We start from the raw sequence: 60,270 nt of genomic DNA on the forward strand, positions 1-60,270 counted from the left end.
TATTGTAAGATAGAAAAAAGGAAACAGAAGCATTATTTCCTAGTCCTAGATATTAACATTACGTAACTTACAGCAATTTTGCAAGTAGTTCATTTATAGATAAGTTATCTTGGAAAACGACTAAACTTTACCTCGAGAGCGCGAAAATTAAGTGTTGATGATATGCAGTCCATATTAGATCAAGTCTTCCGGCCCTATTTCTATAATAGTAGAGTGCTCCTTGTAATGTACGGAAAAAAGAAAAAATTTCGAATTTTTTCGTATATAAATCAAAATTTTCTTTGTACAGTGAAAGTAATAAGAAATTATCAAACGTTACCAATTACATTGGGCCTTACGGAAGAATTAAACTTCAAACGCGATTATCTTAATTCGACATCCCTAAAAATTTGACAAATTTTGAGTAACGTTTGCGTAACATCGTATTATATAATTCTATAATAAACGGAAGCCTAAATCAAAAAGTTTTACTCTTAAAAAAAGGGTCTCTCATCGTTTATCTTTATATTGTACTGAGAATTATAATTTTATCTGTAATAGTAAACAAAATATATAATTAAAAGTAAAACAACGCCACGCGCTTTCGGTGAATACAATCCATCTCTTCATTTCCCATAGCTCCAATTCGCTCTTACATGTACATCAAAGGTACGCTTTCGACACGGGTGTCAAAGTTATTTCCAATATAATTGATACAAATAATTACATAAATGTGAAATTCAAAAACAGATCATCCATAAATAAAAAAAAATATCGCACGTGTAAAAAAAATTGTAGATACAACTACCGACCGGAGCCACTATCACGTACAAGTAGATACTGTGATTATTTAAATGTTTGTTCATTCTCTAGAGTTACTAACACAGTTTATTTTCGATATAATTAAGTTTTGTTGTTACATTTTGTTGAAAACGACCAAACATTATTATTATTTACTTATTAAGTTTTGTTGTTACATTTTGTTGAAAACGACCAAACATTATTATTATTTACTTATCATATGGAACTTTTCTTTAAAAAAACTTTCAGCAGATGGTGCATGCGTCTTAAAACTCTTTTACCACCAATCAGATCCAAGTTGGTATGCACAGTATACAGGGTAGGAGAAAAAATACACTTTGCATCTGTCGGTCGGTCGGTCGGTCAGCTGCAAAGGTTTTTAAGTATAACTCTCGAAGGAATCATCGTAGACTGCTCGGGTTTGTAGCATTAGCTTTATGTCTGGCAACCCTAAAATAGTTGTCCAAAATGTTCCCTGTATAGCTGAATTACCAATTCCTGCTTTGGTTTTTAAACGTTATTTATATTATTTATCATGGGTGTTTTGCAATTTCCATTACCGGAATTTCTTTTACTTATAAAAAGGTATGCCTCAATTTTTTTGCAGATTATCTGTGATGGTTGGCACTTCGGAGTACGTTAGGCAGAATTAAATTACTGCCGTGAGACTTTGACCGACTTATTCGTAAAGGTTATGCAAATTTTGAGACACTGGGCGAAGAATAACATACTAAACAAAAATTCGGCCTGCAAGGTGTACAGAAACAGCTCTTATGCAAAAGGTTATTATCAATGTGTGTATCTAGATATTACAAAGTCAAATGAGATTTAGCTTTTGTCTCAAACTTTATGAATATGCAAAATGTGTGTTATTTACAAATTTTAGGTGTTTAGTTGTTATCTTTCGTTGCCAGCGGTGGATTTATGATATTTAAAATAGATATCTTATTTCACTAAAAAAGAAGGCGCCGTATGGTATTTTGCAAGACATTAGCGATTTCTTTGAAATTTTATCTAAAAGCTACATTATTCTTCAAAAGCATCCGTCGACCGTGAGCGACGTTTGTCATGCGGGTAAAATGGTAACTAACGACGTCGAGCTTTTCTGTTGCAGAATGGAAAGTCGGAAACGTGCTATTTCGTTCAGGTAGATGACATGATAATGGAATTGCACGGATATACTTTTTATCGTTTACGGGTTTACGTTTCTTATTACCCCTCGGAAATAAGAAAAGACAAATAAGGTTCCAAGCACTCGCAGACTGCATTTCGCTTTCATTTTACAAGTTATGCAAGCAAGATAGAGAAAGATATAAGTTTTTTTTAACTTCTATGGGCTAATAATGTTAGGAAATAAAGACGAACATTTCTTTTCTATAGCTTCAAAACGGTCACGACTGCAACAGGTACTCATTTTACAATTTATGCTGTCATTATATCTTTTAAATTTGAAATTGGGAAAATTTTAATTTAAGCGGGTTACGTGAGCCACTGGCACGAGGACAAAGTAATTCGAAGGTGCATCTGCCTTGTTAAGAAACGTGAAATGTACTTTTAGATTATTGCATTAGGCTAGACAAATTGCCTCTCTCCGACGATTTACCTTTTGGTACACGTGCTAGTAAAATATTCGAGCCATAAGGAATCTTGGCATAACAATTTGTCATTTTTTTAATGCTGAGTTTAAACAATAGAATATTTTGGTGTATCAAAACCGTACATTTACTTTTACAAACGATGCTGGTGATTGTCGCAAATGTACCTGGAAATGTCAAGGTTGGTAGCTCCAGCTCCGGTTTAGCTCCGGTTCACCCCTCCAAGTCTAGCCAATTGAAAGTGAAAGTATAATCTAATCCATTGCTATAATCTTTTGTAACCTGCATGCTACATATTAGCGATTTAAACTACGAACAAAAAACTTAGTGGTTACGTCTTATGATTCCTACGCGAAGATTGCGGTCTAATAATTACATGAATGACTTTTAAAAACATAGAGTAGACTGTCTTGTTTGATTAGTTACGTATAGTGGTTGGGATTAACTTTTCTTGTTAAATGTTACGTTTGGTTATAATTTATGGGGGACTAGAACGTAAATTAAGAATCCGATGTTTCTGTTAAAACTTTTATGCGCAAAACTTTTTTAGCAAATCCAAAAAAAAACAATCATTAAAGCGAAATCTCAAATAGGTAAAACTGTCATGTAGTGCTATAAATCTATATACATACCAATAACGGAAGAAGTAAATTAAGCCGCTTATAAACGATCCAAGATTTACACAATTACAGCACATTTCTCTTTTGCGTCTGCATATACTAAAAGGTCAAAGCATTTAATAGATCCTTGATTTACGACGTAATTATGCTCGCATAACGGGAACTTCGGGGAATATAAAAAAGTGATTGCTTCTCCCCGTCATTCGCGGTACAATGTTGTGTAATCCCAGTGAGGGGTGCGCATCTTGCCATTCCACCGCTTCTTATACCTCCTAATTACATTTATGAAGAAAGACAAAAAAGGACAATAAAAATGCCACTCATCTAATTACAAGAAAGAGTTGCGTAAGTCATTTAGTTTATTATTATATAGATGGAACTGGACTGGGCAGGGCAGGTAACAGCTACTTCTCCACTTTTTTATATCCAGAGCCTCCGAGTTCATCTGGTTCCTTCCCATTATACCTGTTGCTATTCGTAGTCTTTTGTACTGCATTAGTAATGTAACATAAATTTAATACGTGTTTATTTAAATAAAATTAATTATAATGTTCACTGGAACTAACACTAAGTTGCCTTTAAATTGATTCACTTAATTATTAATATATAAGCGAGTATTTCACTATTTATCACTTCGTCATCGACGTTAAGACTGAGACTAAACAAAATTCAATTTTCTTATATAGCAAACATACCTTATCGTAAAATCTAGAAGGCATATTATATTTCACAGAAGGTGACTATTGCTTTATCGATTTGATGGCGCCTCTAGAATGTTCCAAAAGTCTCGCTACAGTACTGTAAGAAAAATTATTCAAGAAGGTTAGCAGTTTTCTTCACGCAGAAAAAGTCCGTCAACTTAGGATAAAGGCTACTCGTTTATTAATACCCAAAAACGTGCACCGCCTATAAATACAGTTTTAAATGCAGTGAAAAGTGCTGGTGTAGAACTTACTGCAAAGAAAACCACATTTTGAAGATTGTTAAAAAACTAACCCAGGTAGCACACAATCTTGGCATTAGAAAGGGGATATCTAGGCCCAATGTAAATATGTTGGCGCAATATTGCATATCGTTTTATATACTGGACCTACATGTTAAAATCTCTGTAAAATTCATATGGAACATCATCAATGTTACACCTATATAGGACATATTGTAAATCCAACATTTTGAAAGTTTATGTTGGATCAATATAGAATATCTAATATTCTATATAGATAATTCTGGTATGAGCACAATCTGGAATAACCTATATAATGTTATATGCATATTTCTAATAATGGTTCAATATTAGTTTAACATTAAGCAACCAACATTGTTTATATCGACGTTGTACCTATATTGTTTAAATCAATACACAAAGAAACTATATACGCGTAATGTTGGCTAGTCAATGTAGTCTCATACTTATATTTCCAATATTGGTTCAATCTTCAATATTATATAGTCAATATGTTTATTATATTGATATTGTCGGTATTGGACCTATGTTGTTTTAAAAAAAAACAATGCTGGTCTAATGTTTGAATTGAGGTTTGAATTCGATATCTTACTATATTGATATTATCGACATTGGGCCTATAGTGTATTAATCAATATAGGAAAAAATAATATGGGCACAATCTTGGGCCCTTATATAATTAAAAACATAAAACAGCACTTTTAAGTGTAGCATCATTTCGAAGAGTTTGCGCAACGCCATTAGGCATATCTACACTTAATGTTTACGTGATATGTGATCATAACGCAGAATGCACTTCATTTCATTTTGTATTTGTAGATGTGCAAGTGTTACTATTGTCAGCGAGTATTTTGTGACTTTCATTATTTGTGCATCCTGCGAGAAACTGAGAATAAAGGGTAAGTACCTATTATATAGGTATTATCTATAAGAATATAAGATTCAATATGGTTTGATAATGCTTGCATAAACATTAAGATGTAGGCACGAAGTAGATTTGTGCTCATAACCAGATATTATATCACATTCAATATTAACAAAAGTTATGGGGCTACGAAATCAACTAATTTTGAGAAACGCCCCCTAGCGGCCAAACGATTAGAGGTAACTGAATTCTGTTTGTGACAGTGATTTTCTCCTTGAAATAGAGCTCCAGGCACCTAGGTTAGTTTTTTCTATCTCATAAAAGGTGAAAGTGCCCAATTTGGACCACCTTGTACAATGCACAATCTATAATCAGTATTTTAATAATAATTCTATGGTGAAGATGCTGTCAACATTGGGTGGGGATCACAAGAAAAAGGCTTCAATCTGAATAATAAAAATAATTCTCCATTAATCTTTAGTAAGCAAGTTTTCTTACTATGGAAAAAAAGAAAAGCAAAATGGTTAATAAAGAAATATTAGGTAGGTACGATAAATGAATGTTCAACCAATTGTTTAAACTTTGTTATTGTTTAGTTACAGTTAAGAATAAATTCCAAGCTGTTGGTCTTGTGAGTGGGATTTTGGCATCTGCTGCAGAATCGGACGGGGGTCACAAGGAAAGGGAAAAATATAAATCGTTAATTGTAACATCCTAGTTTTATATCATTTTCTTTCTTTACAGAATAAATTCGATATAAATATTCAATTAGTTTGTTTTGAAGGTGAGATTGATGTAAACAACAAAATTTTGTGTCTGAATGTATACGTATCTGATTTTATTTATAATCGCTTATCTTTCCGTTTTCCTACGATTTTCAATTTACCTGTTATTTTATTATGTTGTACAGTTACATACATAGAACCACTCTGGTTTAATATCGTCCAACAGTATTAATTTTGCCTTGTGAGAAAATATTGAACCAAGGTATAGCTTTCAAATTCTATGTTGCTACAACAATTCGATTTTCTTATATAGAAAACTCGAGTGTTTCCGCGTGGTCGCGAGTCTTCTCGAATGTTATAGAACAAAACACGTCATTTTTCTTGGAAAGATTGTCACATTCGCTCTCGTTCTTTATCGCCGATGACGAATCCTTCATGGCGCCTCGATGTCTATCGAAATTTCTGGAATATTCGCTACACTACAAAAGAACCAGCCCCGAAACGTCAAATGACTTCTGAAAAAAAAATCGTAGCTGTTTGGGTAGATGGCAGATAACAAAGGAATTCTGTATTAGTAGATTTCCAATATCCGTACAAACAGTTTTACCTTATGTCATAACCATTGACCTGACATATCAGGAAGACCAGCAATGCATTTGAACTAAAAAAAATGAAACCAACAAGTTTGGGAAGCAACGACTACTTAGAGTGGAAGTAGTAAAAGGAAACTTTCAACTTGCACAAACGGGTCGAAAAATAGATAAACTGTATTAACAAGTGAATGTTTCAACATATTAACAAACGAGTTCCTCAAAAACAAAAACTACAATGAATATTCATTCTTACGAAAGCGGTGTGCTAACTGGTTTAGAATGTAGCATTTATATTATCGCTACAGAAATTTAGGATGTTTTTGATCTTTTAGCTTCCGAATGTTTTGAATTACACTTTACACATTTTGCATGACACAATTTTTTGCCTTTCAAAACAGAGATGCCAAGTATAAAACACCACGTGGTGTTATTTTGGTTATGTTCTGGGAGCAACAAGTCAAAGTAAATCTGAATATTGATTAATTGCAAAAGTATAAAAGGAGGTAGCATATGGATTGTTGTCTCATACAAGTAACTTTGTTCTGAAGGGAATAAATAGCCAGTTTCCGGTTTAAAGGCGAAAGTCGCACATTTGTGGCAACATTACAACGCAAAATATTTCTTTCATTTAACCGAATGATTTTGATAAACCAACAAACCAGATAAGTTAAATGTTTGGGCATTTCACCACTTCCAGGGATTTTCTGAAGAAAACCACAGAAGGTTGCAGTTTTATCAACAATGGAAATATCGAAGTTTACAAAAATACGTCGTGTAAAAGCATTATACTCTTTTAATTCCTCTCATATAAATATAAAAAAGTTACACTCGAAAATTATGCACTGGAATAATGATGAATAGAATTAAATTAGTAGGAAGCTAGTGTAAATAATTACGGAACTATTTTCGGATGATTGCTTCACAATTACGTGAAGTATTTAAGGATTGTATTTTTAATGGTGTACACTGTACAGGATTGTAGGAATTGGGGCTTTCGCAAGTTCGATGGTTAAAATCGGTTAGGTAAGGAAGTACTATCCTTTCGTATGTTTCTGTAGATAATTTCTAATCTCCGAAAGATTCAAAATTATCGAATATTTCCCGAAAGTTTGGTTGCATAGCAACGGTGTGGTGGCAAATCTAGTAGAACAAAAATCCCTAGTTCAAGGGGGATTTTTGTTCTGCAAAAATGTGTCACCATTCCTTACGGTGCAGCTAAACTTGAGCGAAATTTTTGATACACGGGGAGTATTTGGTTAGAAACTTTTCACATTTGGAAAGTAAACCACTTCACCAATTCTTGTGTTAGTTTCAAGTTTCAATATGGTCTTCGTTTATTGGGAGAACGAATGGTGCTCAAAGACACTATTTCGTTGAAAGGTGGCTTCGTTAACATGATACATTTCAACGCTTCCAAATTGACTACAAAATATTCATATATAATACCATAAGTAGTCGAAGTATTGTCGAATATTTTTGAGGTTTTTTAGATTTAGATTTAGATTTATTTATAATTCCTTTTGACAATTATCGATATTGTATAGGAAGCGTCAAGTATAGGTATATGACAAACAATTAATGAGACAATAAACTATGACAAACAATAGATACATAAAATAGACAATTCAACATACTACTTTTCATTACGAAATTTGAAATATTCGGCGATGGAGTAAAAACAATTTTCATTTAAGTAACTTTTAAGTTGACATTTAAATTGCTGCAGGTTACAAGAACTCTTTATATATTGCGGTAGAGTAATATATATTTGTGGACCCAGGAACGCAGGAGAGTGTTGCGATACTTTTAATGTCGCTTTCGGGAGATACAGGTTGTCTTTTGTCCTGGTGTTGTGGTTGTGTATATCCGATTTTAAGGTGTAATCGTTCTTGTTTGCGAAGACATAGATACTAAGTTCATATATTAGCATACTTGGTACTGTTAATATTTGAAAAGTTTTAAAAATTAGTCTACATGACGTTGTACAACTAACGCCAGCAATTTGTCTTACAATCTTTTTTGGGCAACTAATACCTTACTAGCGAACGATGAATGACCCCAATAACAAATTCCGTATCTCAAGCGTGAGGATATTTCGCTGTGATAGAGGTTTATTATTTGTGGTAGCGTTAGCACATGTTTCAGATTTTTAATTAGAAATATTGTAGAATGCAATTTACTAACTAATTCGGTACAGTGTGCTTTCCAGTTCAGGTGTTCGTCAATTGTTACCCCTAAAAACTTGACCTTGTTAGTTTGTAAGAGAGGCAAGTTATTAAGTGATAAGCTTAGCTGTTGTACGTGCTTTTTTGGATGATGAAATCTGACGACTTGGGTCTTGGCTACATTAAAGTACAAGTCATTGTGAGAAAACCAATTGGAGAGGCTTTGCAGAAGTTCGCAGCATTTATTTTCAAGGACCGTTTGTGACTTATCCGAGAGTTGGAGTGACGTATCGTCAGCATATGAGCATATAGGGTGAATTTAGCTGTAGAGTAGGCTCGCTCTATGTCATTGATGTAGAGTAGAAAGAGGACAGGACCCAAAATTGAGCCCTGGGGTACTCCCATATTCATACGGACATGGTTTGAGTTTATGTTACACTTTATCCCGTCTTTGTGATATTGCAAAGCGACGTATTGGATTCTTTCAGAAAGAAAAGAACGTAACCACCTCAAAGCCACGCCTCGTATACCGTACGTATCAAGTTTGTTGCAAAGGATCTCAATGTTTACACAATCGAAGGCTTTACTCAAGTCACAAAATATTGCAACTGGACACTCTCCTTTTTCGACATCTGAGATAACATTCTCGTAGAACTTCCAGATTGCAGAATTTGTTGATCTACATGATCGAAAACCATGTTGATTAGGTGTCAGGATATTATGCTTGATTATATAGTTATTTAGACGATTTAAATAACAATATTCAAAGATTTTGCAGAACCCGGATGATATAGTGATAGGTCTATAGTTATCCGGGGCGGTAGTGCTATTTTTTTTGTGAATGGGTAGTACCTTACCGACCTTCAATGCTTTCGGAAATTCTCCTTCTGAGAATGATAAGTTGATCAAGTACGCCAAGGGGCTAGCTATCTCGGGTAAAATTTCCTTTATAATAAATGTGGGGATGTCATCATAGCCGCTCGAGAGTTTGCTTTTTAGACAACGCTTTATTAATGGGAGGAGTTCGCCTTCTGTTACTGGATGAAGAAATAATGAGTGCGATTGTGTCGACACTTCGCTTTGTTGTTGTGGGGTATTACAGCGTTTCGCACGGTTACCTATTTGGTTTTTTATTGTGGCAGGAGCCAGTAAGAAGTGCCTATTAAGGTAATTGGCAGTTCTTAGAGGGCCATAGCATATGGATCCGTCGATGTGAATGTTAATATCTGCCCGACCGCTGTCTTTTCGTCTGAATTCTGAAATCACATTCCAGCACGTTTTTGTGGGGTTGTCACTTTCAAAAATTTTTCGTTGGTAGTATGATTTTTTGGTTTCTCTGACTAGAGTGACGTGTCTCTTTTTCGCCCTATTATATGAGGCATGTAGTTTTGGGTAGGGTTTAAATAACTTGTATAGATCTTTTAATCTAGCACTAGATATTCTTACTTCCCTGTTTATCCACGAGGGTGTGTCGGTACGGCGCCAGTGTTTCTTGATGGGAAAATATTCATCGAATAGTTGTTTGAAAGTGATGTAAAATCGTTGGTAGGCTTCATTGATATCACTGCAATCATACAAGAGAGACCAGTTTTGACCCGCTAGATTCTGTTTAAAATTTGATATACTAACGCTTCCATATCGCCGTTTGAATGTAAATTCACGGAGAGTGGTGTTAATCATATCCTTAATTTCGAAAAGGACCGTATTGTGGTCTGCTATATTGTTCTCTACTACTCTACAAATAAATTGAGGGACGTTTGTAAAAATATTATCAATAATTGAGGTAGAGGAATGTGTTACTCGTGTTGGGTCACTAACCGCCGCTTTCAAATTAAAGCTGGTTACAAGATCATTTAAGTCATTAAATTTATTGTTTCCGTGGATTGAAGGCAAACTGTTAGCGTTAAAGTCCCCACATAAAATTATCTGAACTCCAGGGGTGAAGACAAACTGCAAAACCTGCTGCAACCGGATCAAAAATGTATCGTAGTCACCTGAGGGTGATCTATAACAATTTAGCACTATAATACTACTACGTTTACCTGGTTTCCACCGAGCCCCGCAAATTTCAAAATGCTTGTCTATACAAAATTTCTCCAGATTTATACGTTTAGCATCTAGATTGTTTTTGCCCACATCGCCACGCCGCCACGCTCGACGCTCAACCTACAATAAAATGCAATTAATTTAAAATTATGGATATCAGCTAAATTTAGTAAATCTGGGTTATTTCCAGATTCGGTTAAACACATGAATTTTAAATCACGGTGTTGTGAATTCTCTACATTTAAAAGATTAATTTGATCATGGTTCAGGTTGCGCACGTTTACTAGTAAAATGTGCGGGTTGATGCATTTGGAACGGTAGTCTTCATTTGGAAGCTCTTTATGGATCGCATTTCGGGAGTAGGCTCGAGACCTTCTACCAGTGCTGGCTATTTTGGGATGGCTTGTATCCTGCGCGGATGAAAAAACCGGCATACAAGCGCTCCGCGAGGCCATATATTGGTTTCCATGGCGCGACTGCAGTTATCTAGATCGACCGTTACTTTGAACGACGAGTATACCTCGGGATTTTTTGATTCGAGTTTCTCAGCAGCGATTTCTGGGAACATCTTCTTTAAGTGATCGGTGATCTGCATAGCCGATGTGTTCGGTTGCAGGCGAGATACAAAGATGTACGCTTTCTTTGGGATTGCTTGTAGTGCTTCCATTTGTAGCACCCCTGTTATCACCGGGTTTTTGTTGTCTTGTCGATTTCGCCGGTGTACAACCGTTTTCCATTCATTACTGGCGGCGATATTGCTAAAGTTTACAGCAGCATTCTGTTGATTTGATTTCCCCGTCGTCGCAACAATTACTTCTGCTTCTGTCTTAGTTTTTGTGCTGGGAGATTTGGTTACTGAGCTATAGGAAGTGGACTTGGTATCAGGTTGAACATCCGTAATTTTTTCAGCCTTTTGTGTCTTTGTTGATAATTTTTGATTTCGAGGTTGAGACCTTTTAGATAAATCGACCGCATTTGGCTTTTCACGGTTTTCTACATTGTTTATCAAATTGTTACTATTTTCAACCATAGATGTCTGAGAGTTACGCATTTCCAATAATTGTTTTAGAAGTCTGTTATTTTCTTTTAGCTCCTGAATTAAATCATTTTTACTGTCTAGCGCCACTTCAAGATACTTTATTTTCACCAGGAGTACGTCAATTTGACTATCACTTGATTTATTACTTAGTTCCTTAGGAGCTAAGATGTCGTTTACGTGGATCGTTGCATTCGAGGTTGCATTATCTGAACAACAGGTAATTGCATCATTGTCAATATGTGTCACGTTTTTTAACTTGCTTACACAACTTTTATGATAGAACGTTTCACAGACATTACACTGCACCCTTTTGTTTAAAGTATTTGCGTAACAAACACCACATAAATTCTGGTCTTTATTTGCCCGACTTTCATCGCCCGCCATGAAGAAGGTGCTGTCACGAATGCTAGTTACGCTGATTAATACCACGAGCGCTTGCGCGAGTGGTATTAAAAAGCGTAACTAGCATGAGTGGAACAGCAGCTCAAAAATAATCTATAAATACTTCGACTACGAATGGTATTCGGAGGACTATTCAATGAATCAAAAGAAAAATTAAGCATAATTACCCACGCGAATGTATTTCCATGACAACAATAAACGTCAAAATAAATTACGGAAGTTGCTTTTCATTTTGCTATTGATTCTATTCGAACTTTTGTGCTCCAAGCTAATTCGTTATGAGTGATTAAATTAAAAGATGTGGTGATAAGTCGGTTGTCGAAATTGATTAACAAACTAAGAAGAATGTTCCGGTTAATACGACAAAATTTCGCGTCATTTCACTGGTGGAAGTTTGACAAATGTCATTGAATAATCGCATTGAATTGTCGCTGAAATACCACACGTGAAATTATCACTTATAATTGCACAAGAGGTTTGTATTTTACCGAGTAAATTTGGGTTGTTAAGGTAATGAAAATTTGTTGCCTAGCAATTAGACGAGAAAAACTGTCAACTAATAAAAATGCGACACCGCAGGTGGAGCATTTTTAGGTTGACAGTTTTTCGAGTTCAATTGCTAAAAGGAAACAGATTTGAATTGGCACAACCCAAATTTATTCGGTTTAAATACAAACCTCGAGTGTAATTCGGCAGGACAATTTAACGAACAAGAAATTCACCAAACTAATCAATTATTGACAGACGTCAAACTGGTCATATGGGTAAGGATAATGCGATTATTGGTTCGAAAATGAATAAGTGAAAAAACCACTAGTGCATTTGTCGCTGGAAAAGTTGCAGGTAACTTTTGCCGCTGTCAAAGTGACAATTACACTGCGGCTTATGTGATTTTTTATACATGAGTTGAATTGTCGCTGAAATACCACACGTGAAATTATCACTATAATTCGTTCCCATTGGCTCAACAATTTGAAATCTCGACATTTCACTGGTCGAAATGTGACAAATGTTAGATGAATTGAATAGTCTAAAATATTCTACACCTACTCTTGTGCATTCACCTCATTCTTCGTATTAATCACCCAATGACTTCCATCCCTTTGATTGAAATTTAAAGCACACGACTTCAGAAGTCATTAGAAATCTACCTGATCTATTGGGCTAGCTAGGACCAAATTTAGTTCCGAAAGATTTAACTCACGTTTTGAGACTTAATTAGTTATGAAATGACGAAAAACTATGTGGAAACATGTGATAAGATTTAATATGCATAACATTGACCGCTTATACATTAAAACATGTTTGCAAATTATTAAATGACACAGTGAACTGTGTCATATCAAAGAGTATTAATATACGTAGTAATATGTAAATAGTGCCTAAATGTATGAGGAATGAGGATTACAATTTGCGATCAGGTAGTGGAATAAGTGACGAAATTCGTTTAAAATATCAAATACAGTAACACTATATAGCCGCCCTTCATTTGGCCTAGCAGTGAAAGGCATACGCGCCATGAACTAGCAATAACTCAAGCTGCTAGTAAAAGAACGAAGTAACATAGTAATTAAGACTGTAGAAAAAATTACGCGACCCTTTCTTATTGAATATGCAAGGTTACGGTGGTTAAATTAATAAATAATTTATAAGTGTGCACTTAGTAATCATCGGCATCACTTCGCAAACAAATTTTATAACGCAGTCTTACTATTTTTATTGCGGTGAAATGAGGAAGTGGGACTCAAATCTGTAATACCTCCGAGATTTTCCTTTGATGGTAATTAGTAATTGTGTTATTTTACGAATCTGGTGTTACTTAATCCATCAGTTATAGCCGTAATTAGATAATTATTTATTTCAATAGAGATATTTTCCTCTAAATAATAATTTTATTTAAACGTATTGCAAAACAAAATTAGCAATAGCGTAGTGTTAAGATATGTTTTGCTATAGAATGGTGCACTTGCGAGCTATGTTGTAATATTTAGGAATGCCGGTCGCAGCTTGCATTAGAAATCGAATGTTTAAAAGTTGCCAATTTGCGAAAAGAGGGAGTAAAAGAGCAACAAACGCCCGCACTAACGGCCTTGTCAAGGCTATCCACTGCCGTTTACAACAGTATTCACGTTTCAAGAGGCTGACAACATTTGGAGAAAGGAAAATTTATTTTAATTGGATCTTATTTAACTCTTGCAAAAAAATGTAACAAAGGAATTATCTGTTTATAAATATTTATGAACTTTTAAAAACAATTTTCTGCGAATAACAAACAGGTAATCCGAATTGAATGTCAATTGCGTGTATATAATGTATCCACTTTGTAACGCACAATATTAAGTATGTTTCTACCATAAGGTTTGCGCAATATGTATTAGGTTTATTGAATTATTATAAACGAAGTTTGAAGATTTGGTAGGTATTATCAAAGCAAAAATAAAGGGAAAGACGTCTTGAATGTTACGAGACGAATTTTAATTAGGTTTCGGGCCGGAACGCTGAAGTTATGTAAAAATACAAGTTTTGTATAGGTGATGATTTCCAGGACGACGAGAAATAAAACTTGATTGATTGCGTTCATACCGGGTAAATTTCGGGAGAGCCCTTCTCTCCGGGACCCACTTCAAATGGTCCTTTGACATTTATAACATAATCCAATCAAGTGAAAGAATGAGTTGAAAAGAAGTACTGCAGCATCATTTTTAATGATATCAAAAGTTTGCATAACGACAATAGTTAATGTTTCCTGCTATTTAGCCCTTTAACGATTTATACGGAGTGTAATTCAAAAGTACCAGAATTTGAGTTTCCTCTTTAATTTTCTTTTCGAGCTATGGATAAAGTATAAAACTTATAGCATTACAGTCTTTGTTAACGATATCTTAACGGTATCCAAACTTAACATGGACTATTTAGAGGGCACAAGGAAACCTTTGGCAACAATTACTAACTTTTACAAGTGTTTAAAAGCGTTTACAAACCTACAAAACCTCTTAAAGGCTCAGATCTTAAAGAATCCGAAAGGTTATTAAACACGTTATGGTATTAATTACTATATCTACCATAATAATTAAAAAATGTATTAATCGATTCCTTCTTGAAGGCCAAATAATTGAATTAATTTGAACTCTCGCCCACAGCAACTGTAATTTTTATTGCTTTGCGGCGATTAAAGACGCTCCGCTACGCGTCGTGCCTTTAAACTCGTTGCACGTGGTTTAGAGACTTGATTATATTATTCTAAAAGTCAACCGTTTAATAATTTTGGTTACCCAAAATCGTAATGAAACCTTCATTTTCATGCCTACTTTATGTCAGAAAATTTTAGTATCCATGGCAGAGGCAGACCACACTACTTTTTCTGCCGCCTGCCACTTTACCGACCGCACCTGTCACTTTACTGAGTATAAGTACTACTTAATTATTATAAGTTAAACCATTTCAAGACTTATAGATGTATTGTTTGTACCCACGAGGAAATGGTAACGCAAACACACGTGCAAGGTTTTCTAATCAAACTTCTCATCGGAAGGAATTGGTTTCTACAGACTTCGCGACCTGGAGTTCTTTTTAAGATGAGTGGATGACGGGGGGTGGGGGTTAGCTAATTATTATCTTTCATGGTATTCTATTATTCTAATGGTCTCAACGAAAGGAATTAACTTCTACCAACCATAGTCATCCTCCTCCACCCCTTATCGTGATCAGTTCTAATTCCTCATATCTCTAGAGCGGAGTGTCGGAGGAGGGTGCTCTTAGAACGCGATGGGGACGTTTGGAACGAATATATCTATTGGTAAAGAGCGAAAAGTGTCGGCAGAGGATAGTCCTAAGGGCAAGTGGAACGTCTGACCGAGACATATCTACAGGGGATGTGAAATCCTTACTGTGATCTCGAAAATGGGGTGTTGAAAGAAGGTACCTACAAAGGGAAGATGCAAGACTACGGAGAAAGGGCTTAAATCTCCTTGTGTTACATAGCGTACAATTTAAATTTAAGCCAGGCGGCCTTTAAATGTAATTTATGTGTGCTCCTTGATTATGCAAGTGTGGAAGCAGTCTCAATCTGTTTGTTTAACTTGGACTAACATCATTTTGATTGTGGCACTCTTGAAAACAGTGCGTTTGAAATTTTGAATGCTACGGACAAAAAACAAAACGGGCGCCATCGCAATCACGTTTTCCTATTTATATTTGTATCCGTTGAGATTACGAAAATAAGCTTGAAACACAAAATGTAGCTACATAGGTTCTGAACAGAAGATGTTATTATAACTTTTTATGTAGGATCAGCCGTTTTATCATAAAAAGTACTTTTTATATTTTTCAAAAATAAAAATGAATATGTCTCTGTAGTAAGGTTTTGCAAGTGCATACATATTTACGTGCTTGATATTATAGGGTTTCATAACCGTCAAATGTCGCTTATGAGAAAATAGCCAACTATGGCGAAAAGGATTGTGAAAACCTATTGAAGAAGTTTGGAAGTGATTTTAACGTGGAAACATTTAAACAAAACAATTTTAAGTGGCACCGAACAAAAATGTAACCCACAATAAATAATTGATAGGCTTCAAAACAATTACAAGTGTTTGCAATCAACGTCGAGAGATCAAGAGGCATCATTCAACCTACTCAAAGAAATTATTGTAGTCGATAGGAGTATGCACTATTACCTAGCTTACAAACATATGGATGATATAGTATCAATGCAAGAGATACCTGCTGAAGAAAACGAAGATGATCATTCTTCCACCACACGTGATGTTTTACAAGTCAATGAGGAGGTGGTAGTAGCTGACATGGCGTTTCTTCACCTAACACACTGAACACACGTAGTGGCCTCGGTGTAACTTTCAGTCAAAGGATCGAACACAAATTGAGGAATTAAAGTGAGGTTCATATAGTGTTTGACTTGAGAGATTCGGCAGAAAGGCTCAAATCCAATGCAGTACAACATTGGACTAGAAACGAAAATGGAGAGTATAACAATGGAGAAACTATTGACCCATGATAAGGACAAATTAGCAGAGTTCCTTTGCGATAAGATTCTTCAAAAAGGCGTACCCTGCTACCCATCAGCAACAAAACCTTCGTACTTACTCGGTTGGAGGAGCAAAGCAGTTTTATCATGTGGCGAATCTTGCACGTACACAGGAGGACGCGAACACAAAGATTATATTACATTTAGTACAGAAAGAAAGAAAGAAAAAAACTCATGTGTTCTCCCACAATGCTGATGTCCTGATTTTAGTACTACGATATCCTCAGCTTTTGAAAGATTTGGCATTTTTCGTCGGTCATGCCATGAAAAGGCTCATTCAGCTAGGTGCAATTTACAAAGTACTTTGACCATTGAAAACCTCTGCACTCCATGGATTACACGCACCTTTAGGAGCTCTTGTAACGTGATCATTTGCTCTTGCGCAGGTAAAATAAAGTGGTGGAAATCTTTTAATCCCGCAAGCAATATACTGCTATTTTTGTATGAATTGTTCCATTTTGAGTACCGGATTGTTAAATAAATTTTACTTGAGTACAGGAAAATATTTTCTTACCACTTTAATATACTGCTATATTTGACTCAATTGGGGACTACACTATCACTCATTGAAGATGTTAGGACTAACTTGGAAGCGTTCATTTGTCAATTATTTATCCCCAAAACAACACTCACCGACATAGGAGCTGTGCGATTGTTGTTGTTTACACCGAAATAATAACAAGATGAGAACCTTCCTCCAACAAGATCTGCACTTGACCACGCATTGTCAAGCGCTCACCTATACTTTTATCAGTGGAATCAGTACCCAATTCAGCATCTCAAAATAATGACCCACTAATCACATTTTGGATGGCATAAAGTAAGTGCTTGTAACAAGCCCTGTGTACGGTGTACCAGAGCTTATCTTGGAAATTTGTCGTTGCTCATGTTCCAAAAAGTGTTGCTTTTCTCCATGTACAATGTCAGTCAAATGCACTCTGGTGTACTGAAATGTGCAAGTGCAAAGTAATCCCGACCATTGTGACAAGAAGAAAAAAATGTAATTATATGAGTTCTTACTTATTATCGTCTCCACTGTGTCTATATAAATATGCGCTTGCAAAAAATGTTTGTGGGTACAAATTAGTCTTTAATTTATACGTTGCATTTCTTTTTAGGTATTAATTCTGATAATTATCCTTTTGTAGCTGAAAAATTGTTTAAATAATGTATAAATTATTTATACAATGTAAATCTAGCTTCGGTACAAATTAGTCTTTAATTCATAGTTTTGGATGTAAGAAAATTTCAATCGAAAAAAGTGGGGTGTTAACTTGATTTCAAGTTAGCACCCCCACCTTAGAATCCGTTTTCCGACGGAACTAAGCGGGTACAAATTCTAATTTTGTGAATCAAATTAGTCTTCATACGTTCCATTTCTTTTATTAATTTTGAGAATTGTCCTTTTTTAGTAAAAAAATTGTTTAAATGAACAACAATGAAAAACTAATTTGGGTACAAATTAGTCTTTAATTCATAGTTTTTGATGCAGGATGCAACTAATAAAATTTCAATCGAGAAAAGTGGGGATGCTAACTTGATTTCAATCAATCAAGTTCAATTCAATTCAATTTTGTGGTTAAACAAATTAGTCCTAAAATATAGGCATATTTTTACTCGATTTGGACAAAGTGGGGGGCCATATTCATCGACTTATATAGAAATGACTATGTGAATGAGACACCAAGGCGAAGTTGGGGTGAGGTTATATTTCATAAACGTATTTCAATTACAAAAAGACATTTGAAAAGGAATCACAATTTCGATGAAAAGAACTTTGACAATTCACAATAAAATATTTCCGTACAATTTTTTAAATTTTTTTTTAAATAACAACTAGAAACCAAAATTGCGCGTATTGATACTCAAGGCGACTAAAGGAATGTTAACGAATTTAGAAAATAATGTAAAACAAGTGTCTGCCGAGGTGGAGTGGACATGTGAAACAGTTAAAACTCTTTCTATTATAACTCTAGCATGTCGTAAACTGTCAGACGCGTTATATCCGATTTCGTTATCTGCAATTAATGGAATAATTGTGTTTAGTTAACTGGCAGCGGCCACTGTGTGATTAAGAGGGATGAATGAGAGATGAGAGTTCCCTTAATAATTTGAACAATACCTAAGTTATAGTGTAATATGAATACGCAGGGTTTTCCTACTTTATAATTTGTAGTTGGTATCCTAATTGAATTATAAGCGTTGTAAAAAATGGAGTATCTGAAAATTACAGATTCTAAACCACTCCTCAAAGCATGACCTTGATGAAAATACTGGCACAAATGGTAACAAGCAGCGCGTATTAATTAAATTTGACCATGATCGAAGAAGAAGACTACTTTTTAATACCTTAATTGGGGTAATGAATTAATGATGCAGGACCGAATTTTTCCAGTTGTCAACGTAGTACTACTTTTAGTGAGTGAAGCTGCAATATTTTTAAAATGCTTTTGCGTGTTGAACGGAACTTGCAATCGTTAAAAAAACTGAAAATAAGTTTGTGGTTACACAATTCGTAGGTATAGGATGTTTCAATAAATATGTACAGGGTGTTCCAGATAAAAAATAATTATATGGCGATTTCGGAAAGAGGTACGAGATACAAATTTGGTTAAATGGGAAAAAAGTTGCGATATTGCGAGCCCAATCATATGCTGTATCGAAATTAAAAATATGACAGGATTTTCAAAATATTGAACAAAAACTAAAAATCCTATTTTTCCAAAAATTGAAACGTTGTTGCCAACTCGCCAACTATTGAATACCAAGACAACGGCCTGCTGCAGTGAGTTCCGAATTAATATTTTTTTGTACTCCGTGGACTAAAAATCAACAAATTTAGTGTCAATTTTTCCCCGGAGCATTAATTTTTTATTCAATGCCTATTGCCGGGAGAGAGAAAAACCCGACACGGGACAAAAAGTGACAGTACATACTGCTCACAAACAATGATTACGTCTAATCAGTGATGAAAAATATTAGAATGGTAAACACCTAACCTAATAAAATAAGGTTGCTAAAATGCCAGTATTTTAATCTCATCAATCAAAAATTGGGAGGTTTGTAACATGGTCACGGACACGGAATATTTTCGGACCCCACGTTGGGGTTGAGGGAAAAAAAATAATCTTGGGGGGGGGAAGAAGGGATGGGGGCTAGGTAGGAATTATTGCATAAATGGGTAACAATCAACGATCGAAAATATATACGTATAAGAGGTTTTCTAGAAATAGTATCAACTGACACAACAATACTTATTTGTGTTATTTTTAACATCATCTTTACGTACAACTATCAATTCTGACATTCTAATACCGTTTTCTGCGCGGATTGGTCTTCAGGATTGATCAATGTTGTAGATTGACTGTTTTGCATATAGGTTACTGTAAGTATAGTGTACTTCTATTCTGCTACTTGCTGCCAGAATTAAGAACAGTCAATTGCAACAGTTACTTTAAAAATCAAAGCAAATATAGCTCCAATTATTGAAGGCAACCGTATAGGTACACATACAAATTAGAAACCGAACCCAAATTGTGAAAAAATTTCAATTTCATTTTCTATTTCTATGCCGTCGTCGTCAATTGTCTAAACGCGAAATAATACTTTAACATAAAATACACGTGCAAAACAAAATCGTGACTGAATAAATAAAGCTAGTAATATGAAACAGTTACTAAGAGCGGAATAAAATTATAAATATAAAATACAAGAGAAAAACGTGCAAACTCGCCCGCGATTTCTTGAGAAATGTCTACGCCAAATCACGATAAATGGTGATCAGTGAAAGTGATGCGCTGAATTATTACAACACAGTCTAATCCACCTTGACGATTGAGATTTGTGTAATTATTACCTAAACGTATCAAGGACGCTTTGCTGAACGCTCATGTGTAAATGTTAATTACAATAATCTTCACATGTCTATATGAATTCTTTTTTAATAATCCTCGAGGTCACACTCTATACGGATGTTATTAAATTGGTCTAATATACCTGAATGCGGTTTATAGCTATTGCATTACTTTCAATGTCACTAAAAGAAGATGAACTAATTTCACCTTAAGAATATTACTTATATCTTTGCAATGAAGAAGTTTATGCGATGAGATCAGATGTCGAAGGTTGTACTCAAAAACTGTTTACTGTAATGCAATTCCTTGCTTGAATTTCAATTCAAATCTGAAAATCATAGTGTTATTTTGTTTTTTAGTGGCTCTTATATTGCACAACAATTGTTTTAAGTCGTACAGTTTTTCACTAGGTTTCTTGTCATTGTCCTGCAGGTAAATCAGCATCGCGTAACATGCTGCTGAACCCATGAAGCAATTACTCATCTCATCATTAATATCGTGCACGTTTCTGAAGGGGAAATCAATTTATAGACAAAATTAAGCATTTGAAAATTTTCTCTAAATTTCATCAGAAATCTGCCGCTCACTGTTCGCAGCTCAGTGATACGCCCTGCCAAAAAACTTGGGTAACTGATCAGTGATCACGAACTAAAAACCACACTTACGTCGCTGTGTCAGGGTATTAATTTCTAATCTACTTTCCGAAAAACTTCGTAATATGAGATAATTTATTTTTCCCACAAAATTAATGATTTAAAAACCTTCTTGAACTCTGCAGACATCTCTACTACATAAATTACGCATCCTGCCACTAGGGCACATTTTTTAATTTTAAACCGATATATTTGTATTTACAGTATTACCAAAGGGTCTATTGTTAAATTCCATGAAAACGTTTTGACACGTTTTAACATTAGGGTTGGACAATCAGCCTTGGAATTAACTAACTAATATGTGACATTACGATCTATTTGTTCGCATATTGAAACTTATACGGTTTAACCGTGGGTTTATCGATGAAACTTTATTTTTTGTTAGAAATAATTTAATCTAGCGTGCACGATTGTTTGGTGACGCTTTTTACAGTTGGGTAATAACTTAGATGTCACATAATTCACTAATGTTACATGAATTCTTCTTATTACAACGTTTATTCATATCGTTCCGGTTTATTCCATTCTTTGGGTTATGAAATCACACAACCCTAATAGGTTATGGGCCCAGATTGATCCGCAAATGCGCGTTATAAGTAATGGTTTTTGTGCCGAGTTAGTGCGTTGGTGAAGTTTTGTAAAGACCACCGACATGGCTACATCCAGAATCGAATACCTTGGAAAGGATAACTTCGATACATGGAAGTTGCAAATTCAGGCTACCCTTCCAAAGGCGGATTTGTGGGAATATGTCAATGCGAGCGAATTGTGGGCACGTTTGGAAGAAATGTATCATTCAAAAGATCCTGAGAGGAAGGCTACGTTGTTGAAATAGTTAACTTTACAAAAAATGTCAAATCACGATCAGCGGAAAGTTACTTCGCGTTTGCGAAAAAGGACAATGTTAAACATAAGTGAATCAAGCCTAATCTGAACAAACACAATAATAAAAAGACTGGGGAATCTGACGAATCAATTCGTTGTATTAAATGTAAAAAATTTGGTCATCGGATAATAAACTGTTCGAATTTAAGTCAAAGTCTCATTTTTGAGAAGGAAGATTATCGAGAAATATACGACGCGAATCGCGGTTCTTTAAATCTCACGAATTCCGAAACCACGGACACGGAACAGGACAAGTTTATTTTTATGCATACGTGCGCGATCAACAAAGGAACTTGACTTTGGACAATGTGCCATCAGTTCCAAGTATAAGAACGAATCTATTATCGGCCGGTTAAATCACGGATCTTGATTTAGAAGTCGTATTTCGCGAAGAAGCGTCCGTACCACCGCAACCAATTGCTTGCGATGAATGTTACTTGATGGAGAACAAAAATACGAATGAATCGTCTGGACGAGACATACCTATTGGTGGAGTTCAAGCGAATATCTTAAAAACGAAGTGTCGAAAGAAGGCAAGTGGAACGTCTGGACGAGAGACATCTACCGACGATGGGAAGGGGCTCAATTCTTCTTGCACTATATATTGCTGTGTTTATTTCATCCGGCAGGATGATCTTAATTAAGATGGGCAAGGACGGTCTCCTTTTGTATAATTAACATTTGTGATTAAATCTTAGTAATTTGTCGTTGGTCTATGTAACAGCATGGAAATTATTATGTCATACGAGAAAGCGGTCAAGGTTGTTTTTGTTTACCTTTTTATTTTATTTAACGTAGAAATTTCCGGGAACTTTGTTTGGTTCAAATGTAAATGCTTCATTTAATTGACAGGTGGATGTGATATCATCTTTTCTATGTAATTAAGAGAGATGAAATGTTATTTTTTCCTATAATTTAAGTTTGGATTTCTGTCTTAATGTCTGATAAGAAATGTTTAGTAAAATTATTCGACCTCTATTATTTTGGTCTATTAACGTACGTTGAGAGGATAGTCTGTGTTGTCAACTGTGTATGATTGGTTTTTATAATTTTGATTTTCGGAAGAAGGGTTTTCGCCTTAAATATGACGGAAAGAGGAAAAGGGTCGCTTATGGCCAAGTTCAGCGCGGAACTATGTTTCCTTGAAAATTTAAATCAGCTTTTTGCTACGTTCAGCACCGAGTTACGTTTTGTAGAAGAATCTATTTCGTTTTTTTGCCAGTTACATCGTGGATTTTTTTTGTGTTGAAGCGAAAGCCAGAATTCAATGTTTCGTTTAACGTGAGTTTGAAGTTTGAAGAAGTTTCGTTTGCGTAGCCGGAAGCCGAATTCGAGTAGGGACATCTTAGATTACCCGGTCGTCAGTGTAAAGTGTAGTAATTTGTGTTGATAATTGAAAATTGTTTTTGTGTACGGATACCTTTTTATTTGGATTACAATTCCCGGACATGTAATGTAAGTAACTAAGTCTTACTTTTAGTTTTTTTGTGTAATATTTGTTTGTGTGTGTATCATTTTCCTGGTGTGTGTTACGATTAAATTCTTTTGTCTCACACTAATTTTGAGGTGCAAGTATGCTTTTTGAATGCAACAAAAAACATGCATTTTTGTAAAGCAATCCTAGACGGTATAGTATATTTCTCTAGAAATACGCAAAAGCACAGAATCTATGCAAATAGTAAACGTAAGTAGAAAAAATTTCAATCCATTGCAACTACGTCTACACAAACTTCTGTTACTTTTGAGAAAAGGAAATAAGGAATGCAATAAATAGGATTACCAACTACGTACATATGCCGGGATTTATGTAGGCAGTATTTCAAATACGTAGCCAATAAGAAAGTCCCTTCCTTGGAACTTGTCAATATTTGTGAATGGCTATTGTTCCAGTTATTTTGTGTTTAAAATTACGCAAGCGTGAAGCGATTGTAATTTTTGAGCTCTACTTTCTCAAAGGGCAAATCTCTTTATCTTTATTCATTTAAAATTAAATTCTAAGCTTTTGAGATAGCTTTCCTCTGTTTATCTTTTTACGGCGGCGTGGGAGAGCAAAAAATGGAGTCGTTCCGTTTTGAAAAGTAAACGTGAATAAATTCTATGGGCGACAACTAGTATATGTCAAATCAAATAGTACAATTTATTAAACTACTACCCTATTTTGGTTTGCCACCAAATTTTTGGTGGGCGAAGAAAGCTTACAAAGCAAAAATGATAGGTCTAGGCCAAACCGATTTATAATGCAGGTGGGGTCATAAACTCAATTGCAAAACATTTCGAAAACGGTTTCGTAAGGAAAGTAGCAGATCTGGACGGAATGTGGAGTCAAAATTTTGAAAAGCTTTTCGATGCGAGTCTAAAAACTTTGAATGTTATCGGACCACTAAAAAATACTTGCTTCTTGTGCATATAGGTACATCCATTCAAAAATACATTTAACCCATACCGCGTGTCCCAGGTTGAACGCACCATAGGCAAACAATTTTGCGCAAAGTTCACGAGGCCTTAGATATGCATTTGAAGTGTATGATTCGAGAAAAAGCACATTGCCGTTTCCCTATGGTGCGTAAGTGCGTTCTACCTGGGACCGTCACATGCAGTGTATGTGACGGAAAACCAACTGCTCAGAATCACCAATTCTTGAATTTTGGTTGAAATTTGTTTTATAGGCTGTAGCAACTCGCGTCAACGTGGCGTAATAAAATAAGATGTTAAGGTATGGTTTTTACATAAAATATTTAGTTTATACTAACAATGCTATCGTCAACATAACTCACTAAAAAAAATGTTTCCCCTGTTCAGTCCGAATCTGTAGATCGCATTACTACACTGTTTTTTCAGGAATTAATCAGCCCTGTGATGTATCAATAACGTTAAACTTAACGTGCAGGTTATATATTAAAAACGTTATTCCGCCTATACTATAAATAATGTAAAATAACGTTTTTTGGCAGATAACCTGCGCGTTAAGTTTTACGTTTCTGATACACTGAATGTCATCATTTGTTGTCTCACTTGGGATTGTATCAATCAATGATCGAATTTGAAGGTTGTCAATATTACGCATCAGGTGTAAAGCAAAAGGTAGCTACCTGTTTTTATTACTTTTCATCACAAAAGTATGAAACAAAAAAGACGTACCTAGTTAAAAAATTGGATCAACATTTAGATAGGAATTATTGCAATATTTATGACTTGATTCTTAAAAAAAAAAGATTTTAATAATCGAGTAAATTCCGGATGGCCTGAAGACATCTCCATTTATCTGGTAAATAGAAGGGTTCAAATATATAAGGAAATGGTGTGTCGAAACCCGTGACTCTCGCTACGGGAGCTTCTAGCTGTAGAAAACATTCTTCCTGTAAAAGACATAATTGTAATGAACGAATGACATGGATTGCAATGCATCTTATAATAATCACATTATATGCACGTGATTACTCTCTTTCTAGGGCCAGCTGTATCATTTCAGAGAATTGGTTTTTTTGTAACCTGCAGTACACAACTGGCCCTTATACACGTACTTGAATAGTGGATGCTAATTCAGCTCCAAAACCTCCTGTCAGAGGTGCTTCATGCGCGATTAAAGCTCGACCGGTCTTCCTCACCGACTAAAAAATCAAGGTACTTTTGGATAGGCTTAAAAAGTTTGTGTTAACACGAACCTTGCAGACTGCATCCTTGTCCCAGGGTAAAATAGATACAAGGTCTATGACTTCACAGTCGACATTGAACTTGGTTTTCGCTAATTCTGCCACTTCCATCAGAACGTGAACTTGTGTACCCCAACCTATAAGTGTAACCGCGTCACCTGAAAGCACATTATAAGGATGAAACTCGCGTACCTTAATACTATCGGGGAAAATTTCACAAACAAATTTACCCAAATGACTCATAAAAATGAAACGGTGTCGAATAAATGGAACCCCATTTTCAACTTAATTGTTTAATCCCAACTGCCAGCCCTCATATTCAACTGGGATACGCATAAAGACAGTTATTTTAAATTGGAGCGTTCCTAAATTTTAATTGACAACCTTGTTAATAAAGTAGGTCATGTTAGCAGCTTCGATGGTCACATTCGGATTTATGGATTGCAATTAAAACCGGACCAACTTTAAAATACTCATTCCTACAAATAGTGTATCTATCCGTAATGTTTACATTTCTTAAGTGAATATTTATATTGTACTTAATGAAACTACATTGCTCGAATATTGCTTATCTTTAAAAAGTTGACAACACCGATTGGATGCTGTCAGCAGTTTCCTATTGTAACTATATGATGTGTGAAGTCGAGTTAAAATTGATTTACATATTTTATATCAGTTTATTACAAAACATGGCCCACAATCTCCCTCTCATGCATATTAATGACGATAAATAATCCAACATACAAAAATTATATTCCCTTGGTGAATAAACTGATTTCCAATTACATATACCTACAGACGCATTTTATGTTGGGTCTATCAAGTGTAAACTGAACTAGGAACGGAGGAGGTAAAATACTTTTTAGGCAAAATAGCAAAGTTGATTTTCCCATGTTCACGTTTAACACGGAAGCGTTTATTCGTCGCATATTTATTTTCATCAAGGGCGCAAACAACCAAAAAAATCTAATAGATGCAATGGCCTTTCTGTACAAAATTCAGGAAATACATTTACTGATACCGATGTGAACAGATCATCGCTCGAAAAATTAGTGGAGGTCGTGAGATTAGGTGATCTGGATTCGTACTAAATTACCTAAGGAAAAGGTTTGAGTAACATTTTATTTCCTCAATTTGTATTTTAATCAGAAAGGTGTTGCATCAGTTTTGGTTAGCAATCAAGCTTGACGTCTTACAAATATTTTTGCGGTTTGTATTCTAAATGATTCCTAAAATTACCAACTTACCATCTTTTAAAACTTCAGCTTTTCCTATTGGTGTAAGATACTCGTCTATGGGCACTTCGTCCACTGCAGCACGGTATAATACTTTTGGTTCCAAAACAATACATGGATCGGGGTCCCTAATGCAAGACAGTAGCAATCCTTTTGCTTGTGTAGCGCCCCTGGGAACAACAACCTAAAACGCGTAGTTACAGTAACAAGATCAGCATCTGGCACACTTGCTTTTAAACCAGGTGTATGCGCAAAGTAACTTTCGGGACTCTGGGAATGGTAAAGACCACCATGACCGACTGCTCCACATGGTGTTCTGATTGTCAACTTTCCGCAATCAAATTGGCTTCCACTACGATATCTAAATTTAGCAGCTTCATTTACTATCTAAAACAAAAAGAATTATGCAACATAATCCATTTGGTAATAGTACCTGATCAAACGCTGGGTAAATGTAATCGGCGAATTGTATTTCGGCAATTGCGGTTGATCCAGCCGTGGCTACACCAATACCAAACCCCACTATGCCCTGTTCGCACAACGGCGTATTAAAAACCCTTTCTGATCCGTACTTCTTTTGTAGGTCAAGCGAACACCTAAATACACCGCCAAATGCCACATCTTCTCCAAACAGTAAAGCCGTTTCGTCGGTTTGAAGAGTAATATCCAAAGCGTTATTGATAGCCTGCACCATATTTAATTTCTTTGTTGGTCCTAAAAGTGCAGAAATTTTCATTAACATTTCATTAAGTTAAATTTGCTAAATTTAAAGCCGTTTCAAAGAATGAAAGCACCTTGGGGATACCTGTTTTACTTTTCATAATAAGTGAACATATTTTTCTAATTTGATTTTATTTTAAAAGAAAAATTTGCACGATATTGTAGCGAACCTTCCAGAAATCTCGATAGATATCGAGGCATCTTGAAAAGTCAGTGACGATAAAGAACGAAAGCGGATGTGACGTCATCTTTCCAAGAAATATTACGTATTTGTTCGAGAACGTTGTAAAATAGTCGTATGCCTTCGGAATCGCTCGACATCTTTCGAGAGTTCGCTATATAAGCAAACGAATTGTGCTTCAGTTCTTATTTCGACGCCTATTATTACTAGTAATAGTAATAATAGAAAAATTTCTCAAAAAAATAAGAAACGAAATGGGACGTTTGCGATTCCTCTTACAAACCTATACAGATTCCAAATTTCATCAAAATCGATTTAGGAGTTTTTGAGTTATCCTCTTCACAAAAAACGAACCACGTACATGCATACAGCTATACAAAACTCTACAAAAAAATCCATTACAATTTTTTGCGAGTTTCTTAGTTTTAGAGAAATTTTAAATTGAAAAATTATACTATTTCTTTCATAATTTTTTTTTATTTGCACCTTTCTCGAAAACTCAACCCGATAGCGAAAAATGTGAAATTAAAAAAGCCTTAGGTATACACTTTTTGTGTCGAAAGTATTGACAAATGTAAACCTTTCAAATATCTATCAATGGATTTTAAAATCTGGGTATTTAGTTAAGACACTAGGGGTTTGCATATATTCCGGAATACCTAAATATTTCATTAAAGAAATGGGAATTTTTGTACACCGAGTCCCTCATAAACCTCACATTTATGAAATTTAAATTACAAAAATTACTTGGAAACATTGGAACCCTTGTGGCCGTTGAACTTATAAAAAAGTAAGACAAAAACACCAATAATCAAATGGTGTTTTCGTTTTATACCTTTTAGGCCTAATATTTACATATAAGCAAATGTACAGGATGAGTCAACAATTGTGCAGTTTCACTTAGTGCTTTAAAGATATGATTTTTAGATAGAATGCTTTTGTATTATACTATTGTTCCACATTTTAAAATTTTTTTGAATTATGCACTATACACGCCGCGTTCACTAAGTTCACTAAAAAGGTACATTTTTGTAAATGGAACATCCTGTATTTTTTATTATATGGTTAATATACGAAGAACTTTGTAGTTTTAAAGATAATTCGATTTAAGTACGTATAAGGAAAATTCGCATTTGCAAGCGTCAGTTTAATGTCAAAATTACTACTTAAATTTTTGAGTCCAGACTCAATATCATTTATCTTCGGTAAAGTAACAGTCAAATAAATATTACATTTACTATGAAACAATTACAAATAAATTTACAGGGTGGTTTCTTTGTGGGTTCCGTTGCAAAATGTGATATTAACAAATCTCCCTTTTGTAAATGAAACACCTTGCATATTTTTCTGTAATTTTTTAAAAACCTTCAATTTTTGATAATAGTGTCCTATATACCTATCTCTCATAGTTTTCGAAATATCTTGGTTTTCCTGGTTTTTGTTGTAATGACCATAGTAACAACTTTTCATGACCATGAAAATTCGTCATACACCTTATAAACACCGTCCTTTTAGTGGCAGGACGTTTAGATAGTCAATTCTTGAAATATTTTGGTCTCATCGTGGACTGTGCCCATTTCAACCGCTCACTGGTCATAATAGTCATATAATCATTTTTTATTTTTTGGGAAGATATGGCACAAAATAGGTATACGAATCACTTTTTGGTGAAAGTTTCCATGATATTCGTCCGGGTCCGCATCAATACAGAAAGACTTTGGGCCAAATTTGGCCTATTCCTTTTGACGTCATTAATCCTTTTGATATAATCAAAGTTATTTACATAACAAATTTTGTGACATAGTTTCCGCTTTATTAAAATCACAAGTAATCCGGTGAACCTAATTAAACTGATGATGTATAATTTCTACTGTGATCGAGGCTGAAGTAGTCAAAGATCATCAGTATTTGTGGATGTCTTTTGGAGATTAATGGTACTTAATTTTGCTCTTATATTTTATTTTAGAAATTGCATGGGTCCATGGCACTTACGATTTCATTATTTGTCGCAAGTCTCTTGAAATAAATAGTAGTTTGAGGGTGGTTAACCAATTCAAATCAAATTTTATCATGACGATGGCGTCGGTTCATTCCAGAAAAGTGTATCCAGCATATCTTTGGGCACGAATCATTTTAGTCGAGGAAATTGGTAGTGCTACTACTGTTGTGAAATTGTTCGACCTCGTCTAGACATATGATTTTTGACTTCTAAATTCACAAACCCAGTTTTTAATAGTAGCCTATGACGGACACTGATCACGTAAAGGGCCCCATTCACATGCGGATATGTACGGCGGACAGATCCGTGTTGAGCTACACACAAGCGGATATGGCTGTACACAGATCACGGACAAATCTCAATAGACGAGCAGGCGGCGTTCTGTCGCTATTTCAGTTCTGTAGTAGCCCTGGGTTGTGTTCTTTTGAGTGCTGTGGTAATTGGTATGGATCATAAGGAGAAATTTACAATAATTGGAGGAGGAGGTTTTATTTGAAGATACGAAATACGTTCGCCCAGTTATTGAGAGGAATGATACCCACATGAGGCAGTTACCAGTAGAGAGCGATTAATTGCCACGCTATAGTACTTAGCAACTTGAAAGAATTTTGAAGACCTAACATTCAGTTGTGCAATCTCCCCTCAGCTTCTCGGGAAAATTATACCTGAAACTTTCAAATAAGCCACCAGCCTTGGCAGAATATGCTCGGAAATGGCATAAAATAATTTCATTAGTAGTTAGGTGTGCTTGGTTTGTGGAGTAAGGCACTACAATCTTTAATTCTTTACCAGTATTTAAATTGTGCCCCAAAGATGCGCATTTTGTTCTGGAATGTTAATATCACCATAGTCTTCAAATTTTACTTTTAAGATATCCCCAAAAGGTAACTGATCGGATTGTATTTGACTAACAATTTCACCAACAGTTCGGTGTTGTTACGCAATTTTGCTTGTAAAATTACCCAAAAGATCATTTAAATCTTTAGCACAATTTGCGCCTGCATTATATTCAAAGTAATTTAAACAAAATATTTTTTTAAATGACTGTTTAATTGGAGTAGGTTGAGTCGCATTTCCATTTTGATTTCTTAAATTTCCAAACATATTTTCAAGAATTACGTATTTGATGATTCTATGTCCGGCAAACAAATCCGTGAAACGACTACACACGTGCGTATTTGTCGGGCTCGCTGTCCGTGCTCGTCGTTCTGATCGACGGATGGCGAGCAAGATATGTACGCCGAACACGCGGATACACACATACGAATTGATACGGATCTGTCCCGCGTACATGTCCGCCGTACAGATCCGCCGTACATATCCGCATGTGAATGGTACCTTTTAGGGGGCGACAAAAATTCGTTTGCCGCGCAACTCTTTCAAATATAAACCAAACCCGTTTTCTCAGACGTGTCGTTTCCAAAAATTACAAATTTGGTCACAATTGAACATTTGAACGCTAAACTTGGACATGTACTCATTCAAGAACGATATTTTAGATCCTATACACGTATTTAAGGAAATGGCACCCTTGGGCCACACTTTTTTTGTATTTTTTATTAAAGAAACCTACATAAATAAAAACATAAAATTATAAACGTCCAGAATATGAAATTTAGGTAGCTAATTTACGTTATGCTGAACTTGGCCAATTTTTTCGAAGCCTACAATTGATTCATTATGATAATTTGCTCTTTTGCAAAGTTAAACTTATGTTAATATCATACGACTGGTTCTTAGCGGAATAATTGACTAGTGCTCCTATAAATACAAAAATTCTTGCGCTGTCGCTTTCTTGAACGAAAACTGAAAGCAAGGCCGCCATACGACAATTTTTAAAGTGTAGGTAATGAAAGGTTGTATGAACTATCGAGTATGATTATTACGATCAGAGGTTCTAATAAAATTCATAGGATTTGCATTAAATAAGTAGAACATATTTTATTGTCAAACGTTTATCCGGTTTATCAACATATAGGTACGTTTTGCTCTCATGAAAAAAATACGCCGTATACCGACTAAAATAAGCACCATGCACCACGGAGACAAAAGTAAATTATATCAAAGAGTACATATCGAAATAATATATTCTTTGATGATAATTATATCTAATATTTTGATAACAACCCGTTTCAGAACTGTAGTGTCATCTACTATCTGATTGTGAAAGGTAGACGAATGCTCAGTTATTTCGTGTAGTAAGTTACTACTAGTAACAAACGGATTCAATTGGTACTACAATATAGCAGGAATTTTGCGTTGTGGTACGAGAAATAACTAACAGAGTGTGCATGATGAAAGTATTCTCGTCTGAAAATTCTGAAATAATTAGCACATGTTTGTGTAAATTACTGCTTACCTTCAGCTGGAGTACTCGTGGTTGGGTAATAATTAAAAAAATTCCGTACGGAGAAAACACTAGCAACATTTTTTAATTCTTTAAAAACTAAGGAATTATTTAACAATGTTGAACTTAATTTGTTTAACGCCATTTTTTTCGATAAACAGATAGATACTACTGTGGCCCGACGTTTCGCTTCTACATAACGTAATGACGCATTGTGTATGAAAATGTGATACCAGTTTGATAATGGTGTAACTCTGTTTGCATAAGTTTTGTATTATCGAAGGTGATATTTCAATATTTTGTAGTTTTAATGTATTCGTTGCTATATAATGTCAAAGTCCAATCCGTAATATTGGGTGCCAACCGTGAAATTCGTTTTCCATTTCCGCAGTATTGTACGAAGCTCTGGATAGGACACATAGGAAATTATTTTGTAAATTACAGTTGTAACTGGGAACTATACTAATTTACAGGTGTAACTGGGAATTAGTTTATAATTTACAGTTGCAATTGGGATGGGAATTACACTAATTAACAGTTGTAACTGGGAATTATGCTAATTTACAGTTGTAACTGGGAATTATACTAATTTACAGTTGTAACTAGGAATTAGTTTATAATTTACAGTTGTAATTGGGAATTACACTAATTTACAGTTGTAATTGGGAATTACACTAATTTACAGTTGTAACTGGGAATTAAACTAATTTACCGTTGTAACTGTCAAGGATAATTCCCAGTTACAACTGTAAATTAGTATAATTCTCAGTTACAGTTACAACTGTAAATTAGTGTAATTGAGAATTACAACTGTAAATTCTAAACTAATTCCCAGTTACAACTGTAAATTATCATAATTCCCAGTTACAACTGTAAATTAGTGTAATTCCCAATTACAACTGTAGATTATAAACTAATTGCCAGTTACAACTGTAAATTAGTATAATTCCCAGTTACAACTGTAATTTACAAAAAATTTCCTATGTGTCCTATCCAGAGCTTCGTAGTATTGGCTATTGGGTCTTGTCGCAGACATTTGGCGTATACCTCATAATTAGTCTTTCGTGTTTGTCGTCCGTCGGTGTGTGGATATGCTTTGATGAATTTTTTTCAACTTCCTGAGGGTGCTAAAAAAGTGACAATGTTGTTCTATCAAGTCGGATATTGCAGCCATAATCTCCACGACTTTTGAGGTCGTTTTAAGTTCATTTGAGATCTCTTCTTTTATATCAATCATATATCATCGCACATACACTATCATCTGGCAACATTGTGCAACATCAATGCTAATATCATTTTATGTAAATATGCTGACGACCCCTCTGCAAATTTTTCCGGCTACAGTAGTCAACAGTGCTAACAAAACAATTCGAGATATGTCCTATTGTTGTGCCTCCAGTTATTTGAAGTTAAATGAAGAAAACACAGGTGTGATCACTGATCACATTCCGAAGTGTGCGCGTTAATCCGTCCTGCGTCTGGAGTGAATTCAAATTTTGTCCTAGCACAAAGCACTAAGGAAACATTTTTAGGTGTAACAGTAAATGAAAACCTTAGTTGGACATCGCACATAACCGGACTATGCAGAAAATTACGTACTGCTAGTTATGCCGTTCTGTGTCGCTCACACGTACAAAGTCATCTTTCGTACGCCATTATTGCCTGAGGAAGTTCTTCTACCGCAAAAAGAACCCTGACACTGCAGAAAAGAATAATTCTTCATATTTACCTTATTATAGTACAGTTAAAATGATGTAAAAATTCCCTTGCCCTGGCAAAATTGCAACACCAACTTTTACATTACACTGCGAGAAGTGTCTATTTTAACATATTCAAAATCCCCTCGTCGATACCGGCCCAAGCAAACAGTCAAAATCAAAGGCGGTCGCTGAATTTTGTACGTTTTATTTAAAAATTGTTATTTTCATTTGCTATTTCAATGAAATGTGGCAAACATGTTTAACATACTTTTAATTCGGCTCATATTCAATAGCACTGATCCTTGAACTCGTAGAAATCGATTAGAGAAAGTTTGACATCGCTATCTCTTTTCGTTCTCGAGTTAGGCGAGGAACAGACCGATAGACAGACTGCTAAACCATCACATAAGGGGAATTTCGATTTCTTCATCTGGTATTCGCTGCGGGCTATTTTCACATCTTGTTTTTTGACACTGACCACATGTACATCCAAACCATTCTTTCGCAATTACATTTCATTGCACCACGACCAGCTTGCGGTTACATCTTACTATGCGTGATATACCTACTTTCAGGTGCTTTTCATCAAAAGATTAATGAAGCGGAAATTGCGCAAATCCCACATTTTTGTTGCCGTCGAGGTGGTAAGTCAGTTTCGGATTCGGCAGCAGGATTGCTTTTTTTGCATAAAACAAGATGATTTGCTTCTAGAGCATTATTTTTGGGAATTTTATTATTTATTTATTATCTTTTTAAAATCTTTGTGATGGGAGAGAACTGACTTTTGGATTTAATAAATTCCTATTACATTAACATCCTATTACAACTAATTTAACTCTGATCTTTGATATCGAAAAATACGCAAAAGATGCTTTATCGGCAGCTTTAGGCAACGACCTATCCTACGCTTGGATTTGATTTTTTGTGGTTCCAGTGTTTTGAATTTGAATTGAATTATTTTCACTTTCCACTTTAATAATACAACGTCGTTTCCACCGTTCCCTTTGTTCAGCACAGCAGTCTAGCAGTCTAGTTCTATTACTTAATTACATGGTTAATTTATATTCATTCATTGTATCTATCTATATCACACAGCGGGCAATAACGGTCGAATTAAATCGTCTTCTCAGATCTTGACCTAGTTTATGTTTCCCTTTCTACAAAAAATTAACCTTGCTAACCTGAGACGTTGCGTAACATAACGGTTCAATTAAACTTTCCTCTGTCGGCCAATACCGAATTAAAAAAGGTGAAAGCAAAATATCTCGTCCTGCAGTTTGTAGTAAGGTTTTTATCTGTAAGCCTTATAAAAACCATATTTTACTCAGACTTCGACGTACATACATAAAACATACTAGTGCGACAACAGAGGGATGCATCTGATGATTGATGAAGTGGCTTTATATTAGAAATGGAGCACCTATTGATCGGCAACGACCTATTACCTACCAAATTGTACCGGTAAAGAAATTGACATACTGCCCGAATATGACAACAATTAACGATGGTGAAAGTTCTGGTAATTTCCCATAATACTAAAATTCATGAATTATTGAGCATCGCTAAACCGCCATCATCATTACCTAAATAAATCAAAAGAACCTACCTATATCCCTGGCATTAATTGTATTTAAAAGTGAATACAACGCCCATAGTTGGGGAAACACTTGCGTAGTCTATTCACGTTAAACAATAAACAGTATAATACAATGAAGGAATTAATACAGGATCTTCCTACGCCAAAATTTCGAAATTTCTTTAGCAGCTGGTTTAGAGGTTAAATATTCGCTTTCACGCAATTGTTGTTTTCAAATAGAAACCATGTTGCACACATGGAACTGGTTTTGAAATGATTATTATTCACGATTAAACGTAATAGAAGATACTAATTAAGCGTGTAACATTTGGACAAATTTCGGGTTCTTCACAAACCAACACTATCGATTTTCGGACTTCTGTTTCAAGTGTCTTCGCCTATATTCGCGATCGGTTTTGTATACATAAATAAAGATTTCATTTTTATCACCCGCACGTTAGTAAGAGAGTTATTGGCATTGGGGTAAAAAATAACCTCCTATACTTTTTTGACAGAAATACATGTTGTGATCTCGGCCTGTCGGTGTGTCTATCTGCCTCTGTACTATCATTTCCGACTAAACGGCTAAACCGATTGGAACAAAATTTGGTACACATTACACATTATATTCTTAGACATAAAAGGAAGAGTTAAAGAGCCTTTGAGCGGAATCGCGCATACGTACATAGGTATGCGGATGGTATCTGTGCTAGCCACAGATTTTTTTTTCTTTGGGCACGGGATTACCTATACGTAACTGAACGAAATCTGATCCACCTAGGTATTGGATACTACGGAAATATTGGAAAAGTTCAGTATTATGACGATTTGAAAAATTTGGAGTTTAGGAAGAGGAAATATGAACTTTTGAAATATTCTTTAGAAACTAAATCGAGACTCTTTTATGTATCGCTCAAACAAAACTAATTTTTATGCCTAAATTTAAGGTAAAACTTATTAGCATTAACATTACATTAGGTGTTTTTTTAAAATTATTGTATGGAATTTCCTAGAGCGATATCCAGGCATCAACCATCAAGATTGAAGTCGCTTACATCATTCTGGGATCAAGCATTCTTAAAAAAAGGTATTAACAAAGAAACTGAATGGAAACTAGAATGATCTACTTCAGAAGTTTTCAATAAAAGTATTGTTAAAGATCCTACAACTAGAATTCCTAGTTTCCTCTTCCTAGAAATCTCCGGTGTAAGGTAAATCGACTAAGAACTGGTATTTGGTACGCGATGCTGTTTAAACGGATTATAACCCCTCCCACCCACCCTTATTATTATTATTTTAGCCGTTACGCAGCAAGGTAGGAAGGTTCATTAAATCCCAAAAAGGCACAAAACCTTCCCCATACTAATTTTATAGACAAACTGTAAAAGCAGCGACTAGTTTCGACCAACGGTCATCTTCTGGCTTAAGGAAATTACATAATAACACTTTTTCAAACATTTAGAAGTTTTTAGAAAGTTTTATTCTGTAATTTCCTTAAGCCAGAAGATGACTGTTGGTCGAAACTAGTCGCTGCTATTACGATTTGTCTATTAAATTAGTATGGGGAAGGTTTTTTGGGATTAACGACTCTATTATACACAACCCCATTTTGAGTTTCATTACACCATGGATATAGGTAATTTTAAGACATTTTAGTTGGAATAAACTGTACACCTACCTACTCTTTAAATTAAATTGTGTAAAAAATCTGTACAATTCTGTACATTTCGCTAGGGTTCGGGTTGAGACACAGAGATGGTTACACTAATCCTTGTTTTCTGGCTTTCTTTGTCGCGAATGCTTCAACCAAATCATTAATGGTCGATAGTTTGTGCTATATTGTATATATTCTAATCTCTTTTGGGTCATCGGATTTACGTCTTACTTAGTTGGACGGACAGACGAACGGTCAAAACGAAAACAATAGCAAATTTTTTTTTAATTCTTAAAAAGTGCGGTAAAAATGAAGCTGAGCTTATAAACGCGCGCTCTACTGTATGGCGTAATTTTGTTATTTTTCCTAGGGGCAAAATTAGCCACCTTTTGCAAGGCGCGCGTCTTCGAGGGGTAGTCGACGTTGGGCGCCCAAAGGTTTCATAGATCTGCAATCGCGGTCTTTCTTTCTCGTGTCGCGAATAGAAACTCGAGCTATGAGTACTGTCCAAAAATTGAGTACTATTTTGTGGCGAGTTTTTAATGAAACCACCAAAATGCGAATTGCGAATGAACGGGACCTCGGAAATGGGTACCGACAAAGGAACGTGGTAGTGTCCGCCAAGATCTTAATGATGGTGGAAGTTAATTGTCAATAACATAAGAGCGACGATCAATTTGTATAAAATATTGGAAATGTGTTTCTTTAATAATGTGATGTGATAAAAACGAGTAAAGATGACGCTCTTCTCCTTCATAGATAGTCTAAAATCGGTTTGCTCCAAACTTTTATATATTGAAATAATTTTAGTTTGTATTGTCGTTAATTAATCCGTATCTCCAATACGGTTTATATGACATAGTAAAAGTGAAGACACGCGGTTGAAGAAAATTTCTATATAAGGTCGGCCGCAAGTTTCCCTATCATTATTAAAGTTTCGTAAGACTAATTTTACGGTAAGTAACAATAATTGTTTGTAGTAACATCTTGCAACAATCGCATGTGAGCTAGTAAGAAAAAAAATTCAAGGCCTTGCCGCATTGACATTGTGTTACAATTTGATTACCTATACCAGATGCAAATACTATCTGGGTCATTATTAAGTGAAAGTAATTCGTCATTCTAAATAATAATCTCAAGAACCGTAGGTGCAGTGCGTGTTGAAATACTGAAGAACTTGGAATAGGACAAGGAATTACGTAATGCGTTAAGTATGGGGTAGAAATCAGAAACACCGGCGTTTAATCAGTATAATTCGCAACTTTGAGACGACCGGTGTGTCACCCGTGAATTTCTCATGTACCTACTAAAATGGAGGTTAATTTTCTAATATCTGTTCTCGGTGCTATTACATGCTTTGTAGTGATATATTTTAAATACAGTTTTAATTATTGGCTATCGAGAGGGATTCCGCAAATTCCTCCCGCGTTCCCATTTGGGACCATAACAAAGGTATTCTTGCGCCAGCAAATGTTAGGGGATAGAATAAGGGAAGTTTATAATATAATGAAGGGACACGAATGTGTGGGTGTTTACTTTTTTAATCAACCAGTGCTGATCCCTTTAAGTCGTGACCTAATGAAACACATTTTAACTAAAGACTTCCAAGCTTTTCATGATAGAGGGATTTATTACGACGAAGACAATGATCCTTTAAGTGCGCATTTATTTTCTTTAAGTGGAGTGAAGTGGCGTACGTTAAGAAATAAACTTAGCCCAGCATTTACTTCGGGAAAACTAAAATTTATGTTGGAGACGATTTTAAAGTGCGGTATTCAAATGCAAAACGTCCTGTCTGATTTGGCAGAAGTTTCCAAGGAAGTCGAAATGAAAGATACTATGGCTAGGTTCACCACCGATGTCATAGGGTCTTGTGCGTTTGGATTAGAATGCAATACCATGAAGGAGCCCAATACAAAATTTAGACTAATGGGACGAAGAGCTTTTACGCAAACGATTTCAGATATGTTACGCATCATACTAATTTATTTATGCCCGACGTTAGTGAAGCCCTTCGGTTTTGGGGTGTTCTCAAGTGAAGTAACTGACTTCTTTAAAAATATTGTAAAGGACACCATGGATTATAGGGAACGTAATAAAATTTCGCGCAAAGACTTTTTACAGCTGTTAATACAATTAAAACAAAATGGACGATTGGATAATGATGACCATTCGAATAACGAAGGGTGCGATACGCCCGGCACCGTGCTAACATTCGACGAGGCTGCCGCACAGGCATTCATTTTTTTCCTGGCGGGTTTTGAAACCACGTCAGCGACGATGAGCTTCGCAGTGTTCGAAATGTGTGTGAATTTGGACATACAAGAGCGCGCTCGCCAAGATGTCCGATCAGCTTTGCGAAAATACGATAATCAATTAACTTACGAGTGTCTAACCGAAATGCCATACCTTGACACAGTAATATCAGGTAACCTCAATCTTTTCGTGTTTAAACACTAATTTTGTCCTCAAATACCTTAGAAACCTTACGCAAGTACCCTCCAGCGCCGGTATATGCACGCAAAGCGACGGAAGATTACAAAATTCCTGGTACAAAGATGACAATACCGAACAATTCGCCTGTTTTGTTGCCAATATGGGGAATTCAGCACGATCCAGAATTTTGGCCTAATCCGGAGAACTTTGACCCGGAACGATTTAGCGAAGAAAATAAGTCGAAAATATTAGATTACACTTATCTACCGTTCGGAGAAGGACCCCGAGTGTGCATTGGTAAATCTTCACATTATTTATACTTTATTTATGAGAGAATTCACAGGCTTTCTTGTTCATTAAGATCTTAATTGGCTGCAAATTGTCACTAAATTTGCGACGCAATACCTGTATTACTAAATGAAAGTTGATTACTTACAGTTAGCTTGTCTACTCATTTAAGGATCTATGAGGATTGAAAACGGTCTTGGACTACTTGTATATCTACGAATTGTAATGGTATATGCAATATCTAATTAACCTGTTCTATTGCATGACCACAAAGGATTAAAGATATTTAGAGGTAAATGAACGTACCGTAAAAAACAAATGTTACATCATGTAAACAGCCTTGACCTAGTATTTAAAGGTTCTATGTTAACTTTTTTTGTTCCTTTGATTCAATCTCGTGCACCAGTGGGAAAGTATTCCGAAATTCAATAAAAAAATTATGCACTGGACTAAGAAAAGGCCGATTTCACTTTGCCTTATTGTATCATAAGTTTACCGAACGATTATATTTGCTTAACACAAATTCGAATTCCTGAAAAATAAATTCGTTTTCACTTGATTTCATATGACGTCCATAGAGGTCGACTGAGTTGAACTGTGAGTCACCTACGAAGTTTACGATTTGTTGCCAAATTAAGTAATAAATATGTATTTACGAATATTAAAGTTTGTATGAAATGATGAAACAAAATTTTAAAATAATGCTAATTTCCATCTCCTCAGTACAAAATGTGCTACGTGAACAGAGCCCACTGCCCATAAATTGTACCGTTGGCCTAATTTAAAAGATATATAATTGGCGTTGTGCTTTACTCTCATTTTACATCAATCGTTAAATAAGATTCAACATTTAATAGCATACTATTACCATTGAATAAGTAATTGCTTATTGCAGCTCCAAAATGTTTGTTTGTTGGGTATGTGTAAAATGATACCGTTTATGAGAAAAAAAGTACCTTTTGTTATTCCACGTTTTCGTACTAGTTCAGTCAATTTGTATTTTATGGTTACCTTTTGTAGAAGATTTTATTTTTCCGAATGCTTGAATGGTGAAGACAGTGAAAAAAACTAAGTTTGCCAATGCGAGTAAAGTCGGGAGAAGTTTCTGTGGTCAAAAAACGATGAAAATGTCTGACTTTTTAGGTTTTTCCGAGGGTTTTTCTGAAATAACTCGCCAACCGCAATACTTAGGTAAAATCATGTTTTATTCAGAATTGTAGAGTATATAAAAGTACCTTTCATTTGATATTTTATTTGGTCCTCTACCGTCTATAGTTTGGGTCTATAGGAGATACATCAATTTAAAGTTTCGTGATTTCTTCAATTTTTGAAAATAATGCAACCTATAAGATGATGCAAAACCTCGAGAAGATATGACGTTTATGAGGTGTTTAGAGTCTAAACTTTTTACACCCCTACTGTCAGCCCTCTAAGTAGGGTTGCCACCCCTTCAATCATTTTACATCGAACGTTGGATCGAGTGACACATCATTGTAAATGGTTCTTAATTTCGTACACACCTCTGGTTTATTTTTCAAATTTGAGCCAGTCGTTTGTAGGATACAGGGTGTCAAATCACAAACAATTCAAATGGATATTCAAGTTCGTATGTGAGTGAACACGTTTATCAGAAATATTTGCTACACAAAACAATCCAGAAGAACATAAACCACGAGAAATCAACACAATGAAATCTCCTAATAACCCTGAAAAATTTAGACTCATAAAGCTGGTTAAAGCTATCCCTATTGTGAACAACTGATGAATTTTGTGTGATATGTCAGATGCCAGTGTTTTAGATTGGGTTTTAACTCGGTTTTTAGCTACTAACGGTAAAATATTGATACGGTTTTATTTCAGTGGATCAGACGTACTTATGTTGCATAGTTTGTTGTATTTACCTAAGCCCTACAGTCAAATGTATCTTCTGAAATAGTCCCTCGAACTTAAAAAGTAAACCATAGGTGAAATTAAGAGCCCTTTCCAGAATGGTGTGTCACCTGTCACCCCACCCAACGTTCAATTTAAAGTTATTGAAGAAGTGGCAACCCTGCTTGGGTTTGACAGCAGAGGTATAAATTTTGAAGTAAAAGATGTCCCCCTTCCAACCAAAATCGACGTGTTTTTGCGTTTTTGTCAAAAGATTATTTTCTTGCTAGTTATTCCGTCTGGTTCGTATTCGTTTGGGCTACCCTGTATAAAAGCTAACTCTGAAAAAAATAGGTGACAAGAAAGAACGTGGCCCACTTATTACTGAATGTGACAAAGAGGTACAGATATTCGTATATTGGCGAGTTATTTTAGAAAAACCTAAAAACCATTGACCATAGAAATTTCTCCCGTCGGCATCGGTCGAATTGGCAAACTTCGTTTTTTCTGTCTTTGCCGTTTAAACAAGTCGGAAAAATAAAATCGTCTACAGGAACTTTTGTAACCATTCAGCATTTTTGAGTCTACTTTGACTGTACTATACTTCTGTTTTTATCAGTTTTTGTCTCGCATTTTCGGTCTAGTTCCGAAGCCTATCTGAAGTAGGTACTAGATTTTCACTAGAAGTCCATAGAGCCCATAGCAATCATAGTGACCCACCATATTCTCATTAACTGTCACTAAAAATGAAAGGAAGCTGAAAAAGACCGTTTCAGGACTAAATATAATAAAAATGTCAAAAAAATCTACTTCGGGATTTCGTAAAGATACAGACGTAAATTGTGCAGTTCACAGTTGAATCGTAAAACTTATACAATATACAGTGTATCTGAAATTTTAGTAGTAGCGAAATAGCATAATCTAAATTATAACGATTTGAAATTAATGTCTGCCAACTAAACAGTCAAAGTATGTTGATCATTAGGGACCGGATTTCTTTGCAGATTATGCATGTACGTAAGCACTAAACATATAATTTCTTTGAAATAGCTTAATATTCCAAAATAATCGACATACAACTCAAAATATAAATACTTTTCTCTTAAGTCTTTAACGCCAGCTGTGTTTTTATCATTTTCAATAGATTAGGCATAATTCTTGTACTTAGCTCAATATCTACCATTTGTTCTATTAATCTCCTGCTACACACATCGAAATCACTGTATTTTGTAACCGCATCTCACGGAAGACGGCCATTTCTTTAATCAATTTGTACCTGCTGTGAATGTGGTGCAACACAAACGACCTATATAAGTTGAATGGATCATGAAATAAGATTCATACGAATATAATTACTGATTAGTGATTAGCATGGCATTTGTGACGACTCTGGTTAAAGTAAAACAACGTTATGGTTGTTGTTTTTCAATTATATATTTTAGTGTACTTTGACATGAAATATGTGCTGTAGAATCAGGATTTTCTGAAATAGGCATACAGTATTTAATATTTCAAAATATGTATTTAGAAGCACTTTCATTAACGCATATTGGCCTCATTAATCCATACAAACGCAGAAACGTAACTATGCAATGTTTGTTGAATGCAATTGCATCCTGGTTTAGCAATAACATGGAGTAATTACTTATACTCTACCTGAGTGAATTGTCAGTTTGTTATTGGAAAGATTTACCTTCAATAGCAAATTATTTGATCTAGTTCAGTATATTTTCAACTGGTTTTTGTTTCAAAGTAACACTGTAATATAATACTTTAAAGTCTAAAGAAATTTTATTAATATGCAAGGAAATGATATGAACAACTTAACTTTCCCCAAAAGATATCTTGTGCTTGTGTAACATTTATAAATTCTGTCAACAGCAATTCATATACCTACTTACTATTAATTAATCCTTATTGCCAGAGCATTGCATATAATTAATAACTGTTTACGAGGCTCTTCGCTAAAGCATTAAAATTTAACGGAGTTTATAAATCTTTAGAAGATATTTCGAATAGAAAGTATATTAACTTTATTAGTAATTAAATTACTTTATCTACTGACAGTTTTAAAACTCTATCAACATTTTGTTACAATGTTCGAAAAAATCGCAAGATACCTACTAATGACACCTCATGTTGCAGGTCAGCGTTTCGCCTTGATCCAGATTAAAATTGGACTTAGTTTGCTACTGAACAATTTTAAACTTACGCTTAATCCAAAGACTCCGTTACCATTAAAACTGGAACCCAAAGGGATCGTAATTACACCTGTAAGTGGTATTTGGGTTGAGTTAAGTAGACTCGATGATAGTTAAAAGTTGGGACAGCTGCGCAAACATTTACATTTTTATATGATTTCAATTCAAGGAAGTTGTTCACTAGAATAATTATAGAAAACAAGATACTTATACTTATACTGTAAGTTGGGTAATTATTTAACACGAATAAACCTTAACAGAAGTGAAATGGAAATTATTATTTATGATGGATGGATATTCGTTGACTACATTTCTGCAAAACAAAGATGTAGATAAGTAAAGACACTCTATCTCTAGTAGCATTTCAAGCAACTAAATGACTTCAAGAAAGTAATAACTGTGGTTTTCCTATATAAATGTGGCCAAGAGAAAAGGTGGACATTAGAGTTAAGGGGCTATGTACCCCAAAACACAGAAACAGGATTTTCACTAATGGAGTAATGTATAATAAACGTTACTTTCTATTAAATCGGTTTATTGTTTAAACCTTAGAATTAATTACATAGTTTAACGGAATGCGATGAATACGATTTAAATAGTTTTTGAAAACGCAGGTTATTCGATACTGCTTTCTGAAGATAAGGCTCTTGTGGCAATTGCTCGCTTTAATGTTGCTATCTGAAAAATTGAAAAGAAAAATCATTCGATAGTAACTACAAATTTTTAAACTTTCCAAGAAGCACAATAATTAATCATCTTCAATAAGGTTATTTTCACGAAGAGATTCATTATGCAAGCTGAGTTTTAACGAAAGCACTTTATACTGAATTAACTTTTGTCTCAACCATTGGCGAATTGTTGCATTTACGTTATTAAGATTAGTCTAAAAGCGTTTACTACAAAAAGTGCTACAACTACTCGCAAAAATACCTCTTCCAGTAAAGATTTTTCCTTGGAAGCGGCACGTTGAAGAAGTACTTTAATTTTATCCAAAAGTTGGGATTTATGGGCCAGTTCCGCTTTAACACGGGACATTTCGTCGGCGAGCGTGTTAACTTCTTTCGAAAGTTCCCTCTGCTCTAGTAGAGTAATTTTCTTATTTGTCGATTTTAGTAGTTCCTCCAGTTTGGATATCTCCTGAATTCTTTCAGCGTATTGTTCCTTTAGGCGATTATAATCGAGACGCAGTTTTTCGTAACCCTAAAATCAATATACGAATCTCATTCGCCAATTAAATACAATACTGACTTTCTTTTAGCGGTACGGGAGTTGATCACACAAAGAGTTGTACGCGTTCAACGTGTGTTAAAATGTGGATTACTTTAAAAGCATGGTTATCGAAGCCACGTAGGTACTCAAGACTTCCAAAATTTGCTTTTCTTCTTTAATCATTTTTCAGTAATTATAACACAAAGTATGAAGTATGAAAGTATGAAACTAACAACTTGGCGTGTTTTTGATTCTCTTACCCCAATATGGTATGCTCCTTAATGGGGGTGCGGATTTTTTTACCCGAAAATAACGATTTCAGAATTAGTTTTCAAATATTTCACATGTATTTTCATGTTCACATAGCTAGTTTTGAACATGAGAATTTGTTCGTGCCCCTATTTATGCGTGCGCCAGCTTGGGTTAAAAATAGTGAAAAAAATGCTACCACGAAAAGAACAATTAAAAAAGTCGTTACTTTTTTAATTGTTTTTTCGTAGTCGAAATCGGGGAAAAATGATTAAATCAGCTGAATTTTTACGCGGACGAAATCGGGTGTTGAAAGGGGTGTAAAGTGGTATTTTGCAATTGGCGGCAAAACTACTCGTATTAATTTTAGGCGAACATGTTCGAAGTAAAAGTTGTAGGGAATAAAAAGGTGAACAATTTATGTATCTATACATTTTTCTCACTTAATTTCAAATTTTCCGGGAAAAACCGGAAAAACTTTTTTTTTGTTTTCCATCTGTATGTTTGCAAAAAAAATGTCGTAGAGGTCTGAAACTTGGAAAAAACTTTTTTTATACGTACGTCAAATGTGACATTTCGCTGATCATATTCAAACAGCGAAGTATCGTTTTGTTGTTAGGAGCAGAGAAGCGGAAAACAGGCAGAGAAGTCAAATTTCTCTGCCTTCTTTCCACTTTTCTATGCCTGTGTTGACTAGCGGTTTATATACAAAAATTTCCAGCATACTAATAAACAAAAATTTAGTGTTTACCACGGACGAGTGAAATCCGCTGACACGTCGGAGATATTTTGTGCATTTGACCTTCTCAATGCGCCAGATTGAACTTCGCGCCCTTGTTATATAATAGTTATTTGTATAACTAGAGAAGAAAGTGGAGTTTTTCAACTCGAGTTCAAAGTTTGACACATTAGCGCAGTGAGTGTGCCCAGTGCCAATTGAACGAGAGTTGAAAAACTCCACTTTCTTCTGCACGGGGTAGCAAAATTTTGGTAAAGAAGTTTGATATTTTTGCATTTTAATAGGTAATCTTAAAATTAAAAAAATTTATTCCGATAGAAAAATTTCGACAAAATCGCAAAAAAACTGAAAAAAAACAGTTTTACGATATATACATGTTTTTTGACATGATAAAAAAACGTGTTGCCTCCGTGTTAATAAAGATTTTTCGAAATCTGTCTTCTTTCTTCTCTCTAATGTTGCCAAAATAGCTTCTTTTGTTCCTTATGCTCAAGTACCTTAATTAACACAACTTTATTATTTCTTTTTTTTGCAGTTTTACCGCAAGAAAAGCAATTGGCAGTAAACTCTAATTCTTTTGCTTCCTGAACAATTTGTTTCCTTCACTGACAGACATGATCTTCCTGCATGTTTTACAGTTGATCCGATACGGTGGGCCTGTTGAACGTAGCTTTGTAGGAATTATGAATAAAAGCCTCATGAAATTTCTTCCAGGTTTTATATTCTCAATGAACAACTTTTGTATTAAAATTTTTTTCACAACCTCAAATTTTTGGAAAAAAAGAAACACTTTTTTGTCGAAAAATTTGAGGTTATGTGAAAAAAAGTTTAAATATAAAAGGTGTTTGTTTATTCCCTACAACTGTTACTTCGAAGATTTTCGCGTAAAATTAATAGTTTTGCCACAAATTGAAAAATACCAGCTCTTTCAACTCCTGGGATTTCGCCCGGGTTTTAATTCTTTTTCCACACTTTTTACTCATTTCACCTGCATGAACAAATCGGTTTGGATCAAGAACTAGTTTTTTTTTTAATAAATTATATTAAAAATTATTTAGCTTGGACTAATACAATCTACTATCATTATATACTCACCATGCGATCTGACGTATTGCAAATTTTTCCAGAACTCCCTAATCTCTTATTTTCCGCTTGAAGTTTTTCCACAACCCGCTTCAGTACAAATACAGTCCTCTCTAGTTCCGAGATTTTTTTATCGCTTTTCTGTGCATGGTCTCCCGAATCTGATACAACATGTTTACCTTCATTCTCCGCTTTCAAAACTTCTATGTAACTAAAATAATATTCAAGTTTTCAATACAAGTAAAATGCACCCAGATACCTTTCCAAGTGTTGGATCTGCTCGCGTAAATGAGGTGTATCGTTCGCGTACTTTTCCAAATCTAACTTCAGCTCCAGGTTCTCAGATTCCAAACGCAAATTTAATTTTTGCAGATTTTCATTGATGGTATGTAAGCGTTCTATCTCTGCGCGAATTTCAACGTTGCCCTAAAAGCTCCTCGTTAAGGCCCGTATTCATATAGCGAACGAATTCGGCCGAATAGATTTGTTCGGCTAATGTGCACGTACAACCAATCACAAGCCAACGAACATGTTTGCATTGAAGACTTTGTTACGCATATTTTCTAGTGTCTACGGCTTCCCAATGGCAATGGCTATACATATAATGCGCATACACCCTCGAAAATAAACGAATGCTTGAGAAAGCAGTCATTCGGAGGTATGCCGAATTAGTTCCCTATATGAATACGGTCCTTTACACCACTACTAGAAGATTAACATAAAGTTGTACCTTATTGGTCACTTCTAGAATAGCAATCTTCTTCTCTTGAGCTTGCAACTTCTCTTCCAGCATGGCGGCCCCGAGACCACCGGAATGCAAATGCTGCATTTGTAATCTTGACGATAAATTTTCGTTCTCTAATACGAGTCTGTCATTTTCCAAGTGTAGCATCTCGACGCGTTTGGAAATTACATCGTGGCTGGTATGCCGCAAACCCTTAACTCGGCTCTCGAGGGTATGCTTTTCTCTTTCCAATCTTTCAATCAAGATCTTGTAACCCGCACATGTCTGGTTTAACTTGTTATAGTCTTCGCATTTTTCTTGCAGTTTCGATTTTAGTTTTTCGGCGGCCTGTTGCCAATATTTTTGTTTTTTCCACTTTTCAAAGTCTTCGGTAACTGTAATTTTATGAGCGCCATTAATTACAAGTTGTTTTTCCAATTTGTCACGTGTGTCCTCCAACTCAGTTTCCAAAGTCTTGATTCTCTTTTGTAGACGTTCTTCTTTGTCACTTCTATCGCTTCTTGCAGATAAAGGCCTACACAAACAATAATTTACAATTAAATCATGCAAGTTTAGAATTGCGTAGCAAGACGTTCTGTGGAAATAAAGCACAAATCTACAGGTTGCAAAAGAAACCACGATTTGTTTTCAGTTATATTTCTAAATAAAGAAGACATTAATTGAGAAATCTCACTTTTTCAATATCTGTTCCTTCAGATTACGCAATTCCTCCTTTGCCTGCCTTTCTCGACTGATCACTTGTTCATACTTTCTCTTCATAAGTTCATATTCTTTCATCAACTGTTCATTAACAGACTCCAGTTCTGATACTTTTGGTGATGCCAATTCTGCCCTTTCAAATTCCTTTCGCTCGCTCTGTAATATTTTTTCTTTTCAGTTAGAATAAATCAATATTATTTACCTTTAACCGCTTAACGGCAGAATTCAATTCACGAATCTTTTCGTCCTTTTCTTTTACAGTGTTACTGTCAGGTTCAAATAAATGTAGTTCGTGACGATGCTTACTAATCAGCTCTTTCAGAGTAAAAATTTCAGAACGCCATTTTTCTGAATCTTTCTTATACACCATGATTTCGTTTCTGTGCTGCTCTTCTAGACTAAAACATAAATTATGATCAGTGACCTCTGTAACTACAGTATTTATTTGCGATTTTTCCCGTTGAATTATGGGGAAAAAAAATTTCAAAGCTTAAATAACCGAGCTTAGAAAAACGGTTTAAATAAATTCAGGGCGGCCTCGTGGTCCAGAAATTTTTTTGAAAAATGTGCATTAGCTATCAAAGTGGAAAAAGTACGGTGCGTCAAGTGACTAACGGGCACGTAAAAAAATCCAAAAGTGGCAGTGGAATGGTTTAAAAAGCGAGTGGTCGTTCCGATCAGTACTCATCACCATCGAGCGTATAAGTTGTAATCACAATTTAGCTAAAGAGTGCCAGTTCACCAAAAATTAAAGTGTAAGGTTGTAAAACTATGCCAAGGGATATGTGGTAGTGCAAAAAGCTCCAAAATGTGCAGTATCCATTCAATCCAAAGACCCCGTTCGCTATTATAAATAAACGTGGTCGTAAGCGAATTCGTTGGGAAACTTTACCTCGTATTTGTGCAGTATAAAGTAAAAAGGATGTCAAATTCAACAGAGTTGCAACAAAGAAAAGTTTTTGTAAAATCAAATAAAAATAAAATTCATTAGTGCCGCTAACGCAGAAGGTGGTTTGGTGTAAAAACTTATGCGTATGCAAAATGCACTTTTTGGACCAAATTCCACTGACCAGCCAACGAATCAACATCGAGAGCAGATCTGTATTGTCCAATCAATCTTCAAAGTCCCATTCAAAGAATAGTCGCCGAAAGATTGTTCCATGCGGTAGGGTTTAAGTATGCAGTTATTTTGAAAACATCTGATATCCACCCCAATTTGATCAGTAAAAAAGTTATCAGTAAGAATTCCAGATCATCCACGTCGAAGAAAAATTGTAAACAAAGGTTAGTCGTACTCATGTATTTTGTCAAATTTGCTCGATAACTTTAAGATCCATTGTCAAAGATAAATATTGATCTGTTGTATATTTAGTAGCAAAATTTGAAACAAGGGATCTTAAAGAATTTGGAAAAGTGTAAAACTTAAAGAAAACGAAGGTAAGACCCGAGAAGTTAAAATGACTCATCTAATGTTAAGTTAACCGCCATAAATTGTCGATACAATTGGTTACATACATGAATCTTTAATAATCCAGAGAAAGAACGTCCTACGCCTTTGACCAAAATGACACAAATCAAGATAGTGACTGGAAACAAACTCAAACAACAGGATGTGGAAAAGGAGTATATCAATTTTGAAAAAGTTTCAAGGCCAAGCAACAAAAAACCTCTTGGACGTGCATTTCAAAACCGAATTTAAAACTACTAACAATCCGAAAGAAGAAACCGATACTATAACGGGTTTTGGTCTTGGAACAAGCCAGGTTACGGGGCTCTTACTTGCACTCAAAAACTTACTTTGTTCTCAGTTGATCAATACTTTCCAAACGTTCATTTGCCAACTCTTGCCATCTAACAGCTTCTTGTCGACAGGCTTGTAGTTGCGAAGTTAGTGTTGAAACGTCTGTATGTAAAGCGGCAGTGTGATGTTCAAGGGCGTGTACTTGGTTAATATATTGTTCAATCGCCGCTTTGCCTGGGTGTTGGATTGATGTCTCTTGTAATCTGTAATCAATATGTCACTAGTCAATTTATTTGAAATGAAATAGTTAACTCTTTGTACGCTTTTTCTTGACCAGAGATGATATCCTGTAGTCGTTTCAGCTCCTGTTGCGACCGCGCGGCAGCCAAACTGTGCTCGTCCCTATCACGCTTTAAAAGCGTTTGGTATTTCAACACTACCTCGTCCTTCTGCGAGTTATCGTCTTGAAGTTGCTTCAAGGAGTTCTACAAAAGAAATTAGCATAGCATAGCAGAACTATTCTGACACAATAGAATACCTTTAAAGATACAACCTCTTCGGCCACATGAGATTGCTCGACAGTATTGACCTTAGTACCCTCAGACTCGGTCTTCTTCAATTTATTCTGCAACTCTAAAATGTGCTTTTCATAAAAAGTTATTTGACTTTGCTTATCTCCAATTTGGGTTCTAAATAAACTGATGTTCATCTCCAGCTCAGTAATTTTACTTTTCAGTTGATCTATGGTGGCGCATTTTTCGCTGATTACATTGTCAGAGGCGTTTAATTTTTTTTCTAACTCAACTATTAACGCATTAAATTCCTTGTCGCCAGAGAATGCTGCAAGTAATTCAGATGAGGTTTGAACCTCTTGTTGTTTAAGCACTTTTGGCTCGCTGTGAGTCAAAATTGGAACTTCATGGAAAGGGGATGTTGCTGTACACTTATCCTCCCTTTTCACTTCATTTGAAAGGAAATTTTCAGAATACAGGGAGCGCACTAGTGCTTCTTCTAAGCTAATTATTACGCCGTCTTGGTTTTTCAATCGCTCTGTTAACTGTTCCACCTGCAAGTTATTTAACTCTATCTGCTTGCGGTATCGCAATTCCTGCAACAAACATATTCTACTAAATAAACAGCAGAAACAGCTGGAAGTCATTCACATTTAAACTGGTTAACAATCGATACAGCTAAGTACTCGTTTCATTACCTTAATCAATATAGAATTTCGTTCTTGATACCAGTTTTGAATTTGATTCATTGCATCGCCGGAACTTTGCACATGTTTTATTTTTAACTCATCCACCAACTCAATTTTTTTCTTCAATTCATCATTCAAGAGCTCACATTCATGTTTTTGTCTACTAATGCATTGTAATTGTTCATAAGTTTTTTGTTTGTCATTCATTATTTCTCGAAGTTGACTTATAAATGCCTCTTTCGAAACTAACGGAAGACTTCCCAAATACTGTTGTCTTTGGAGATATATAATAGTTTCTAAATTACTGCAACCAACAGAAATATTATTAATTAATTAATTAAATAAAATGAATAATACCTTATTTTGCGGTCATATTTGGCACGCAAATTTTCCCTTTCCAATTTTTCCTGCTGTAGAATACTTTGACACATATCATAGTTGCTCTGGCATTCCAGTAGCTCATTGTCCAGTTCTTGTAGTTTCTTATGACACTCTGTCTCCGACAGCCTCGCGAGGACAACATCGGAACTTAACCGTGCAATTAACGCCTTTTCGTCACTGTTAGATTGCAAATCCAAAAGTTGATGCTTTAAATTTAGAAGCTCCATAGTTTCAATTGCCCGCTCGTTGGTATGTGCCTGCGCAGATTTGTGCAAAGCCTTCAGTTCAGACTTCAGATTCTCATTTTCGGTTTGTAACCGCCGTAAATCTCGTTCGATTGTTACCTTTTTCTGTTCCAACTCCGTGAGGGTTTGCAAATCAACGTAAGTTATGAGGTTGTTCTCCAAAGTAACGAGATTTTCTTGAAGTGCCAGATTATTTCGGACCAGTTCTTCTCGATGCTTTTCATGTTCTTGGATGCGTTCATCTGATTTTTGTAACTGTTCTTTGACCAATCCGTATAGACTCGTCATGTGGTTTGCTCTTTGTCGTTCTTCTATTTCGTTAATTTCAACCTGTGCCAGTTTAGCGGAAAGCGTTTGCAAATCATTCGACACAGAAATCGACTCTTGAATGTGTGCACTAATTGACGTTTTAAGCAACTGGGCTTGCAACTCCACGTTGTGCTTTTCGAGATGCTTAATGGATTCATTCAGGAAAATAGTGTTTTGATCACCCTTACGTTTAATGATCTCGACATTTTCTAAGGAAGCTCTGTATTTAATTGTTAGGTTATCAAAATTTGTTTGTAAGTTATTCAAAATTTGGCGATCTACCCTTCCATCAATAGAAGTATCTAATATGTCCAACTTTGCGTTTAAATCATTTTTTTCTTTGGTTAACTTCGATATAACATTTGTTGAAACAAGTTCTGCATTAGCAAGGTTGGCCTTTAACTCTTTATTTTCCGACGAAAGTCTAGTTTCTTCATTCTCTAAAAACACGCATTTTCTGTTCAGCTTTACCATATTTGCTGATATTTCTGCGAATCGTTTGACCTTTTCATACTCGTCCTCTTGCATATTAGAAAACTCTTGCAATTTTGCTTCTAGCACCGCGACGTTTTCTTCAAGCTCTCTTATGGTGTGACCATAACTTGTTTCCTTGCCTTCCCATACCTTCTTTTCTGACATAAACTGGTCGTATAGCAATTTTACCTGTTGTTCGCTTATTTCAAACCTTTCTTTGTATTCGTCAAGTTTTTCAGTCAACTTTTCAGACATTTCTGCTTGCTCATGGTAACCCTATAAGTGAAATAGATTTATTCCTACAAAGCACTAGCTGTTACACGTACGCCCAATGCATTTAGTAAATGATTATTCAGATTGGATACCATTTCTTTAGCTGACGACGACATGTTTGATGGCAATTCTTGCACCACTACTGCATTTCGGTCACTGTCAATTATTTGATGTTTGGTGCTGAGCTCTAGTCTACAGTATAACGCATGTACCTATATCTGTGTGCAAAGTGCGCTAATCTTACCTCGTAGCTTTGAGTTGTTCTCTCAATTCCTTGTTTACTCCTTTCATTGTGTGAAGCTCTGCTTGTAATCGCATTGCCGGATGATACCAACCTGATATATGTCTTGTATCTAAGGTACAAAGTAATTTTTCCAAAGTTCTAGATTTTATCTCATTCTGACTAGAGTCTAGATTTACGCTTAAGGATGAATTCACACAAAAGTACCAAATACTTACCATTTCTTGCTTGGATACTTTCCAATATTTCATGAAGACCTTTCCTAAGACCTTCATTTTCTTCGAGTAACTCTACGTATTCTTGTTTACCTTCAACGCTGTGATTATCCAAGTCCAGCTTTACATTGTGAGCATTTGAGTTTGTTGCGTCTTCTACATTGGAGATCATTTCATTGGAATGAAGTAACTTTAATGAAAGAGTGGAAACTTTGCGATTTAACTGTTGTATTTCGGATTTTAAGTTTAATTTATCTTCTTCCAACTCCGTAAGCTGTTTCTCTAATTTATCAACACTTCTGGATTGCTTGTGTTGCTTTAGTAGTACACCTGCTATACTGACTTCTTCATCCTCTGGTACACCCAGCTTGTTTCTATTAAAATTATAAGTTTGATGATAATTTTTATAGTACTAAAGCTAAATGTGTAAGACTAACGATATTAGGAAAAAGTTTAGGATATTGCGAAATGAGTTTGTGTAATCGTCATACGCCCCGAATTTAAATTATGTCGATTTCAAATTTCATTATATTAGCAAGTAAAAATAAAAACCAATTTCACTTGAGCCGCTGCTTTCTCTCTTGAATTTTAATCGCTTACCGCAAGGCACTATTTTCATTCGCAATACAATCAATGGAGGTTTGTAGTTTGTTCATAATCTTTACGTAATCCGTAATTTGTTTATCTTGTGCTCTAACTTTAGACTTGAGGTTTTGAACCTCTTCTAATCCCTTCGACAGTTCAATTTGGCCGTCCTGTTTGAGTTTATCCAAAATCTCGTTAATCTACAAAGCAATCCCTTATCCTCTTAATTAATTAAATTATTTCTTACCTACGTCTTTTTGTTTATTTTCGACAAGCTGATCTGCATACTTAATGTTGTCCTGCAATTCTTGGCAGCGTTCATGGGCTGCTTTTAGTTGATTTTTCAAATTCTTGATAATTGAGCTAGATTCATCAATGCGTCGAATGCAAGCGTTCTTTTCTGAAGTTATTTGATTAATTAACTTAGTACTCTTGTCCATCTCCTTCGTAGCTTCTTGCAATCGGATTCGTAACTCTGTTAACTGATCATCTCGTTCACTAATGGCCTTGTTTAGTACGCCGACGTAAGCCTTGTCTTCACTGCCGTGATCTGGTATACTCATTTTGGACGAGTACACACTAGTTTGCCTTACTTCATATTTTAACCTCTTCAATTCCTTGTCTTTTTCCTGGAGTAGTGTCTAAAATGTATGCACACTGAGAGTTATGTACAAGAGACCATCGACAGTTTTACTTTCCACTCGTCAGCACGTTTGTCGATTGCTAAAGTAAATTCGTCAATTTCTTGATCTCTCTGTTGCTTCTCTTCGATGAAATCTTGAATCTGAGTTTGAAACGCTTCAATCTCCATTCTTAGATGATTGTTAGTGTCTGCAACATGCACCATGTAATGCAAAAATTGTGTCTAACTGTCTACCTAATTTATCATTAAATTCAACTTTCAACGCAGAGTAATCTTTGGTCATGGTTGACAGCTGTTTGGACGCATCCAAAAGTTCGTCTTTCAGTTTAGAAATCATTTCCTGTAACACGATGTTTTCTTTCTCAATAATCTGCAACCCCTTCTTTAATGAGTATATAGTCTTCTACAAAGTACTAACCTGAATGTCGTCGAGTAATTGCGATATTTGTTTATTTTTGAGCTGTACGGTTTGCACTAATTCCTTATATTGGTCGGTGGTCGCTTCTGACATATCCGAACGACTTTCGTCTCCCTGACTTAAAATAGATTGAATCTCCGATTTAAGGTGAGTATTTTCTTCCTCGACAGCTGCTAAATTTCGTTTGCACTACATGTGAAAATAGAATTATAGTGAAAATCAGATGCAAAGTATATTGTAACCTTTTCGAATTCAGACCTCAAGTTTTCGTTAACTTTTAATTGTTGCTTTAATTTCTGTTTGAGTTCTTTGTATTTTCGTTCCAGTTCTGCAATTAAAAGACGCATTCTGTTTATATGAGCAAAGTGTAACGAGAACAAGAGCCCTTTAGTGGTGTTTATTTAGTTTGATTGGCGGAAGCTATTAGCAACCATTTTGGGGCGTATTTTCTTGGAGTTGAAGATAGTAGGAATGTCAGTCGTGAGATATACGTCGTGTGAATAAAAAAATGTAATTAAATCGTCCGCCGACCAAAAGTACAGCTGGGAAATAGTTTTTCATTAAACAGAGAGTGATGTCGACGGATGTTTTTCTATATATGTTTTTCCATAGTGTCGCAGAGTTCAATGGTTGTTGAGCTCGAGGGTGTCAAAAGTTTAAAAGAGCCATGATCGCTTGATAAAATTTAAGAAGTTTTGAAATGTATTGAATTCAACTATTTATTTTATTTTTTTGAATTTGCATTTTAAACGAGAAAAGAAACTCTAAGTAATTTTAAGATTTTCTTGTTTTATTTTTCGAATGCCTGTGCGCGCGATAATTTGTCAAAACAAACTTTGTAAGCTTTTCTTTCATTCAGAAATTATGTTTTAATTTTTTATTTCAAGTGTTTCTGAATAAATTTTTGTCATTATCAAGCAAGTAATTGTTCGAATCCTTTGTGCGACTCGAATAGGGTTTTCCTGTCAGATTTTTCTTCTCGTGTTCAAGAATTATGTCAGGTGTTTGTGTAGTTAGTTCTTTGGAATTTTCGGAAGTTGATCGAGGCTACTAAGCCTACCAAATCATTAATTTAGGTTTTTCTTTGTAGCAGATGCCGGAAGTATACGAAGAGCAATTACAAAAACATTTTAATGAACTTTATATTTAATAATTTTGGATTGGCTTGTTTACTTGTTACATTGTTTAATAAAATCAACTACTTGGCCAGTAGGAATTTTTATGAGTTTAGCTAGGAATTTTGTCACTTTGTAGTGATTGTAAAACCTTGTTTCATTGTTTAATCATAATAAATGTATTCAGTTTGAAATAATTTCTTGAAATTTTCATCACATTTAGAATTCTTTTTTATCTGTGCTAGCTTGGGAAGTAAAGTATGGGAGGTGGGTCCAAACGTAGTAGCAACGAAGAGAAGTAGAAAAATTTCACAAGAAGAATCACAATCCCAAAGTTCTCTATTAACAATTTTACTTCCGTTACACTCATTCGCTCTCAAATATGAGTACATTAGAAGTGTACAAATGTACGTTTCCTACAGTGTAGACATAGAGATAAACCAATAGATCTCTTTTTTGATATTGCCAGCAAAAATAAACAGATGGATCTTTGATTGCTGCTTCTGTATTTAAAAATGTATGTAAGTTCATTAGAAAAGCTATATCGCATAGGCCTAAAGGGTAGTGTAGAACCAGTACTGCACATTGTTAGAAAAATTATGTTTCCTATTAGAAATAATTACAATAAATAAGGGTAAATCATTGAAAACGGTTACAAGAGTACTGAGTGTGTAAATGCTATGTTATTAGACAACCCAATGATAGTTTATACGTCCATTAAATCTTAATAAATTAATTAAAGGACATTACTTGCAGATCCTACTGTTACATGTTAACTGCAAAATTAGCAGGTCCTTAGTATTATCAAACAGTAAGGGTACTCTTTGGTATTATCACGTCTGTGGTATTATTTAGCACATTTGGTGCTACAAATAGTTATTACAAATTCAGTTAGACAAAAACAGAAAATTACCCATTACCCAATCGTTACTAAGTAGTAATTTTTTAGGAACAGTTTTGAAATTATGTGCGTATGTGAAGTAGCGACGGGTAATGCTTACTTTTTCGTCACTTACCGTCATTAGTGTCAAACGACATTTGAGACCTTTTTGATTTTAAACTAGGCACATCTTCTAATGATTCTTGCTTCTTTGCCTCTTCTTCGCCCTGCCGAACAGCTAATTCATCTAACTCGGCGAGCAATGCTTCAACCTGCAAAATATCCCCAATATCTTAGACGAAGAATATGAAACAACCCTCATACCTGTTCAGATTTATGTTTCATTAGCTCTTGGCTAATTTTAAACAACGCATCGTATTTAGTGTAATCAAGTTTTTCACTTTGACAGTCAAACCATGCGATTTTCGTATATAAATTTTCCTTTTCATCTTCATCGAGATTATCGGGTGATATAGACAGGATATATTTCCAATCCATTGGGCAGAAATGATAAATAAACGAAGAAATGTTAAGTTGCACGTCAAATCAACTGAAATATACGAGACAAATAGGCTAAATCGATATGTTTGTATAAAGTGTACGCGGTTTCCACAGTAACTCTATATGACTAACTTAGGGTGAGTGATTCTCAATTACAACAAATGAGACATTCATGTGGGGACTTCTGGAGGGACCGCAATTTGTAATTAATAAACGTATAATTAACAAAAGATTTTGTTCGTGGAATTTTTACAACTTTAACATACGCACTGCATTTTATACGTAGCTAAAATCCAAAGTCCTTACAGTTGAAACAAAAATTTTAATCCGAGCTCTTGGCCAAAAACTGAATACCTCATTCAATCAATGTTTGCTAGTGCGACACGACATTAAAGTTTCAAATACAATACGATTCTCTGTGGCCCCATTTACACTATTGTCTACAATATACCTAACCGAGAAGGTTATTTATAATAAAAACCACTAAAAACGTAATAATCAGTTGCAATTTTGGAAAACCTGGTACAGACAAATTTTGTTGATAAAAATGCATAAAATGTAAACATTTTATACGCTAATGAACTAGTAAATGAGACATTCAGTTCGGATGTCAGAAGATAAAAAGCAGGGTAAAAAGTTTATTGTTCCAATAGTTAACATCCATCCGGAGCCGGCTCAAGGTAAACGTTATGTGTAAGCAACCACTAAAGTTTGCTCTCCTGTGAACCTTGTGAAGGGTTGCAGATTTTCACGGGTTCGTTGTGCAAATTCTTCTTATAAATTTCTTCGTCTTGTTATGTTGAAGTAGTTTTCGCACTTACCTTTCGGTACTTTACTTCCAGCTAGGTTCGGTAAAAAATGATATAAAATTAGGAAATAATTCAGTTCATCCAGCTTTCACTGATACATATCTCATTAATTTTCAATAAATTGTAATCAAAATTTGAAAAAGTAGTGGATTAGAATTTTACACTCCAATATGTTTTGGAGAGTTTATGTAATGCAAGCCTCTCTTTGAAAGAAATATCTCTTTTTACTCCTTCTTGCAGTACAGTAATAATTCCAAAGCTATTTAAAAACATTTATGGGCTATGTCACCCGTTTTAGCTAGCTGACTCTTTTAACTCACATGCAATTATGCAAATGTAGATAATGAAACATTAGGTGCCTTTATCAATGCTTCAACCGGGGTCGCGGACAGGTAAGCGGTTGTCGTCTCCGATTCAAATTTCCTCCGTTTTTGTTCTCTGGAGGATTTTGCGTAGTGGTTTGGCATTGTGGGTGATCTATACTGCTGTCCCCCAATTTTGACCAATATTTAACGCTGGCCGGTGCAAAATAACCGCGGGCTGGTTATTACAAGTGTATTCTGTTTTACAACAAGTAAAAACATTGTCACTCTAAGACGAGTAACTTCATCCCATTTTCCATGTATTGATCAGTATACTTCCCAAAAGGCAATAGCTATGTGCGCTATGTTTTTTTTGCTAGAGGCATCTATGGTTTAATTTCAAAGAAATATCTCCATAAATAAGAAAATTGACGTTGCGCACTTCGCGCATGCGCACATTTAATGTTTACAATATAAGATATGTTTGCTTTAAACAGAAGCATCTGTGATTAAAATTTCAAAATGATATCTCGATAAATAAGATAGTTGATATTGTGCAGCCTGCACATGCCTACATTAATCAGCAAGATTTTTCTTGCCTCAGATGCCAGAGCTATAGCTACCGAATTCAATTCATTAATTTTATCAATCATTAATTCATTAACGATGTACCCGCCGCACCGTCCAAAAATGTATTGATAAATAGTCGACACTGAAAATCTTTGCGGTATGAATCGCTACCTTACAAATTACAATAGAAAAAGAAGCTACCTAAAGAAAGCATTGTCATTTATGTTCAATTTGCAACATACAAGTAAAATCAAGAATGATGAAATTCAACGATGGAGACTGGAGATGTCTTGCTGTATAGCTTTGATATCTCATATCGGCGTGATTCTCCCAATAAAGTAACTGACGCTTTATGGAGAATTTTTGGAGTAACTTTTGAAGTAAATAACGACGAATTGTATAATTTACACAAATCCCTGTGTCATCCCAGGCGAGTTACTAGAATGTATAACTGTATCAGTATCACTGAATCAAATCAAAGAATCTACCTTTCTCTAGAACGTATTAAACGAATCACTTCTGGATGCCCCGTTTACTAAACGTGAACAAAGGTGATT

At 35.2% G+C, this 60,270-nt stretch overlaps 3 protein-coding genes across 6 annotated transcripts; 1 reads left to right on the top strand and 2 right to left on the bottom strand.

The window, feature by feature from the left end:
• Positions 1 to 25,300: 25,300 nt before the first annotated feature.
• On the bottom strand, positions 25,301 to 32,591 carry LOC116167295 (2-oxoisovalerate dehydrogenase subunit beta, mitochondrial). Its single transcript, XM_031482623.1, has 7 exons — positions 32,375 to 32,591; positions 27,549 to 27,829; positions 27,347 to 27,502; positions 27,128 to 27,299; positions 25,893 to 26,038; positions 25,752 to 25,838; positions 25,301 to 25,586 (listed from the first exon to the last, which is right to left on the bottom strand). Exons 1-7 carry the CDS (start codon positions 32,505 to 32,507, stop codon positions 25,446 to 25,448), a joined length of 1,116 nt encoding a protein of 371 aa, XP_031338483.1. The 5' UTR covers positions 32,508 to 32,591; the 3' UTR covers positions 25,301 to 25,445.
• A 5,977-nt stretch (positions 32,592 to 38,568) lies between these two features.
• Positions 38,569 to 44,288, top strand: LOC116166955 (cytochrome P450 6A1-like). The gene is made up of 3 exons (XM_031482177.1): positions 38,569 to 39,720; positions 39,774 to 40,025; positions 44,031 to 44,288. The coding sequence occupies exons 1-3, from the start codon at positions 38,604 to 38,606 to the stop codon at positions 44,201 to 44,203; spliced, it is 1,542 nt and encodes a 513-aa protein (XP_031338037.1). The 5' UTR covers positions 38,569 to 38,603; the 3' UTR covers positions 44,204 to 44,288.
• A 359-nt stretch (positions 44,289 to 44,647) lies between these two features.
• On the bottom strand, positions 44,648 to 58,112 carry LOC116167298 (centrosomal protein of 290 kDa). Of its 4 annotated transcripts, none has more exons than XM_031482627.1 (24): positions 57,856 to 58,112; positions 57,668 to 57,803; positions 55,779 to 55,864; positions 55,537 to 55,725; positions 55,353 to 55,488; positions 55,170 to 55,306; positions 54,727 to 55,116; positions 54,491 to 54,675; positions 53,894 to 54,264; positions 53,679 to 53,787; positions 53,488 to 53,626; positions 52,110 to 53,437; positions 51,762 to 52,056; positions 51,090 to 51,659; positions 50,864 to 51,036; positions 50,608 to 50,814; positions 49,013 to 49,208; positions 48,785 to 48,966; positions 48,097 to 48,625; positions 47,626 to 47,792; positions 47,379 to 47,577; positions 45,017 to 45,286; positions 44,820 to 44,969; positions 44,729 to 44,764 (listed from the first exon to the last, which is right to left on the bottom strand). In XM_031482627.1, exons 1-23 carry the CDS (start codon positions 58,027 to 58,029, stop codon positions 44,835 to 44,837), a joined length of 6,303 nt encoding a protein of 2,100 aa, XP_031338487.1. In that variant the 5' UTR covers positions 58,030 to 58,112; the 3' UTR covers positions 44,729 to 44,764; positions 44,820 to 44,834. The 4 variants fall into 4 exon arrangements, with proteins under 4 accessions (XP_031338488.1, XP_031338487.1, XP_031338486.1 ...); XM_031482626.1 differs by having other exon boundaries at positions 53,679 to 53,844; XM_031482628.1 differs by lacking the exon at positions 44,820 to 44,969 and having other exon boundaries at positions 44,648 to 44,764; positions 53,679 to 53,844.
• Positions 58,113 to 60,270: the final 2,158 nt, after the last annotated feature.

This window comes from Photinus pyralis, unplaced genomic scaffold, assembly GCF_008802855.1.
Source record: "Photinus pyralis isolate 1611_PpyrPB1 unplaced genomic scaffold, Ppyr1.3 Ppyr1.4_LG3b, whole genome shotgun sequence".
Lineage (NCBI taxonomy): Eukaryota > Metazoa > Arthropoda > Insecta > Coleoptera > Lampyridae > Photinus > Photinus pyralis.

What these genes read in the sequence shown, in the direction of transcription:
- LOC116166955 (XM_031482177.1), top strand. Translation starts at nt 38,604, where the DNA reads ATGGAGGTTAATTTTCTAATATCTGTTCTCGGTGCTATTACATGCTTT. An exon ending in CCTTGACACAGTAATATCAG is followed by an intron (nt 39,721 to 39,773) that starts GTAACCTCAATC and finishes CAAATACCTTAG; the next exon opens with AAACCTTACGCAAGTACCCT. An exon ending in AGGACCCCGAGTGTGCATTG is followed by an intron (nt 40,026 to 44,030) that starts GTAAATCTTCAC and finishes CTCATGTTGCAG; the next exon opens with GTCAGCGTTTCGCCTTGATC.
- LOC116167295 (XM_031482623.1), bottom strand. Translation starts at nt 32,507, where the DNA reads ATGGCGTTAAACAAATTAAGTTCAACATTGTTAAATAATTCCTTAGTT. An exon ending in CACGAGTACTCCAGCTGAAG is followed by an intron (nt 27,830 to 32,374) that starts GTAAGCAGTAAT and finishes CTGCACTTTTAG; the next exon opens with GACCAACAAAGAAATTAAAT. An exon ending in TTTACCCAGCGTTTGATCAG is followed by an intron (nt 27,503 to 27,548) that starts GTACTATTACCA and finishes TTTTTGTTTTAG; the next exon opens with ATAGTAAATGAAGCTGCTAA.
- LOC116167298 (XM_031482626.1), bottom strand. Translation starts at nt 58,029, where the DNA reads ATGGATTGGAAATATATCCTGTCTATATCACCCGATAATCTCGATGAA. An exon ending in AATTACTCGACGACATTCAG is followed by an intron (nt 55,489 to 55,536) that starts GTTAGTACTTTG and finishes AAGGGGTTGCAG; the next exon opens with ATTATTGAGAAAGAAAACAT. An exon ending in AATGAAAATAGTGCCTTGCG is followed by an intron (nt 54,265 to 54,490) that starts GTAAGCGATTAA and finishes TAATTTTAATAG; the next exon opens with AAACAAGCTGGGTGTACCAG.